The 72,089-nt window shown below is 40.7% G+C and overlaps 2 protein-coding genes across 3 annotated transcripts in view; both read right to left on the bottom strand.

Annotated features, from left to right (window-relative positions):
- The window catches only part of RIF1 (replication timing regulatory factor 1), a 41,598-nt gene extending 37,201 nt beyond the window's left edge, over positions 1 to 4,397 (bottom strand). For both annotated transcript variants that reach the window (XM_083378676.1, XM_083378677.1), the window contains exon 1: positions 4,192 to 4,397. In XM_083378676.1, the coding sequence (XP_083234802.1) occupies positions 4,192 to 4,295 (104 nt within the window). In that variant the 5' untranslated portion in view covers positions 4,296 to 4,397. The remainder of the gene's footprint in view (positions 1 to 4,191) is intronic.
- A 10,507-nt stretch (positions 4,398 to 14,904) lies between these two features.
- TNFAIP6 (TNF alpha induced protein 6) lies at positions 14,905 to 45,363 on the bottom strand. The gene is made up of 6 exons (XM_083358131.1): positions 45,225 to 45,363; positions 28,467 to 28,604; positions 27,088 to 27,249; positions 22,030 to 22,258; positions 16,810 to 16,850; positions 14,905 to 15,784 (listed from the first exon to the last, which is right to left on the bottom strand). The coding sequence occupies exons 1-6, from the start codon at positions 45,316 to 45,318 to the stop codon at positions 15,636 to 15,638; spliced, it is 813 nt and encodes a 270-aa protein (XP_083214257.1). The 5' UTR covers positions 45,319 to 45,363; the 3' UTR covers positions 14,905 to 15,635.
- Positions 45,364 to 72,089: the final 26,726 nt, after the last annotated feature.

Here is a 72,089-nt window from a genome sequence, read left to right as displayed (position 1 = left end):
ATGTAGTTTAAAAAACTGAGGACGGCAGTAGAAAGAGACTGGCAAAAAAAAAGAAAGAAAGCAAACTGGAAGTCAGAACAAACAGTGAAAATTACTAAAAGAGAAGCCAAAGCCAAGAAAGACAAAAATCTCAGAAAAGAGTTTAACAAGTAACTTTCAGAGAGCTGTTGAAAGAGATAAGCAGCAGTATTGCATGATCTGCAAATGGCAGTAAATTTATTCACTTTAATTTTTAATATGGTAAATATTGATAAATAAAACTCATTCAGGGAAACCTTGGTACTCAACTGATTTGAAACTCATTGAATTTGGTACTCAATGCATTTGGATGCGAAAAGAGTATACAAACTATCATTCTTAGTGGACTACTGTAATGTGCTCTCTTTAAGAATTATCAGGCAGCTTCAACTGATTTAGGATGCAATAGTGCAGGCAGTTGTGTGTGCTCCTAATAGAACGTATATTACATCTCCATACTAAGAACTGCATTAACTGCCAGTTTGTTTCTGGGTCCAATTCAAGGTGCTGGTTTTAACTTTTAAAGTCCTTTATGGCATGGGAACAGGTGATCTGGATCCCATGGATCATCTCTCCCGATTACATCAGCCCATCTCATTAGATCTGGCAGAGAAGTCATACTGTGGGCACCATCTACCAGGGACCCGATTTTGGTAGAACCCAGAGAGCAGGCCTTATCAGCTATGGTGCCCGCCCTATGGAATATCCTCCCCCCCCAATTCAGATTAGGTTTATCATTCTGGAAATCCCTCAAGGCCTGGTGGTGCCAGCAAATCTGGGGATTCCAGGGAACTGGAAACATTCTTAGGTTGATTTTTTTAATCTCTCCATGTGGTTTGTATGTTTTACATTTCTCAGGTTTTTTCAATTTTTTTTAATAATGACTATTTTTATTATTATTTTATATTCATTCTTTCTACTGATTGTTGTATGCTGCTCAGAGTCAATTTCTTGAAAGATGGACAGTCATATAAATCTGATAAAGAAAATCATACAATACTCTTACTGTCACGTGTTAACAAAATGAAGTTATGAAGATTACAGCCCTACTGGGAAAAGAAGATGACAAGACAGCTTTAGAAAAAGTTAAGGAACATAAGGCATTATTGCTGATATTCCCTGGATCAGGGCTTTTCAACCAGTGGTACGGATACCACCTGGGGCACACTGGCACCTGGCAGGTGGTACGCGACCATCCTAGAAAAGTGGTAGTGGGGGAGGGGAATGAGCTGAACCGGTGGCAGTACCACACAAGCCTGAGCAAGAGATGCCTGGAGCTGCAGGGCTGTCAGAGCTCAGCAGAAGTGCCAGGATCACCGCTTCTTCGGGGCTTCAGGGCTGAGTGGAAGCGCCAGGATTAGCGCCAGGCTCCAGCTGGAGCTCGGCACTGATCCTGGTGCTTCTGAGCCCATCAGCTGGAATGTTGCAGCATCTCCAGGGTCTTGTGATTTACATACAAATGCTTGGCAACTGATTCATATTGCTTGGCAACTGATTCATATTTATGATGGTCACAGTGTTCCAGGGTCATGTAGTTACCAAAACCTGCTGCAACCACCCAGCAGAGGGGAGGGAGATAAAAACCAAACACCCCCCCACCCCACCCCACCCCCGCTGCCAATCCTCAACAGAAATGCTCACAACAATGAAAACCTCGGACAGGAGGAAGAGCACCGCCAGGCGGGCAGGCAGGCGTCTTGCTCGGCTATGTCTTGGGGGGCACTTTTTTCAGTGCCATTGTAACTTCGAAGAGTCACTAAGCGAACTGTTGTAAGTCGAGGAATACCTGTACTTCATCACTTTTTTTTTTGGTTATCAAGTTTTTGACACCTTGCTAGGCGACTGGTGGTACTCGGACGTTGCCATATCCTAAAAGTGGTACAATGGGTGAAAAGGTTGAAAAGCCCTGCCCTAGATAACTGAGAAAGCCAAAGAACCAAAAGGAAGTCTCTGTGTGTTTCATTCATTGCAGAAGGGCCTTTGATTAGGTTGTTCACATGAGATTGATTGCCAAAGGAGTGTGGCAAGCCTGCATATTCTTATTTTATTCAACTTATATGTTGAATATATATTAGAAGAAAGTGGATTGAAAAAAGATGAGCATGGTTTTAAAACTGGAGAAATAAGTATCAATTATATGTGCACTGCTGATGATATAGCCAAAAATGCAAAGAATCTCTAAGCTCCACTAATAAGTCAGAGCAAAAAAAAAAAGAAACTAAAATGAAAGACACAAAACTAATGACAATAGGTACAACCAGTCTTAGAATAGGAAATGAAGACAGAAGCAGACTTGTATAGTGACTGCCTGTTTCACATTCAGTTACGATGTTGATGAAAAAGTAACTTTGTGACCAATGCTGAAGGAAAAGCATAACTGTGGTTTTACTTAGTGACCACTTTGCTTTACAGAATAATGGAGTTGGAAAGGATCTTGGAGGTTTTCTAGTCCAACTCCCTGCTCAAGCAGAAAACCAATCTCTTCTATAAAAACTTACAGTGTTGTAGCACCCACAACTTCTGGAGGCAACTTGTTCCACTGATTAATTTTTCTGTCAGGAAATTTTTCCTTAGTTCTAAGTTGGTTCTCTCCTTGATTAGTTTCCAGCCATTGCTTCTTGTCCTGCCTTCAGGTGCTTTGGAGGATTTATGCTCAAGTTGCTAGCCCTAACTATGGTCAATAGATGAGGACTATCTATACTGAAGTGATCGATAGCTTGTCTTTTAAGATCAATTAGCAACAGTACAGAACCTAGCAGTCAAGAAACACTTCTCAGTTCAGCTCTTAGTAGAGTAGCCATGATGACCTTGGAAAAAATATTCAGATGTATGTTCAAAGATCAGAACTGGGCAGGCAAATCTTCCTTGTGACACTATGGAAATGAAAGTTGGATTTTGAAGAATCAAGAGAGGAAAGGAAGTGATACTTTTGAACTTTTGTGTGGGAGAAGGCTCCTGAGAGTACCTTGGATAGCAAGGGAAAAAACCCTCCAAAATAAATGTATCACAGAATAAACCTAGATTTTTCCACTACACTGTGATCAAATTATCATATTCTGGACACATTGTGTGAAGAACTAGTTTCCTAGAGAAGTCTGCAGTGCTGGGAAAGTGGAAGGAAAAAGAAGAGGATGACCAGCATCAAAATGGATGGACTCAATTACATTGATGATGGGTACACCATTGGAAGACCCTGAAGAACTAGATCGGGAACAGATCATCCTGGTGAAAATCTGTGGAATCTACTCGATGGCACATAATCAATGGTACCTTTAAAAAAAAAAGAAGCTGTATTGGGAGATGGCACTAATGCCTTTTCCCCATGCCATTATCAGAACATTTTTGCCTTCAATTGTGCAGCAAACCAATATCCCTTAAGAAAGTGATCCCTTCACCAAAAGCTTCCCCAGTCGAATTTCCGCCATTCAGAAGAGAAAAGCTAATTCGAATAGTATGTCGGAAAATTTCCTGCAACCATGTCAAAAAAAAAAAAAAAAAAGTCGCCCTGTAATTCGCCCTGAGTCCTTCGGGAATAGGGCGGTATATAAAATCAATCAATCAATCAATCAATCAATCAAATAAAATAAATAAATAAATAAATAAATAAATAAATAAATAAATAATAAAAACTTTCTTTTCTACAGCATTTTACAAAAAGCACCGACTCCCTGTTGGCACGTTTAAAAATCGAAGAAATTTTTTAAAAAAAAAATGAAGAGAAAGCGCGTGAGTCGTAAGACTTTTGCAGCCCCGAGGGGATAAAAGTTTTCACCCATCTCCCTTTTTCCTTAAAGAAACGAAAGACAAAACCAAACAAAAAAGCCCCAATTTCCGAGGAGGACATCGGGCAAAAGAAAAGAAATCCCGAGGTGGCGATCTATCTGCTCGGGAAGCTGCGTAGAGTCAGGATGCTTGCGCTGCAATAAGGAAGACTCTCAAAAGTCACCCGACGGATTCGGCAAAGAGGTGCCTGGATTACGTGCACCGTTCGGTCAATGTATCGCCTTCCCGGACGGTCGGTCCGTAGGGGCGCCAAGAAGAGTGCCACCCCCTAAATAAAAGTTTGGTTTTTGTTTTTTTCATATCCTGTACAGCCGTGGTCAGAGGGATGCCGCCGCCGGCACGTCTCGCATCCAATCGCGGACAGCACAAGGAGTCACGGTCGGGACTCACTTCGTTAGGGTCAGCAACGCATCAGTCAGCGCCCCCAGCGAAGCGGCCGGGTCCTCGAGGGTCTCCAGCAGGGCCCGCAGGCTCGTACCGTCGCAGGGTCCCATCGCTGACTAACGGCTCCAGGGGAGAAAACGGCTATTAACTAGCCGCCCTCCCCCGTTCTCGAACGCGGCTCCCACGCTCGCGTTCCTTTTCTCGCGGGCTAAGATGGCGAAGCGCGGGAGCCGGAGCCTTGGGGGGCAGCTCTCGCCCAATCAACGCGCGCCAAGAGCGGCAGGGGGCGGCGCGCGGAGTCGAGGCGGAGCGCCGAGAAGTCGAGCGCCGCGAATGCCTCGGCTCTTGCGGTTTCTCCTTGCCCCTCCCTCGCCGTCGCGCGGAAGAGGGAGAGCGCGGAATCATCGATCGACACGTTCTTTTCACACACACACACACCCCTCTCCCGCCCCCTCCCCCGCGTTGTGGATGGCGGTTGGCTTTGCCGGTGGCAAAAGGAAGCTGGGTCGTTTATTTCACCCTGCATTTTGGAAAGAATTTTGCACGATGCAAAGAGACCTGGTTTGAGTCAGCGATTCGACTGAGATGCTCTGCTCGTTTATTTTGTTGTAGACGAACTGATACTGCCGCCAAATCTCATTCAGACCATCACATTAAATGGACTCCAGAAGATGGTAGAGGACAGGAAAGCCTGGAGGAAAGTTGTCCATGGGGTCGCGATGGGTCGGACACGACTTTGCAACGAACAACAAAGGAAAGTTAAGTGCAGTAGTAGTCAAGGGGTTTCCCGTGATTATCATTGTCACCTGTTAGGAACCACAGAGATGCATTTTCTCTGGAATGATCTTTCACTAACCTGGTCCTTCAAGAGGTCTTCCAAGGGTGCATGTATCACCCCTGTACCTTGTCCACCCTGTCCATCCATCTTTAATCTGTTCTTGACCTCTTTTACTTTGCAGTCTTTATGAAAGGCCGTTTAAAACCACATGGATAACCTTCCACAATTACTTCAAATTAGTTGTATGAGACAATTTCATCACAGTAACATTGGCGTGCAACTGCTGCGTCAGCAAAACCCAACCCTATAATGTACAAATGCTTAACATTATTTTTTTCATATAATGCCGCTAAGGGTTTTGCAATAAATCCAAAGACAGATCTGATGACAGAAGGCAAAGAGATGTGGTCGATGATACTTTGAAGAATACTGACAATCACAAAACCTACAGGAGCTAATTCTTCAAAACCAGATTGCTCAGATGCAAGCCTCTGAAGAGAGTTTGTCAATATTATCAGAAGTTTAATTAAAGAGGACAGCTTGCCAAGAGGATCTTTCTTCTTTTTGGCCCAGTCCATTGGTGTCTGTGGAGCTGAAGAACAATTTGACATTAATTTTGTTTGAAACATAAAAACGTAGTAGCATTTTAAAATGAAAAGTTATTCAGATTCCATCATACCTCAGTATCTACTAGTTGCAATATCATTTGTGGAAGGCAAAAGGCCATGCTTCTCTGTAACCATGTTCCAAAGCCTAGCTTGTTTTTATTAAAAGCACAAGTTTATGAGCAATGGGGGACTGGAGGGAGTAAAGCAAAGGACACTGTATTTATGACAGCTGCATGTAATCCTGGGGTCATGTGATTGCCATTTGTTACCTTTCCAGCCAGCTTCTGACAAGCAAAGTTAATAGGAGAATTTGGATTTTGGCAAAAAGGGCACAAAATTGGTTCATGGCCATGTGATAACTCAATAACTGCACTGCTGAGCATCAGATATACTGGTTGCAACTGTGGTTGTAAGGTTGTGGAAGAGGTGAAAAAAATATAAATGGAAGAAAAAAAGAGCTAGTCCATTCAATATTGTAACATTCAGTGCTTTTTTGTAAAAGAAAAAGGTTCCGGAACTCACACATGTCATACAAACCGCCTTGCCTACCCTACAAGGTTCCATCCAAAAAAGGTGCCAGAACTCTGTTCTGAGCATTCTATGAGGAAAAAAGCCCTGGTAACATTTCATACTAGCAAATCTTACATCTATTTGTTGGCTGATATTTCTTATCATAAAGTGCAAAATTGATGCATTCAACCATGACTTCAGTAATGCAAGAGAGCGCATCCAACATAGATTGATTCTGAAATAGAAATAAAATAGATTTGTCAAGACAACATAAAAAGATGATGATGATGATGATGATAACTTTATTGTCACTTTGAATGTACACCAATCGGCATACATCAAAATGAAATTTTGTTGCATACAGCTCTCAAAGGGTCACCACCTCCGATATATACTCCTTGTTCAGGGCCTGCTCAAATTTCACATTGTCCATTTTAGTCTCTAGGGAGTGAACGATGGCAAACACGACAGATGGAAATGGGGCTCCATGTGGATTAGCTCTCAAGTTAGCTTGTATTCTGACAACCTCACCTTCTTTCCTTTTTCTGATGCTGACTCTTCCACCCTTTCCTTAAAGAGGTCTTGCTTCTTTTCGCCCCTGGAGCATGCTGCTGCTGCCGCCGCCACCAACTCCTCCAAAAGCCTCTCTCTCTTCCTCTGGGCCTGCCGACAGCCTCATCCAGTTCCTTCGCTCCATAAGCTCCAGGTCCTCTCCTCCTCTGCCTCCTCTGGAAACAGCCCTGATCTGCAATACAATCCATCACTGGGCCAGCAGTCAGATCTTGCTGCTGGTAGAACAAATTCAAACAGTGCCAACGACTTTTAACGGTCTCGCCAACAGTTCCAAAACAACTAGAAACTCTCCAGGCCAGCAAAGATTGTCGGTCGTATGTCGTATGTTACCTTAGTTCCACCATGTTGCTCAAACACATTAAAATCTTCCTGATCATGTGGCCTATAGCCCTTACTATCCCTCCCCAAACTATTCGCCTTCAAGAGCCAATGCAGCTGCAGCCATTCCAGGCGCCGCCATCTTAGAGACAAAGAAATACATGTATACTAAGGGCCTCCACTTACAAGATGTGCTTCATCTTTTAATCCAGATATTATTTTGGCACACAGGTCATCACAACATACATTATCTTCTGCTGTTGGTACTAGTAATGCACAATGGGCAAATGCTTTATATAGTTCTGACCAGGAGTGCAATAGTATTTTTGCTGTAGACTGTAGCAAAAGAAATTACATTTTAACAAATCTTAGATTCTAAACGGCAAGTACTACTATAGATATTCAGAGCTTCCTACCTGTGGAAATTCAGATGAAAATATACAATTTACTGGTAGCAACAGTGCACTGTAAATTGCATTGAAATTATGCTCCAAAGCATCACCTTGATTTACATCATTAGTCTAAGGGGGAAAAAAGTAGTTGAAATTGAAAAATCTTCAAAATTTTTAACATTCAAAGTATTTAAAACATTGTAGACACATTGCTGACACAATCTGAACTTTATACATTTGAGACAAGCTGAAACGTTAATATTCTTGTTTATTTTTTATATCCAGTTCTGAAAATTATTTTTATTTCTGTAATAACATTTTGGTATCTCTGATACTTAACTAGATAAACTAGTTCACTATACCTTTTTCTGGGACGCGGTGGCTCAGTGGGTTAAGACGCTGAGCTTGTCGATCAGAAGGTCGGCAGTTTGGCGGGTCGAATCCCGAGTGCCGCGTAACAGAGTGAGCGCCTGTTACTCATCCCTGCTTCTGCCAACGTAGCAGTTTGAAAGCACATAAAAATGCAAGTAGAAAAATAGTGACCACTACGGTGGGAAGGTAACAGCATTCCGTGCACCTTTGGCGTCTAGTCATACCGGCCACATGACCATGGAGACATCCTCGGACAAGCGCTTGCTCTTTGGCTTTGAAACAGAGATGAGCACCGGCCCCTAGAGTCAGAAACGACTAGCACTTTACCTTTACCTATACCTTTTTAATCCAATTAATGGGTTAAGTATAATACTCCACATTCACCACAGATAATTCTTATTTTCCAAGTACATGGCAATCTGACTCATAATTGTGAGTACAGACTCGGTAAAAGACAGAGGAGACATGGGGCCCGATAAGCCACTTTCCACAAGAGATTTGTAGTTCAAAAACAATCTAGTTAAGAAAAAGCAATTAGAATCAAAATTAAAGAGATGTATTTTAGCAACTAAATATCCAGTTGGACATAATCAAATTAATTGTGGTAGTTTTAACTTTTAGAGATGGGAAGGCTAGTGAAGTTATACTTTTAAGTAGGATAACACTACCATTTGTTAATGCATTATTGTACTTCACCAGGGTAATTTTAAATAAAGTAGCATTTTCAAATAAATTCCGGTACTAGAATACAGAATTTTAAAAACTATTCTTTATTATCATATAGAATTAAAAAAAAACTGTTCTGGAGTACCTACCTTTGACTCTGAACTCCATATTCCAGAAGATCTTCGAAGAATAGCAGCTGAAGCAGGAATAGTCCTGGCGTTCCCTATCAAGAAAAGAAAACCTAAGTCTACTGTTCACTGGTGTATTTCAGAAATGTAAAGTCTATTCTGCCTTACCAACCCTACCCATCGTCATCAGTTTCAGGACTCAATTTCAGGACTCAATTTCTGTCAATCAACATACTTGTAATGTATTGGGCCTGTTTTACTGGAACTGTTCCACGTGTCTTTGAAGGCTGCTTGAGATTGCTTAATCAGGGAGTCTGTGTAACGGTCGCAGGCTGCCTAGACATGCAGTCTCCAGGACGACCATTGGTTGGCTCTAAGGCGGGAATAGGTTCCTTCAAACCTATTGGCCGCCGCCTAGTGGCCACCAGTATAAGCTGCATAGAAGCCTTGGGTACTAGTTCACTTCCTGTTATTCATTAAAGCAATGTTCCTGCCTGAACTCTCTTGCCTCATCTCCTGCTTGCAAACAGCCCAGTACACAACAGTGGCGACGAGGATGGGATACTGCTGCTTTGGGAGAGCTGAAAGTCACTAGGGGGTGAGACCAGCCAAGCACCTGGCAGGGAAAGCGTTCCCCCCCCCCTCGGTCGGCCTAGCACAGCCACGCTAGCAACCACAAGCCCTGCGGACCAGTCCCAGGGCCACGAAGAAGCAGGACAAGGAAGATGAGAAGCCCAAGCCGCAAAGACTTCTGAGATTGTGAAAGTCAGAAAGCTTGAGGAGTTTGAAGTCATTCACCCAGAGAGATAGGCGTTGTACATCTCGAGGGTCGAAAACTACCTCCGCGCCAACCAAGTCGCCGAAGATGGCCTGAAGGCCGCAATGCTCCTGTGTGTCTGGGCCTGCAACCTTCGATATTGCAGAGAACTTGGTTGCATGGGTGCAGCTGGAGTCCGTAACGTACATGGCCCTAAAGAAACAGCTCTGCGACCATTTTCAGCCCAAGTTATTGGTGATAGCTTGGAGGCATGCTTTTGAACAGAGAGTTCAGCAGCCTGGAGAAACAGCAACAGAATTCATTGCAGTGTTGAGACAAGCTTCTTGTCTGTGCCATTTTTCGGGCTTAGAAGAAAGGCTTCGAGACCAACTCGTCTGTGGACTTTGGAGCAGAGAGCTACAGCAGAAACTCCTTGCGAAAGAGACTCTCTCGCTCCAGGAAGCCTTGAAAGAGATCATGGCAGACGAACCCACTGGCGGGGCCGTGAAAGCGATGCGGCTGGCCAAAAGCTAAGCACATTGATTTGTGCTTCTTAGATTGTAAGCCGCCCTGAGTCTTCAGAGAAGGGTGGGATATAAATGGGATTAAAAAAAAGCACCCAGCACGAGGAGGGCGTCCACCACGAGGATGCTGAACTCCCAGAAGACGTCGACTGCAACCACGAAGTGGACAAGCTTCAACAGCACAAAGACAAAGAACAAAGGAATACTTAGAAGGCAGTTTCCTTTCCTTGGTGTCCGGGGTGTGGTGGCTGCCACCAATGCATGGACTGCAGGTTCCGGACAGCCATGTGTCAGGCCTGTGGGAAGACCGGTCACATCGCTTCAGTCTGTACAGGTCGACACAAGGACCGCCAATCGGGTATTCCAATCAGGAGAGGTACCTGGGCCCCGGGGCAGTTTTGTATAGGGTTTTGCTCCAGCCGTCAGAGTGTTTGCCGCACGGGAGCTCGCCACCCTCTCAAGCCCAAATTGTGACTTCAAGTTGAGGTGCAAGGTGTCCCTTGCAGGATGGAACTGGACACTGCTTCAGCCGCGTCCATCATTTCCCTCGAAACCTTCCATTTTGTCTGCAACTGCAGCAAGAGGTAGGCCAAGTTTAGGTCATCCGACATCATCCTGACCGACTTCCAAAACTCTCGAGTTGCCGTCAAGGGCGAGGCCATATTGTCCGTCAAGTTCAAGGGGTTTTCAGGGCCTCTTGATGTTACTGTGGTGGAGGGCCAGAGAATGAGCTTAATAGGGTTTGATTGGTTTGATGCTCTAGGCATCCAGGTCACCGGAATCTATTGGACACAAGCGTCGAACTTGGCGTCAGTATGCAAGGAGTTCGCGGACATTTTTGACACTAGCCTAGGAACATATAAGGGCCCTCTGATAGCCTTTAAACTTGATCCTGCCGTAATGCCTATCAGGATCGAACCCCGCATAGTGCCATTTGCACTTAAACATAAGATTGCTCAAATACATAGCTATTTAACCAATATAACCCATGACTCGGTATGAATTTGATGATAGACATTTATCAGTTATCAGGCTTTGCTTATAAGAACCTCAAGCACTTCAAGCTTTCTGTTAATACCCAAATAAAATATTTGGGGATAAATGTAAAAGGAATGCTGATAGTGATGTTAAAAGTTTGTCTGGCATGACAAATGCTGTTAGCTGAGAATCTTAATTATTTCTAGCAAATGTTAGATTATGATATTGTACAGATTATGGATCTGAAAAATAATGTATTAAAGACCAAGTTATCTGATAAAGTGGCAAAAGATTTCAAGTTACGGTATGCAGTATATTAATGGGGGAAAACTACAGCAAATAAATGGATTTTTGTACCTTCATATAATGTTTATTGACAATGGGAAAATAAGTAGAAAACTATCAAGATCACAAATACAAAATAGTGAGTAGTAACTGGCCTACTGATAAAATAAAAATGCAGCCAACTCTCATTTATGACTAACCCCCTTTCTCCATAATAAGTCCCCAGAGTAAGGTTTGAAGGCTTGGAATACGTGAATAGGTAGAACCAGACCATCACATTGGTCTACTCTAAGCCAAAACTTGAGTTAATGCCTCCCAATAACAACAGGGATAAGCAAACCATGCTTTAGTGTAGTCTGTATAAAAGAACTTTTAGTTGACTTTAGCTAAATTAATAGAATATGAAATCTACACATCAATTTTACATCCAAATGAGCTAAACACACAAACTTAGCTCCAGTCACTTCACTCAATGGGTGACCAAAATGTAAAAGTTTCAATTTTAACAAAACAGAATTGTGGGAAGCATTTAGTAGATTTGATTGAAAAAAAACTTCAAACATAGTTTGCAGCTAAAACTAGTGTACTTCACTCCAGGTACAATTTGAGTTGTGGGAGGGAATTAGAATCATGGAGTTGATTCTGTTGAAAAGTTCAAATTGGTAAAAAGTATGCACAGGCGCAAAAATTGATTTGGCAATTTTGATTTGAAGGTTCAATTAAGAATGATTGGATACAGCCTTGTAAACCTGAATGCAGCTCTTTACACACCTCTTAATTCAAAGCATATGTTTGTGTTGTTCACAGTGATCACAGATTGAAATGAAATATTGTTTATATATATTGCAAAGGTGGAAAATAACTGTAGCTTAGGGTTGAGTGGTTGGGATCTTGGTGTTCTCTGTCCTTGATTTTCTTCTTAATCAGACTAGGTAACATCTTCAGAGCATGGGGGAGCAAAATTTGCTGCCTGTTTCTAAGAGGTAGTTTGTCTTTCAGCCTTGATTGGGGTATTGTTCCTCTTTATCTAGTACTGGTTCCTGCTTATCTGGTTGTTGAATTCTGCAAGAGGTATGTAATTAAAAAGGCTATAGTTAGCCTTTGTCTCTGAGCAATTTATTGATGAAGCTTTTCTCAATTTGCCTTTTAATGGCTGAATGCAAAGTTTCTAGAAATTATTTTGCATTTTTGTATCTGACTTGTCTATATAGCTTCTATTTTTTAAAATCTCTCTGGATGTGCTCTTTTGCTTGTTTTTATTATTAATAAACTGTGGTTTAGCTCAAAACAAAAAAATACCTACTTAAGACAGAAAAAGAAAACAAAGTGAAGCTGGAAAAACTAGTTGGAAAAGTAGGGGCTACATAAGTATTTTGCTTTCTTAGCTTAGGGGTCGTAGCTTCTAGAAAAACTAAGAACTGTGAATATAATGCAAAGGAATGGAGTGGGGATCTTATGTGCAGCCCCCAGTCTTCTGAGATTGGTGTCCTAAGAGAGTAATTAGGAATTGGGTGGCATACAAGTTTAATAAATTATTATCCTGGCTAGTTGCACAGGCAGCCAGATGTTTAGACAGGATTTGGCACTTGTGTCTACTTGTTGAGTCCTATTCTGATTAATTCTTGAGCCTGGATTTACACAGCATCATCAAACCCAAACTGCTTAATTTTAGGCTTGGCATGTTGCTAGAATCTATCTAGTCTGGTTGATTTGTGATCCTCTTTCAGGATCTGTGAACCCAAAATATTGGGCTAATCAGCAGACTTGTGTGAAGGATTCTTCTTTGTCTTCTTCATGATACAGTGGCTATATAGTTTGTTGTGTAGCCAGTTCTTTGCAGGCAATAAGCGAGATGGAAGATTGCAAACAGGAACATTGCTTTATCGAGGCAAACAGGAACAGAACTGAAACATAGGCTGCTGCGCAGCTATTTATACAGTTGGCCACTAGGCGGCGGCCACTAGGGTTAAACGAACCCATTCCCACCTCAAATCAACCAATGATCTTCTTGGAGACAGCAAGTCTGGCTTACTCAGTGACCGTTATACAGACACATCATTGAGCAACCTTAAGCGGAATTCAAACAGACACATGAATCAGTTCAAGTAAAAATCCCAATACATTACCGTACATAGTTTTTGTGGTAGGGAGAAAGCATTAGGACCTGCTTCATTAAGGTATTTCCTGTTGCCTCTAGCATGCCCTCCAGCAGTTTCAGCAGTTAAAGAAGCTTTTAATGCATTTGCATATTTATCTCTTCGCATAGCTCACTAGAAAAGATTTCTCTTAAGGCATTGTGGTTAAAAAACAAAACAAAAACCAAACCCAAAACCCATGAATGGCAGGAAAGAAAGGTGAGTGTTTGGTTTTTGGCTATCAAATCACCTTATGGACATTTATAGTGTGTATGGATATTTGTAGCGTGGATAGTCCTAGCTTCTGTGTATGCATAGGAATCTTATCAAGGCTACTAAACTGCCAACAGGTTAAGCATAGTACTGTAATCCACCAATTTTCTTTTATAAAAGAAGAGAGTGCTTGTTGCTTCAATCAGCAGCTGTATGAAACTTCATCAGAATGAAGGGCTATTTTGAAGCTTTGGGCAACCCTATTAATTGGTCAAACTATGGTAATGCTGATGTGAGAACATAATAACCCTTCCATCCTATTTCCCTCTGTGTCCCATCTATATAAACACTTGTGGTACTTTGGATGTTTCTCTTTGAAACCGCTAGATGGCAGAATTTAATTAGCATCATCAGAAAATCTGTGGATTAAATTCTTATGTGCACTAGTCTGAGTGTAAAATCTGCTGTTACACAAGAACATGTGAAACCTCAATTTAATAGAAACCCACCCCCCACCCCCATATAGTAGCTTATGACTTTAGTTCAGACTCCCACTTAGTGGATTTTCTATCTGATCATCCCCTTGATATGTTCGGTAAAATGAAGTCATTCAAACAAGACAGTCATATTTACATTAATTTTAAGATCGATTATGGAAATTTGCCATAATGACATCCTAGGGATCTTGTAAGGCTTGGAAACAAAGCTTAGAAAATATTTAAATACAAAATGAAAAATAAAATCATTCTTGTAAATTTGAAGGCAGGGCCAGTAGGCTTTCCAACACTCACTTGCTGAGTAAAATGCGATTTATCTAATATTTGAATATTGCATTATTTAATTTAATTTAATTTAATTTAATTTATTGAATTTATATACCGCCCTTTCCCAAAGGACTCAGGGCGGTTTACAGGGTATAATTTTTAAAACATTAATACAAAAATTAAGACCAATTTAAAAAAGATTAAACTAAGTCCCTGCAACATGTAAAACCCCAGTTAAAACCCAATTAAAACTCAGCCTGAGCCGGAAAGCTCAAAGAGCCAGGTCTTCAGGTCTTGGTGGAATGATCGAAGGTTGGGGGCAGTCCTAAGCTTCACAGGCAGCTGGTTCCATGCAAACTCAACTAATCAATAAAGGGATTTATCTAGTGCTGCATTGCTTTTTTCATATTTGTTGACATGAGACCATAGGCTGAATTAAGGAAAACCTCTTGGGCTAGTCATACTCTCTCAGCCCTAGGAAGGAGGCTGTGGCAAACCACTTCTGACATCTTGCCAAGAAAACTGCAGGGACCTGTCCAGGCAATCATCAGGAGTCAATGCTGACTTGAAGTCACCCTTCACCCCCAATGATAAGAAGCAAGCAAACAGATGTTGTGAGGTCTGCCTCCTCCTCCTCCTCAAATAAATTAAAGGACCCCCAAAGCTATTCTTTTCAAGATGTCTTAAATATTTATTACCTAAGCCTCTTAATAATACATCAAATGCAGGGTAGTTTTTAGAGAAAATTAGTGCGCGAATACTTCTTCACAACTTTCCGGCTCAAGGAAATCCCCGCTGTATTAACAACTAAGAGAGTTACCACACAGGAGTTCTTTTAAAAATATAATTTTATTAAAAGATTTTAAAAAGATAAAAACTAATTAGTACAAACTAATATAAAGTAGGGAAGAAAAAAAGAAATCAAAAGAGAAAGCCAAAAAGTCGCAAGAAAGGGGGAAAAAAGTAAAAGAGAAAAGAATACGAGAAGCGGCTTCTGACCTTCTTCACAGTAGTTCATAAATACAGTTATAAATTTAGCTCTTTCTCTAAAATCACAACCTGTCTTGTTTCTATAATGCTGAAAAAGTGCAAGGATGGAAAAAAAGCGCAAGACAAATAGAAACGAGGAAGAAGAAGAAAAAAGACACTACACAGGAGCTCTGAAGCAGAAAGGAACGTGCTACCACAGTCAAGTATCATCACTCCCCCAGCTCCTTGACTCAAAATATTAAAAGGCAGATTCTGCAGTAATGGAAAATAAGGGAAGGCCCAGCTCAGTCCAGTAGAAGTATCTTTTTTAATGGCTAAGAAGAGGAAAATACAGAAGCTTTGGGAATGGGATCTTCTGGGAGAAAGCTAGCAACTTCCTCAAGGGAGGAAGGGAAGGTGTAGCTGTAGCCTATTCCCTTTAAAGGCTTTTATCTTTTTTTTTTTCATTGCAAAATTCCTTTACGCAATGCCAAATTTTCCAGGAAAATACTTCGTGGTTGCTTTGGGGTTTATAATCTTTTTAGTTGAGTTGATTGCAGTGTATTCAATCTGAAAGCCTCCTGCTGTTACCGAAGCATCCGATAAAAATTTCAGTGTCATGACATTTCCTGGATTAAGAAAAAGAACAACCATGTATGCGCAAGGGAGAATATTACTATTCCTTTTTTGTTTACACAAAGAATGAGAAACAGAAAGCTCCACCTTTCCTTCACCATGAACCCCCTTTCAATACCTTTTGTGACCACGGACCATGGCCATGGATCCTCAAGACTTAAGATTTAAATCATAACATTTCCGCAAGCCTTTGTGGATCATTGTGGCCCTCCCAGGGGGTCTGTGGACCACAGGTTGAGAACCACTGCTCTGTGACATTCTTGGATTTAAAAGAAAGGTGTAGGTTTTTTTCTTCAGGAAAAAGATCTTCTTATAGATCTTTAATTAGTACTTGGATAGGAGACCATCAGAAAAATCACAGAGGTTACATACTAGACCAAAACGTTGGGGGGGAAAAACCACCCTGAAGAATGTTTATCTGACAAAATGATTAAATTTAAAAGTGGTGTCTTTCCTATCTCCAGGTAGTGCTATATGGAAGGCTACCAAATTGCTGCTGAAAATATCCAGATGACCATTAGAGGGCAATAGGAAGATACAGGAATGTTTGCTGCTATCTAGTGATCATTGTGGGTTTTGAAGAAGTAGGAAGAGTATTGACACTATTGAAATTTGAAGTTGGAGAAGGCTTCTGAGAATACCATGGACAGCCAAGGAAACAAACAAATGGATCAATGAACAGATCAACCCAGAGACACAAATGACCAGCCTCCAATTACTTTGAATGCATTATGGGAATACCTATTTCTGGAGAAGGCTCTAATGCTGGGAAAGGTAGAAAGATAAGAAGAGGATGACCAGCAGCAAGTTGGATGGATTCAGTTACAGTAACAATGAAGGTGGTGATGGAAGACCTGAAAGACAAGGTCAGGGATAGGTCATCATGGAGAAACCTACAATGACTTGATGGGCCATAATCAAGTGATCATTTAGCTTACTGCAACACAGATTTTGTGGCTTCTAGCTCTTTGAATCTGAGAGGGAAATGTTGTAATTTCCTCTGTGGTCATTGTATTACCTGTGCTAATGACGCTATCTGGTAGTTCATCTCCACAGTATCTGAAAAACATTAGAACATAAGTCAGTCAAATAACAGTGACATGTTTACTTCTTTTTTCCTCCAAATCAAATGACGGATGAGGCTGGGTTGTTGGGTGGTTGCTTTGGATTTTGGAAGAGGTGGCTTTTTGTAAAGCAATGCTTGGCAGCTGTTTTGTGAATGGTCAGGCCCACCCAACAGCCATTTTGTGGGAAGAAATGCAACATATTTTCAAATGTGGCTGCCAGTTCCAAACAGTTAGCTCCCCTCACACAGGGAGGCCTTGATCCTTTAATGTTCAAGAAGTGGATCCATAAGGTATTTTCTCTTATTATTTTTTTACTCTTGAATATTTCACCACGCCCTCCTGAGAGATAAATTTTCCATTACTAGAAGTCTCAAAATTATTTTTTTTAAAAGTGGAAGAACTTTGGTCAGGGGACAAGAGATGGTGTTACCTCAAATTTTAGGCTTTTTTAATTAGCATTTTAAAATATGATATCACTTTTAACATGGCAGTCTAGGCCTCTTAACTTTAAGAAAGTTAAAAAAATTCTCTTCAGCTAATACCATTTCTTTGGTCTGTGAAAACTTGCTTTTTGCAGCAACTACACCAGGGGTGTCAAACTGCCAGGCCATGGGCCAGATGCGTCATGCCGAAACCGCACCCACCCCATTTCCAACAATGGAAAAAAAGTCGCGATACGTTGTGACACATCACGTGATGTTGCGAGTTTGACACCCCAGAACTACACAATAGAGTGTAGTCCTTGAATACATAAGCAAATTTTAAGCAAGATACAGTCCAGCTGGGAAAGAGTAATGTAACCCATACATTTGCCACTTGCTGTATGGTGTCTAAAATCAGAGTTTCTGTTGTTCAAGTCTCACATATAATCAATGTCTTTATTGCTTGATCACTTGATTTCTGATGTATCACAGATAGTATACAAAGGCTTGTATCTGTACCCTATTTAAAGGCTTGACACACACACCCTTAATAAGTGTGTTTTGCTTTGTCTGAATTACTTGATTTGTGTTTTTGGCTGGGCAAAGAAACCCCTTTTCAAAGGTAAAAATCTCTCAGATTCAGGGATCAAGTTCTTATCAGCTCCAATCCAAAGTTGGGATGTGTGCTATTAATTCCCCAAAGGTTGGATGTGCATGAGTTCTTCATGTAAAAAAAAAGGTAGGATATAAATAAAATAAAAATAAGTTTAACCTAAATGCTAAAGCTGCACAAAGGATTTGAAAGAGATTGTGTGTGCTATGCATTACTAGAACTAAGCATCTCTCATTGATGCTTTAAAGTAGCTGTGTCCTTTTCAAGGGCTGCATAGCATTCAAAAGCTCTCTGTGGCCATTGGCCCATGTGCATCAGAGACAATACTTCCTGTGTGAGAGCATTACCAATGGATAGGCAGGCAGGAATCATTGGGAATTATGTCTTGAGTAGCCACACAAACATTAGACAAGGCTTGGCTGCTGCTTGAGCAGTTCAAAGAAAAGTGTTTTGTTTGCATTAACACACTTTACAAAATACTTTTTAAAATGCCTTGCACATTTGCTACTAAATCTTGTGATGAAGGATAGGAAAAATAGGTGGATGGTATTAATTTATAATGGTAAGAAAGTATGCACTGAAGCATCTGTTCTCTAATTTCCTCCATCCATCTTATACGTAGGTGTATATATTTAGCTTCTTAAACAAAAGGAATGTCTGCAGGATGTAGTAAAAAAAAAAAAGAGCATGGAGGCCACGACAGTACAGTTGAAGCTCCCTCTTGTTTTTTATAAGACATTTTAGTCTAGCGGTTAAATTACTAGGCTAGAAATCAGAAGACTGAATTCTAGTCTCACTTTAGGCATGAAAACTGGGTGACTTTGGCCAATTTGCCCAGCCCATCTCACAGAGTGGCTGTTGTGGGAAAAATAGGAAGAAAGAGCATCAGGTATGTGTCTCGGCCTTGAGTTATGTATAAAAATAATAAACGTGGGATATAAATAAATGTGTGTCAGATATAAACAGGAGGAATTTTGATTGTGCCATTGGGATCCACCATCTTGACTTTTTTGGTATGCTACAGGCATCCCTGGAGAAGTTTCTTAGTATGGAAAGGAAATGTTTTACTCCCACTGAACAATGTACTTTTTGAAACATTTAACGATTTGTGTATTACATGTCCATACACATTTGTAACCAGATATATGTGAGAAAATGAGAGAAAAACAAACCCTAGGTCCAGAATTTTTCAAATCCAACTTCTGGAGAAGCTAGAAACACAATCAGCAGGCTCAGTTACAGTACTTCTTGCCTGAAAAACACTATTTGTGGGCAAAAATCCAAGGGCTCTCTCAGTAAAGTAGCTTCAAGTGCTACAAGTTATGTTTATCATAATGTGTCAAAATATATAAAAAATTACATTGGACTGAATCAGAAGCAGGTCCAATGGAATACATTCTGCTCCCCAGAGGATAAATCAACAGCATGAAAAAATCCGTAAGATGCCCGCATTCTCAAGAGAGCATTTAAAGAAAGGAAAGTCATAAAGCAGTAATAGATTCAGTATCTAAAGAGCTATCCCATCCCACCATGCCTGGCCAATAAAACTAGAGTCTAAAAAATCAATATCCATGAGTCTCAAATTGGCATTTCCTCCTGAAGATGCCCATAGGAGAAAGAACTCATTTCCCTTATTTTCCTTTTCTGTTGGGGTGGACCATGAAATATTGGGGGGAAAGGTTTCCAATTAATACTTGCTGAGATGAGGGAAGTGAACAAAATTCCACAGAAGAAGGTTATAATAATAATAAGTTGGAAGGGATCTTGGAGGTCATCCAGTCCAACCCCCTGCTCAGGCAGGAAACCCTATACCATTTCAGGCAAATGGCTGTCCAGTCCCTTCTTAAAAACTTCCAGTGTTGGAGCATTCATCACTTCTGGAGGCAGGTTGTTCCACTGGTTAATTGTTCTAACTGTCAGGAAGTTCCCAGAACAGAACCCTGGGGCACCCCACTACACACTTCCTTCCATGTAGATGCAGTTCCATTGAGGACCACACACTGAGTACGGCCTGTCAGCCAGCTATGAATCCATCTGTTAAGGCAAACCTCTTTGGGTGTTTCAAACTTCATCTGCTACAGTATAATACTTTGTCACTGTCATTCTGCATGGAGCTGGAAAATATTGTCTTCCCTGCCGCCTTGAAGGAGGCGGTGGTGAGGCCCCTTCTCAAGAAGCCTGCTTTGGACCCGGCTGTTTTAAACAACTATCGTCCAGTCTCCAACCTTCGCTTTCTGGCGAAGGTTGTTGAGAGTGTGGTGGCGCATCAGCTCCCTCTGTTCCTGGAGGAAACTGATTATCTGGACCCATACCAATCGGGTTTCAGGCCCGGACACAGCACGGAGACGGCATTGGTCGCGCTGGTGAATGATCTCTGGAGGGCTAGGGACAGGGGTTGCTCCTCTGTCCTGGTCCTATTAGATCTCTCAACGGCTTTCGATACCATCGACCATGGTATCCTGCTGTGGCGTCTCAGGGGGTTGGGAGTGGGAGGCACCGTTCTACAGTGGTTCTCCTCCTACCTCCAGGGCCGCTCGCAGTCGGTGTTGACAGGAGGGCAGAGATCCGCCCCGAGGTCTCTCATTTGTGGAGTTCCTCAGGGGTCGGTCCTCTCGCCTCTCCTGTTCAACATCTATATGAAGCCGCTGGGCGAGATCATTCGTGGTTTCGGGGTGGGGTATCACCAGTACGCTGATGATACCCAACTTTTTCTTTCCACCCCGAACCAACCCAGCGATGCCCTCTCCGTGATGTCCCGGTGCCTGGAGGCGGTTCAGGTCTGGATGGGGAGAAACAGGCTTCGTCTCAATCCCGCCAAGACTGAGTGGCTGTGCATATCGGCATCTCGGGTTAACCAACTTATTCCACCTCTAACGATGGGGGGTGAGGTGTTACCCCCCGTTGATAGGGCTCGCAACCTGGGCGTCCTCCTGGACTCACGGCTCAATTTTGAAGACCACATAGGAGCCGTGACCAGGGGGGCTTTTGCACAGGTTCGCCTGGTGCGCCAGTTGCGTCCCTATCTGGACCGAGACGCCCTACGCACAGTTACTCATGCGCTTGTTACCTCCCGTTTGGACTACTGTAACGCTCTCTACATGGGGCTGCCCTTGAAGACCACTCGGAGGCTTCAACTGGTGCAGAATGCGGCCGCGCGAGTTGTAATGGGGGTCTCCCGATACTCCCATGTAACACCTCTACTCCGCGAGCTGCATTGGCTTCCGGTTGCCCTCCGGGTGAAATTCAAGGTGCTGGTTATTACCTATAAAGCCCTACATGGCCTGGGTCCGGGCTATTTGAGGGAACACCTGCTGCCGGCATCAAACGCCCTTCGCCCAGTGCGCTCCCACAGGGAGGGTCTGCTCAGGGTGCCGCCGGTGAGAGATTGCCGGCGGGTGACACCCAGGGATAGGGCCTTCTCAGTGGGAGCGCCTGCCCTCTGGAACCAGCTGCCGGTGGAGCTGAGGACTGCCCCCGACCTCCGATCATTCCGCCGGGGCCTGAAGACCTGGCTCTTTGAGCTCTCAGGCCCAGGCTGAGGAGAAATTTTTAACTGGGGTTTTAAGTATACAGGGTCAATTTAATATTTTTTAATTTGGTTTTTTAACTTTTGTATGGTGGATTTTTTAATTCCCTGTAAACCGCCCTGAGTCCTCAGGGAATAGGGCGGTATATAAATGTAACTAAATAAAAAAAAAATTAAAAAATGGGAGATTCCTATTGGAATCAGAAACACTTCTCAGTGACAGATAAGGGTAAAGGAACGAGTGGGGAAAATTGTTTGGAAAGAAGATAGAATCAGGACTGAGAGGAGATTGGTTGGGATTGCAGCTTCCTCTAAGCAAGTGTCATTAGTTTGGAAGATGGTGAGGACTGGGTTCCCCTGGGCAAGTGACAAAGAAGGAGTGGGTTGGAAAAAGAAGGAAAAAGTGTGTGGCTATTAGCATTCCTTTGGCACTTATTAGCTGGGCTTGTACTTATATATGCTTATTAGCTTGGCTTCTGTGTGTGTAAACATGATACATAATCCTTTGGGACTGGGTGGAATTAAAAAAACCTTGGCCTTTTCTCTGATCCCTTCACCCAACCAATTGCAATTTGTACATCTTATATTATGAAAGATCTTAACATTTTACCTGCCCACAAAACCATTTATATCATCATAGCTGTCGTATATTTCCAAGTAATCAGCCATGCAGGCGGTATCATCCTCAAGGTCAAAGTCAAGAAACTGGATTTTGATCCGTTGGCCGTACTTCACTCTTATGTGCCAATAACAGATTTGGTCATCTTCATATTCCTTTGGGTACCCAGGGGTTTTAAAAACATGTTTTGAAGCTGTGAAGATTCCACCACAATCTTTTCCTGAGAGAAGAATAACAAAATCACATGTCACACTCCTCCCAGATGTCAAATTGTGCCTTTGCAGCCTTATAGCACATGGGTTTTCTTGGGGCAGTCTTCTACAGCTCATCTCTAACAATCCTGAAAGTGAATTTAAATCATATACGTTTTGTAAATCTACATATTAAATTGATTGGATACGTTGTTAGCCATCTTTCAGGCAAATGGTCTTCTCCGTGTAGCTTACTATTCCCTATCAGTAGAACAAGCTCTTAACACACTGCAGGTTGGCTACCTGCAGGTAATAGTAAATTCAGAAGCCAACAAAAATTATGAACACCTTCAGAAGAAATGAAAACATACTCATTATCTCTATCCAGGTCGTTTCTCTATCATTTGTATGGCTGTCTAGTCTAACTTCTACTCCTTCACCCTAATTTATTCCCAGATCGTTTCCAAGCACCTAAAGGAGGCCCTCGACTTACAACAGTTCCTTTAGTGACTGTTCAAAATTACAATGGCACTGAAAAAAAGTGACTTATGACCATTTTTCACATTTTCACCCGTGGCAGCATCCTCATGGTCATGTGATCAAAATTCAGATGCTCGGCAACTGGTTCATATTTATGACACTTGCAGTATCCCAGGGTCATGCGATGACCTTTGGAAATCCTTCTGACAAGCAAAGTCAATGGGGAGGCTAGATTCACTTAACAACCATGTTATTAACTTCGTAACTGCAGTGATTCACTCAACAACTATGCCAGGAAGGGTCACAAAACAGGGCAAAATTCACTTCACAAATGTCTCGCTTAGCAACATAAATTTTGGGCTTAATTGTGATCTATAAGTCGAAGTCCACCCATATTCAGGGAATTTCACTGCCTTCCTCAAATGAATAACTGAACAACAGAAATATAAAAACCTGTGCGCTTGATGTGCTTTTAGCAACTCCGCACCAATACACCTTCCAGATATTTACTAAGCAGAAGCAGGCCAATTCAATGCCTTTCTGCTGAATCTTAAGAAGGCATATTTATGTAATTTATTTAAAACATTTCTATAACTGTGCATCTTGTGTCACCTCTGGGCAACTTGCAACCAAGTTATGATCCCAGATGATTAAGAACCATCTTTTGATTCTCCAGGTCATCCAGGAAATAGATGAGAATAAAAAACAGCTAGCATATAGAAACCATGTTTACTAGAAAACAGACTAATATTCTGGCACTGAGTACACCACACATCAGGTTTTTTTATTGGAATATGAGACAATGCAAAGTGATTTGATGATGAACTTCTCAATACACAGTTCTACCTGCAGTCTTGTTTTTAAGTTTCAACATGATTCACTAGTAATGGAAACCTACTTTTTTTTCTAGAATGGAAAGAACATAACTCACCAGCCACTGCAAACAACTTGGTTTAATTAAGCTTTTCATCACCCAAACAATACATTTGGAAGAAAACAAAATCAGACTTGCTTCTCAGAGGATATGGCCAAATAGGAAGGGAAGAGAGGTGGACTACATGCAATTTTATGAACAAGAGGCCTCTCCCATTTTCCCGACATCTGTGAGCATTTTCTGCGCTGAAAGGTTATTCAGTGGTTACATGGAGAAATCTCCATAACTTTTCATGTATGATGTATGGTTCTCTGCATCACATTTCAAAGAAGGCACAGTATTGTTTAGAAATATAAAATGTTGCATTTAGGAGAAGGAAGGAAGGAAAAAAAGAAAGAAAAAGAAAAAGAAAAAGAGAAAGAAAGAAAGAAAGAAAGAAAGAAAGAAAGAAAGAAAGAGAAAGAAAGAAAGAGGAAGGAAGGCAGGAAGGAAGGAAAAGAAAGAGACAGAAAAGAAGAAGAGAGAGAGAGAAGGGAGGAAAGAACAGAAATCGGTGTAGTTTCTAATATTAGACTATAGTATATAACATTATGGAAAATTCTATTTCTATTAAAAAAAGATTCAGAAAACAATTGTTTATCAAAAAGGAGTGAATGTGTACATTAATTAAGCAGGGCTATACTATACTTCTGTGTTGGAAGCATTGAAGTGTTTCCATGATAAAGGAATCAACTAGTGACATCACCGTTGCCCAGGGGAGGCCCAGTTGGCTCCTTTTGTGTCCCCATTAAATGGTCCACCGAAGTAGCACTCATCTATCTACCTGTGGTCACCTGCTTTTGAACTGCTGAGTTGACAGCAGCTGGAGGAAGTGATGGGAGGTCACCTTGTCATGGGGCAGCAATGGGTCTCAAATGCAAGCGTGCAGATCATCAGACCAGTGTCCTAGCCACATGAGCCACTGCGCTCCCTAATTAAACAGGGCTGTGGCATTTCACATTTGCTTCTAAGCTTTGGTGTATACAAAGTATAAGAGTTATTTTCTGAAATAACTTTCAAAATTGAAGCTGAAGTATTGCAGATCTCTACAGACAAGTAATAATGAAAGCCCCCCAAAATTGAAGATCCTTGCTACTAGAATAGAAGCATGTTCTCTATATTATCCGGTTTAAAAGATAAAGGTTTGTTTGTCAGTCATGTCCAACTCTAAGGCATGATACTCATCTCCGTTTCTTGGCCAAGAGACCCAGTGTTGTCCAAAGACAATTTCCGTGGTCATGTCACCAGCATGGCTATACACCAAAGGTGCACGGAATGCTGTCACCTTCCCACCAAAGTGACACCTATTAATCTACTCGCATTTGCATGCTTTTGAAATGCTAGGTGGACAGGAACTGGGGCAAGGAACAGGAGCTCACCCCGTTGCTCAGAGCCTGGGTCTCAAACCCGGGTTGTCAGTTCTCCAGCTGACAAGTACAGTGTCTTTCACCGCTGAGACTAAAATCCCACTTTAAACGATTCCTTTCCATAATGGGTTTAGAAATTATTCTGAGCCGTAATATGAGTTGTTTCTTTAGTTTTGTCTTTAATGTATAGACTCAACCGTTATCTGTGGCGTAATGTTAAGTGTGAAGTGGGCTATTAAGTCTTGTTTACCAACCACAGATAAACCAAAGCACGGCTTGGTGTGACATGTGAATTAACCCCTTTTAAACTTAATAGTTTTAAGAATGATAAAGTCTCTCCCCTGAGCATTTCCTGCTTTTGAATTACATCTGCACAAGTATCCTAGAGTAACCTCTAACTTCTGGCAACTCAAGTCAAGGCTGAATGTCACAACCAATTAACACTGACAAGCAGAGAGGCCCTCAGGCCCACTTGGTAGGCTAGCCAGATGGAATGGGTAGGATTTTCCCAAACAGCAACCACTGGGGCACAGCAATAGCTTAAGAACTGGTTCTGCTGCCAGCAGAAAGTGGACTTGGCAGAAACAATGTTATATGCTGTGACATGGCTGGACACTGGAGCCTGTCCTGGGGACTAGCCCTGTCTTCACTTGCAGCTGTTTTTCTTACAGTTTCTTCTCCAAAAAGACTCTGGCAAGCAGAAGAACGTTCACAAAGATTTAAACTTATATTTGTAAGAGTTGTAAATCAAATCTGCCCTGAACTTACGACAGAAACAAAAGCAGTTGGTTGAAGATGCAGATTCTATTGGAATAAGGAATCTAATTCGTTTATGAGCGTTAAATCCTGTTTTAGGCATGTTTTAGTGGAGTGGCTTTTAGCAAGTCACTTTGTGTTGGAATACAAGGACAGTATAATTAGGCACAGTATGGGGCTGCTGCTCAGAATGATGTCGATTGCCTAGTCTTTTCCATCTCTCCTGTAGTGTGTTGAATCTCTTAGCATGTGATACATTGTGACAGTGCATATTTCCCTGTTACTTTGTAAGAACATTTAGTCTTCTAGGGCATTTCATCAGAAGTCTTAACTAGGCCATTCAGTGCTACCTACTTGTTCAGCAAGAGGTTCTGTTAGCTGGCATAGGACAAGTCCATATTTCATATGAAACAAGCTGTCACACAAAATGATGTTTTTCAAACAGGCAGGATGTCTCTTAGAAATGCTGTAGTGCAGTGCTGGCAAATCTTTTGGGTTGGTGTATCAAAATTTTGGAAAATGCCTAACTTGGCTCTGCTAGTATGTCACTCTCCCACCACAAACAAAGGAAAATAATTCTTTACATCAGGTGTCTTCAAACTTGGCAACTTTAAGACTTGTGGACTTCAACTCCCAGAATTCCTCAGCCAGCCCCAGTTCTTGGAGGGGCTTTGGAGAAAGCTCTCCTGCGGCCACCAAAAACTGTATGAAAGCACACCCCATTCAGTGTGATTCTTGGAGCTTCTAGAGACTGCGCAAGAGACAAGTCCAGAAGCTATACAAAAACGTAGCCTATTCTCAGGCTGCCTCTGAAAATTGTATGAGAATAAGGCTTGGTTTTGAGAATAGTTGTGGGTGTTGATGACTACTAGCCCAAAATGTCATGCTGTGCCCCATGGTTCACCAACTCTGCTCTAGTAGATTCTGCATTGAGCAGGGGGATGATGGCCCCTTAAAGTCCCTTCCAACTCTAGGATTCAATTATATGTTAATTACCCTTCCAATATGAAGATTTCTACATTACTGCCCACCTTGCGAGTAGACACTGCTAATAAAATTATTATCACTGGCTATACCTTCTACGTTTCTCTTCTTGTAGTGTGATCATTTAAAATTGCCAAGATAATTTTATACTTTTTTTCTTTAACCATGAAAAATTATACAATTCTAAATTAAGATATGTTCATGCATCTGATGAAATGGGTTTTAGCCTACAAAAGGTTTTGCTAATATTTAGCGTACATTATTCTATAAGAGGCCATAGCGGTTAAATGCATTTTTTTTGCAAAGGTATAGCCTTAAGTCTAAATAGCTGTAAAAAATATATTTAATGTTCATGTACCATTAGGATTATAGCAATAGGCATCCCACTTCTCGGTTTTGTTGAGCCGAAATCCATAATCTACAATCCCTGTCTTCCCAAAGCCGCAGTTGCTTCCTGGTTTGACAATAGGATATCCGACCCTTCCCTTAGATAACCAGCCAGCAGCACACATATGGAAGCCTGAGGGATGAAAAGCAAATGTCACACAAGTCAAGTGTTGGCTAAGAGGGGATACTGAACTTCAGATTCACAGCTTCTTGTACTCATTACCACCATACAATAGATTCCCAGTTATTTAAAACTGAATTAGGGTTTGCTAGCAAAACAGTTTCTCCCCCCCCCCATCCCAGACACAGAGAAATGTATATGCCTGGTTCATATTATTTCAATTGTGGCATCTTTGCCTTTTACCACAAAAAGAACCATTTCACGTTATACAATTAAAACTTATGGGAGGCATAGGCTAAGTAAATTGTAGTCCTGAGCATCTTTATTGAAAGATGCCGGATTAATATAAAACATTACATTACTGCGGTCTTGGTGAGTTAATTTCTATTCTACCCAGAATGCAAATCTATTTGCCACAACACCATCCACTCTAGAATGCACACATTTCAGATCATGTACATTTTATTCCTTATAAAGGTGAAGATTTCCCCTTTTCAGTCGCATCTGACTCTAGGGGGCGCTGCTCATCTCTAGTTCCTAGCTGAGGGAGCTAGCATATTCCGAAGAAAACCAAGAATATTTTATAATAGTTTAAACACACCTATAAGTCATTCATTGTGTACTTTAATTCTGAAAAAATATAAACTTTTGTTTATATTTTTCTACTCTGCTGAAATATCTTTGACTTGCCCTATTCTGAATTTTCTGTTCAACAAATGAGGCTGTGTATATTTTATTTGATAATGTAGTTAGCTCAAGCCACATATTGTTAGTGTTGGTCACTGGTTTACATCATGTATATGAATGCACTTTACTTGGATGTAAGTTCCACAGAACTAACTGTGTTGTACTGCTTGTATGGATATTTAAAATGTATCTGTCCAGCGTATAATCAACTCAAGACCAAATGGATGTGTATCCTAATACACAGAGTTCTCAGAATATTGTCCTTTGTGCTGCTTATAATTTACTTTTCGAAACAGTTTCAGAAACGTGGGCAGGTCTTTAACAAAACAAAATCAAAAGCCCATGATGGACAGACATCATAAAGTTTGCTAACCACTAGATGGCCACAAGAGGTTGGAGTTTTTGGTGCTGCCATCTAGTGATTGACCAAATTTATACAGCCCAGATATGGAATGACTAACAAATACATTCAAGTCTTATTATCCCGTGTAGTGCTTGTCCTAATGGATTACACTCTCTAGACATCCACTACACCATTATACCTATTTTTCTTGCAGTCTCCAATTGCTTGAATGTTGCTAAGTGTCCTCCTTCATATTCACACACTGATTTTGCCTCATCATAAGTCAGCTGGTATTTCCCAGACCGTCCTTCTCTGTGATACACTCCTGCTGCTCGTTCTGTTAATTCAAAGAAAAAGATGCAATGGAGGTTAAAACAGAAAAGTTGGCATAATGACTACCATATTGGAAAACTAAAGCATGGAGATTTCTCCTCTTGGATTTTTTAAAACCTTGTTGAGTTCCTTTCAGAAGAACTGAATGAAGAGAGAGAAGTTAAAACCAGAGAAAAATTCTATACCTGTTCCAGGCCTGGAATTGGTTAGCACTGGGACCTCCAATGTAATTCCTGGCAACACCAATTTGTTCCTTGGTATCCCTCAAGTTTTCTGGGGGTTTTTTTTGCATTAAAAACATTTTTTTTAATTTTAAAAAAGAAAGGAAAAGCTGTCTGAGATGCTGAAAAGCATAGGCACAGCCTCCTGAGCATCTGAACTGCCAAGAACACTTTTTGGCCCAAATCAAACTTTATTATAAAAGTAGCCTTTAAAGAAATGGCTGGCTTCACTCCACTCCATGTTGGATATGTGGCTGCCTGCCTAGAAAAAGGACAAAAGGGGGGAGAAGTTGTAGGGACCATCCTGGTACTGTAAATAAATCAGTGTTTGGAAAAGTTTAAGTCCTAATCACTATGTACCTTTTTTCATTTGTAATGCCTGAGAGATCTGTTTTAAGAGTCCTAAATTTTCAAAATTTAAATGCCCCTTGTAGGGAATCAGCAACCCCCCCCCAAGAATGAAATATTTTGGGGAATATTAAAACGGCAGAATAAAATATTTCCCCTAAAGGAGAAGTGGAGGAGAAAAAAATCTTAACAAAGGTAGAAGCCCCAATTTCTCTGCCCCAGGCAGAAACTGAGCAGGCCAGCTTTTGGAAATGCAGATTTGGTAATCCGTTCAGGAAAGACTGGGGGCAGGAAGGCTGGGTCTGAGGGGATTAGAGAAACAAAGACTCCAAGAGCAGGAAATAACCCAGGACATAATAGGATTAACCCACCACCATTAGAATACCAAAAGGGCACACTCAACTCAGGTCAAATTATTCAGGCAGAAACAGGCACCTCAAATAAAAGCCCAAGAAGGTATAAAAACCCACCCACTCCCTACTCTAGTTTGTCAGCTGTCCCAGAACTACATGCTGCTCTTGGTTCTGTTCATCAATAAACTGGAACCTTCTTTCCTAAGCAGCTTCCATTTTTATTTCCATTTATTTCCATTTTATTTACTCCCAGCTTGGAACTGGACCTGATGGTTTTTCTTTCAACACCATCAACTTGATGACCCATCAAACCCCAAAATTCTGGGACCCCTGTATTAACAAATGTAGTAGCATTTCCTACAATCAAGAAGGTCTTAAATTCCATCTTCTACTCCTTTGGCCTCTGACACTACAGCCACAGAGATAAGGATTATGGAGGTACCACAATAGCTGGGAGCCGAGGTGAAAGCCTCCTGGTTCCTGTACTGTAACACCTACAATATTCTCTTCAGGAATCATAGGATGGGTGTCCAAGTGTATTTAGAGTAAGACAGCAGAAAAAAAATATCTGTTTGTCCATATGCTAAAGATGGTGTTTTTGCTGGCCTTTGGCTGTCAGAAAGTGATCTGATTTAATTTGATTTAATTTGAAGAATAGCATTAAAGTGTTAGTAAGCCTTAAGTGAAAAACTGGTTGTGTTCCAAGAACATATTTTTCCAATTCAAGATTGGAAGATGGGGCTTTTGTTTGTTTGTTTGTTCTAACATAGGCAAGGAGAACTCCCAACATCCCCACGTGGCCATATTAGGAACATTCAAGTGGTGCAGAAATGATGTAATAAAAATAATAGTTGTTATTACAAAATTATAATTATGTAACATGAATTATATAATATATATAAATATATAAACACATAAATTCATATTCCACCCAACTCCCAGTGACACCAGGCAGTAACCACGTAAAGCACAATTAAGAATGCATGGAGTGTTTTTGCTGCCTCAAGTTGAGTGAAGAACTCAGACTCCTGTTTTGCCGTCCTCACAGCTATCTCAACAAGGCATCACAGAATTATAATAGCATGGATTTTCTAAAACCAACAAAACAGTGTTGTGCTGTTTTGAATTTGGAATAACACAAAAATTATTGGATAAACTTGAAAATAGAACAGTAAAGCAAATAAAGGAAAGCAAAGAAATTCTTTCTTAAAAAGAGAGGGAAAGGGAAGGCCACTACATGCATATGTAGTCCATTTTGTATCATTATTTGGTCAACTTAGCCTTGAGAGAGAATCAGCAAAAGCCATTATTCCAAAAACTAAGTCGACCAAACTGCTCTGTACATATAATCGATGCTGCTTTCCTCTCTTCCTTTTCTGCCTTGAAGTAAATTGCAATTGTCCTTAGCTTTTGCCTGTCCTTTGCCTAAAATCCGTTGAAAGATATGAAGCGTTCCTGAACAAGTGGGGAGCAAATAGGCCACACTATAAACCTCCCCACAGGTCTGAATTCTGTGAATTATTATGAAGGAAACTTGCCTGTTCACAAATGGCCATAGATAGCCAAAGATGACCAATTAACAGTAAGAAAACTTGTGAGGTAGCTTCCTTCCATCTTTTCCAGATTTTTTTTTATTTTAATTCCATTTATATCCCGCCCTTCTCCAAAGATTCAGGGCGGCTTACAAGCTTAGCAGTAGCCTTCATTCTATGTATATGCCTGCTTATTAGGGCTTTCACACACACCCAGCGGCATTATTACAAAGTCAGCTTAATTGCCCCCAACAATCTGGGTCCTCATTTTACCTACCTCGGAAGGATGGAAGGCTGAGATGTGCAAAATTTTATCCTGTGCAAACAAGGAATTGTCTCCAGAATGACTCTAGAAATCATAGAATCATCCTAAAAAAGGCAAGATTTGGCATGGTCCAAAAGGAAATGGAGTGCTCTACAATACTTTGAAACATTCTGTTCTTAAAATTTGATTAATTTTGCACATTATTTTTTGCTTTTTCGTTATCTTTTTCACTATCCTGCCATTCCAGGAGATTTACTATCAATTCCAATTATGGTTATTCTTTAATGCAGATAGGCACATTTGCACTCAACTGGCCTGAAACCACTGAACACTTTTATTTGCTGAGTTTTTATAATCTAGGAGCATTGTTGAAAATAAAAATAATGCTGGAGACTAATACTTTGCTTTATAACTGCCAAATTTCATTTAAGTTTTATTTACAATTAATGGTTTTTAATGTTAAAAAAAATAGAATGAAGCAGAGAGCCTGACAGGACTGAATGATTTTTAAAAGTGAAACCAAAGGCATTGTAAGTAAAATAGGCATTGATGGGGTGTGAACTATAAATATTTAGTATGCGCTCCTACATTTTCCATAATGTTGAGATTACGGTATCACATCTTTGAATGACAGAGCTATTCTATGAATGCTGCTCTGAAAAATTAAATGTACAGCAGTAGAATACTAGGAATTTTGGACTTTGGAAGAATGAAACTCATTATTTTTATGGAACTAATAGAATTGAACTGTATAGTTATTACAGAAATGTACATCAATAAATTAAATGTAATTAAAATGTAGTGAATTAATGTCAGCTTAAATCAGCATTCTTTTTTTTTTTAATTGAAAAGTTTTATAAAATACAATTTTCCTTTAAAAAAAACCCCCCTTCCCCCTCCCTCCTCCCCTCCCTACCTCCCCCCTATCTCCCCCCCTCCCCCTCCCCCTCCTCCCTCCCCTGCCTCCCCCCCTCCACTTCCCCTCCTCCCCCCTCCCCCCCCCGACTTCCCAGAGCAAAATACAAGGTATATATCTAAAAGGCAATCATAAACAATCATATACTAACAATTATAAACTCTAAAATCCATCACTCTCTAGCTTGTATATAGTAAACCAATCCTTAATAATACTAAATATATATAAAAAACTAAAATAAAAGAAAACTAGCATCATTCCCATCTATGTTCTTCCACAATTCACTATTACCTTAACATATTCTCATTTGCACATTAATAAATAGTTCTTACACAAATTAACCCACATTAACCCACAAAACTTTCTTCCTCTTCCTCTGTAGTAAGTTGTCCATTAATTCCAAATTAAAAAAAAAAAAATCTATTACCATACATAGCATCCCAAAACTTTTTTTTTTTTTTTTTAAAAACACAACTACCACTTAACTATAAATATTTTGTGGAAGTTCCATAGATTTCTACTGGTCTTTTTTTTTTCTTTTTTGAGCGTTTTAAGGCAGCACGCGTCACCCTCTGTTCTCTAAGATCATCCAAAAGAGTTGCAGCTTGAACTCCTCCTGTACCCTTCTCGTCTATCTGTGCATCTTCATCCTCTTGATGTTCTCCTTCTCCAGATCCCTCTGCAGCTTCCAGAAGTGTTGATGGGGTTACTTCCAAGACATTATTATAAAAATCATGCGCTTGCTTCACATTACTCAAACAGTATCTTTTGCCATCATACATGAAGCTCAACCCAACTGGGATCTCCCATCTGAACCTTATATCTCTTTGCTTGAGCTCTTGCACAAGAAATATAAAATCCTTCCTTCTCTTTAAAATCTTTGGAGGAATTTCTTTTAAAACCAAAACTTGTTGACCAGCAATCACAACTTTGGTATCGTAGGCAGCTTGTATAACTTCATCTCTAATTTCCCTTTTTACAAAATAAACCACCACATCTCTAGGCAACTTTCTCTGTTTAGCAATCCACGAATTCACACGGAACACTTTGTCCATACCTTGTTTTAATTCAGATGCTGGATGGTTCAATACTCCCTCAAAAGCCTCAGAAACCAGCTGCTTTAAATCTTCCTTAATATCCTCTTTTAGGCCTCTAATTCTCACAGCAAACTGCATCTGGTAAAATTGGGCCAAGCTCTGTTCACTGTCAATTTTGTCTTTTAAATCTTCAATTTCCAATACTTTTGCTTCTAATAAAGCATTCTTTTGAATCAAGTCTTGCACTTGATCATCCAGCACCTCCACACATTTAGCAACTTTTTGCACTGAGGACAAAATGTCTACCTTCATTTCTCTAAGTTTCTGTTCCATCCTTTCTTCCATTCTCTGCTCCAATTTCTCCAATTTCTCCTCCATCTGTAGAAATTTAACACCCATTGACTCCAAAATTAACTGGGTATGTTTTTCAAGATCCTTCGATGTCAATACATCAGGAGAATGCAACGCCTGCAGCAATGATTGTTGTTGCACCGGAGAATTTCCAGCACTCCGAAAAGTTCTAGGGGGAGGTTTAGCCGCCATCTTTTACTTACAATTGTGACGCACTTTCACTTTAAGTTTTAAACAAAGTCCATCAAGCTTGAGAGTAAAATAAAATCTTCTTCATCTCTTCATCTTTCCCTCTTGTACTGCTCTGCCTGCTCTTTCCCTTTCATAGTCTCTCCTTCAAGCAGGGATGGTCGCAGACGCCTGGCTCTGCTCCATAAAGTCCGGAGCAGAGACGCTGGTCAGCTGGGAGCAGCCCAGGCTATGGGGGAGTTCAATCCTTCGGCCGCCCAAGCTCCAAGCTCAGGCGGCCCCGGAGAACTCAACCCCCACCTGGGGGCTCACCCCCTCCTCTTCTCCCGAGGAGGGGGCTTCAGATTCGCCCGAACAGCTGATCGGCGCTGTTTCGGGCGAAAAAGCACCAGCTGAGCCGCGGGCAGCCCGGGAAGGCTCCCTCCGTCGCCGCGGAGCCACCGGAAGTCCCCCTTAAATCAGCATTCTTGATTTTAACAGCATTAAGATAACTTATGAATGGCCGACAAATAAGCACGGTCTACACAATAGTGCAGGATTGGCAAATCTTCCGTAAAGGAGATGGATAATAAGGGTTTTAGTTTTTTTAAATGCAAGCAAAATTTGTTTTATCGTATTTTCACATCCTTCCAGCTAGGCTAATAGATTGTCAATGAATGCACTGCCTCTTATGGTAATCATTTAGATTTAGAGATTGAATCTCCCCTCTTTGTCTCACTCAAATAGTTGGGGCCAGGGTTCTCTGTTTATTCCAAGATTATTCCACAACAGAAGCAATTTACTGGACCGATGTAATTTGGCTACTCACAGCATCTATCATGAGTAACTTTCCCAAGTTTGTTTGGAAAAACCCATCAGTGACATATCGTTGGATCAGCCCAAGAAATGATGTAACAGTTAGCATGAATACTGCAATTCGCTGAACTTGGATGGGTGGGTGGCTTCAGGGGGTAAATAGGGCTCCCTGAGGCCCCAGGCAAATCTTACAGATTCCTTCCCACCCACCCCTCCCACCTCACTACCTGCACTTCAGGATGAGAAAACTCAGGCACTGAGCTTTATGAAGCTGCAAAAATCAAGGGAGAACAGGAGAAAAGGAAGAGCAGAGTCACATAGCCTATTCTTGACTGAGGGGAGAATATAATGAGTGGTGTCTGGGGGGGAGTGGTGTCTGGGGGGGGGAAAGAGGATTTAGAGTGATATAAACAGCATCGTGCATTGAAATACACACCCTACTTTTTTTCTACATGCATCGGGATGCTGCTGATCAGTTCTGCATGTTTGTTATGGATGACAATTGTTTGTTTGTTCTGGGTGATTCGCAGCGTACCATAACCGAATAGAAAACAGAACAGACAAGACCAAGCAAACAAACAAACAGCAACCTAGATTGCGCCTATCTTTCATACCCTCTGAAATAAAACTGTTTTTACAGCCTTGTGGAAGGATGATCTTGATGAGGCCCGATGTTCCTCTGGTGGAAGGATAGTTCAAAGCACTATGGTTACCATGGAAAAGCTTGCCTCTGGGCCCAAGCCTTCTAGATTTTTGAAGCCCAACAATGGCATTTCTATTCTTTTTCTCCTTGTTCTTTCACAAACAGGAAAGAGAAGGACATACGGAAGAGGAAGACAGTGCCCAACAATAATTCCAGGGAACTTGCCAGGGCTTCCGATGCCTTTGCCTCTAACACTGCTGCTGCAGCTAAAGCAGTGGCTGACTTGGGAGTAGCAGCAGCAAGCAGCAAGCAGCAAGCAGCAATGGGGATTCCTCACTTGCTTCTCAATCCTTCTTGGAGCTGTTCCATTAGATTTCCTGCTGAGGCCTCACACCTGGACGTCATGGTGGCACACTAGGTATAGCAGGAAAGAAATACAGAAAAATCTATTTCTTTTCTTTTGCAATCCAGTGATCAGCTGAATTTCTGAAAGCCAGGTAATCTTGTTAGACTTACCTTGCCTGATCAGATTTTGTGGAAAGTGTGGGGCAAGAAATGGCCAGATTGGAAGCTTGGTAGAGCTCTCTGCTTTCCCTGCCATCTTTATATTAAGCCTCTGAACAGCCTTAAGCAGGGCTTTTTTTCTCATAGAACGCTCAGAAGGGAGTTCCGGCACCTTTTTTGGATGGAACCTTGTAGGGTAGGCAAGGCAGGTTGTATGACGTGTGTGAGTTCCGGCACCTTTTTCTTTTACAAAAAAAACACTGGCCTTAAGGAACATGCAAGGATCTGGGCGTGTTACAAAAAAAAAAGCTTAAAAATGGGAAAGTGAGCAACTTTTGAAGCCCCAGAGGCATCTGAAAGGCCCTACAGTTCTGTTATGAAAGATAAAGGAGAGACAGTTCTTATTTACAAGGCATAATCTTCTATGGCAGGGGTGTCAAACTCAATTTCATTGAGGGCCGCATCAGTATTGCGGTTGCCCTCAAGGGGCCAGGTGGGTATGGCCAGGGTGGGCGTGGCCTACTGGGTGGGCGTGGCTAGAGTGCGTATGGCCTACAGGGTGGACGTGGCCAGCTCTACATCGTTCGCATCAAGGGTGCCTATGGGGGCCTGGGCAGGAGTGGGACAGATCTGAGGGTCTCTGGCAGAAGGAGGGTCTCTGGGCCAGGACCAAGGCAGCGGGGGCCGTTCCCTCACTGTTTCCAGGATGGCTTCGGGGGCCACATGAAACCACTTCGCGGGCCGGATCCGGCCCCCAGGCCTTGTGTTTGACATGTCTGTTCTATGGCGTCGTCCTACTTAAAAGCATTCTGCACTAGGTCCTGGTCTCAGCAGAGGACTGACCAGTAATTGTACTGATGACTATTTATACATCATGCTAGCCCATTTTTCATTTTAATCATGCCTTGTTGAATAAACCCCTGTGGACAGATTTACATTTGCCAAGCCAAAATGAAACAAGTAGACATTATGGCTTAATGCAAAATGAACACAGTCTCTGGGTTACCTTCCCATCGTGTTGCTTCCTTTTTTTTCCTTTTAGTGCTGTTACATATGCAGTCATATCAGGATTAATGCTTGTATAACATTAGTCTTTACTTCCCCCATAATAAACTTTTTATTTGGGATTTGGCAGAGTTATAACATTAACATAATTAAAGATAATAGCCAACTGAATTTCATTTTTAAAAGTTACTTAGTTGTAACCTACATATTGTTAAAAATAAATTTTAAACTCAATTTTAACCAAGAATGAAAAATGTGCTTTAATCTCTACCACCGATACGGATGCAATAAAGGTATGTCCAAAATCTTGATAAAGGCTATGCATTTACTAAATCGACTCATAGTTTACAAAATAACATCCCAGCTATGGAATTTCCAAGAACAAAATGGCTAAAGAGTCCAAGGAAGAGGGGTTTGTAGCCATTCTTTAAGTCAGGTAGGTAGAAGAAAGAAAATGGAATGGAAATTTGGGATGGAAATTTGTTTGTTTACCTCAAGTACTTTTTCAAAGTTTTCTGGGAAGATGAAACAAGCAAATTGGTTCTGAACAGGTATAGAAAGAGTTATTATACTGTATTGCTTTAAGGTCCATTTCTTGAGAGTCTTTAATACTGGGAAAGGTGGAAAGAAAGCAGGTGATTAGCAGTAAGCTGGATAGATTCATTTACAGTGGTGATGGGTGCACTGTTGGAACATATTTTGACTTGAGGTGTCAAAATATGGACAGATTATCCTGGAAAAGGTCTGTCTATATCAGGGGTGCGGAATGATAGCCCCTTAATGAATTGAGGACTTTGTTGTGATTCAGGGTCAGCCTGTGGGTTCGGCAGTTGGGTCGGACGACTCAGAGGAGGAGGAGGGGGGTGTTGAAGAGCTTGCTGAGGGGGTTGGAGAGCTTGCTGATGAGAGCCCTCAGCCAGGCCCCTCCCACCTGGTCACGATGCAGACCCAGCTGTGTAAGCCTGACAGCGTGGATGAAGATGACCCACAGCTGGCCCTGTTCAAGGACGCCCGACGCAGGAGGCAGTCAATCAGGAGTAAACAGAGGAAGGCAATGGGGCACCTCGGAAGGAGGCAGAGAGAAGCCATGCCCTGAACTGTATAAAAGGGGAATGCGTGGGAGGGCTGGTTTGCTGAAGGCAACCGCTTGAATAGCTCCTGTTTCATGGTTCGTGTCTTGTTTTGCTCTGTTTTATGTTAATAAATTTGGCAGGCTTAGTTCCAGCCTCTTGCCATTTGTAAAGGGGTTGTCCCTGCCTTTTCTGCAGGGCCGGTAGCAGGCTGGTACAGAACAGACTTCAACTCTCAGAATTCCTGGCTTAGAAATTTTGGGAGTTAGTCCTCAAGTTATAAAGGAGCCATCATTCCCCACCTCTGGTCTATAATATGATCATTACGAGTCGATGTCAATTTGATGGCGTCTAAAGAATGCTAACTTATTTCCACCCTTAACAAAATAAGTGTTTATGGTTACAAAGCTAGAGATAATTTTGGGCACTGTAGTAGAGGAAAAGAAGCACAATAAACCAAATTAAGCTCTGTAGTAGCACCTAGAGATGTGAAAGCATACCCTCTCACAGAATGCAATGCAGAGGGCATGAGAGCTTGTTGCTGAATGAGTAAAACATTATTTTTACATTGCATAAAAAAATAAATTGTTGTTGGCCAATCTTCTGATGGCCTTATTAGGCCCTATTCTCTTAATACGGTTGTATGCCGCCCAATATCACTTTCTTGTGCAATGTGCGGTTATACAAACATGATAAATAAATTAAAATGATTTTACATTTTATTCTTTACTAACAACAATCCACTTTATACTTTTATAATTGTGTAGATATGGTAAAGCCTGTTACAGAGTGCTTTGTATCTGGGAGAGAGAGAATTGAAAGTTCTGGTACCCCAAGCACAGAAAAGAAAAAAAAATCACAGCTGGATATCATTAGAGTACTCAAAGCAATTTGAAGAAATCCTTCTCCCCGGGAGGCTCCGTGGGAAAAAAAAAGATGTTTTCTAATGGGATGTGAAAATCCAAAGATCATTTGCACATATTTATGTTTCTATACTGTGAAAAGGCAATGAGCGGGATTCATACTTGGATTATGAGGTTCTCCTTCATGGTTGAACATCAGATATTTTTTTTTTGGCTTAGAGATGTCACAGTTATATTCACCTTAGCAATCTATGCCTGTCAAACCCCCCTCCCCCCTTGTAGCTTAAATCAGGAAGGCACTGAAGTTCCTATTCAAACTGCATAAAGCTTTTAAGAAAGGAAAAGGATCCAGGGGCTGAGACTGTAATTGTTTGGGGTTCGGGGTTATTATGGTAACTCAACCACTGTCTTAGCATGTTGCCTTTACAAGTAAACCTTGACATATCACCACAACTGAGCCCAAAATTTCTGTTGCTAAATGAGACAGTTGTTAAGTGAGTTTTGCTCCATTTTACAACCTTTCTTGCCAGCGAGTCACTGTAGCTGTTAAGTTAGTAACACGGTCGTTAAGTGAATCCGGCTTCCCCAAATTGACTTTGCTTGTCAGAAGGTGGTCACAAAAGGGGATCACATGATCCCAGGACACTGCAACCATCATAAAAATGAGTTAGTTGCCAATGCTTGGAAAGAGAGGAATGGTCCAAGATATCTTCTTGTGGCCTGATCATTACCAAACCACCTGGTTTTGACCTGCCTTACTCTAGCTCAGGGGTAGGCAAACTTGGCTCTTTTATGACTCGTGGACTTCAACTCCCAGAATTCCTGAGCCAGTCATAAAAGAGCCAAGGTTGCCTACCCCTGCCTAGCTGATTGAAATTGATCAATATTAGGTGTGATACTGAAAGAAGTGCCTCTGCCCTGGATCAGTGGGGGGAGAAAGTTTCCCCTTGTTGTGATTGTGATGCTGTGTAAACTATTAAACATACTGTGCAAGATTACCCACAACGTGAGTTCCCTGGTTCCCTATATTAGATCTGCATGAAGCAGTGCCAGAGGAAATCACCTGGATAGTTGACTTGGACATCCAGTTATAAGGCCGCTGCCCTACCTGCTTAGAAGTTGTACATAATTACATGGATTATGTGTATGTTTTCTTCTGTCATGTTTTCACCATACACTGAATAAATAATAGTGTTTGAATTTTGATCACGTGACCATAGGTATGCTGCAATGGTCATAAGTATGAACCACAGTCATACGAAACTTTCAGGGCTTTTTTAACTTCAGTCAGTCACTAAACAAAACTGTTGTAAGTTGAGGTGTACCTGATCCCTCCTAAGTTACCAGAAGCACTGTAGTTTGCTGGTTTAAAAGCACATGCTCCAGAGGGGGCAAAATGCAGGTTCATTAATCAGGATTTTTTTGGGGGGGGATGTTATGTGTCATGTGAACATAATCAGGGTTAGGAAGATAAAAAAAATATTATTTTGGAGCTTGAGGTGGAAGGGGCAATTTCCTCATGCCTCAAAGGAAGGAAGATGTGAATGTATTATTAAATCCTGATATAACCTAATAATGTCTTCCTTTCCAATTACTCAAATCTGCATTTAAATTGTTTTAATTAAAAGTAGTAATTCTGGTTTTTGCCCTCACATATGAGAAAATTACTGAAGGATTCCATTTCCTCTCTTTATAGACCCCCAAAGAGTGCAGTGTTTAATTTGGAAATGCTCAACCCCAGGTCAATGCTTATCTTAAATAATATTTTCTTTCCTTCCTGCTGACACTCTATCTCTCCCTGTCCCCTTCCCCCTTGTCTCTGTATGTGTTAAATGAATCCAGGAAGAATGAAAAACCATGTTTACATTTGGCTAAAACATTTAAGGAAGAAAAAAAATATGTAGACTTGAGGTTTTCTATTCCCTTTTCTTTCTTTTTGAATAATTGTGACTTCAATTGCCCTCTGTGGAAATAGAAGTGATATCATTTGGGCCACGTCAGATTTAAAATATCCTATTCCAGAGCTGCTATAGGGGTCTACAAGGCTGTACGTGCAGTGGAAGTTCTCTCACTTTTGAAATTTACAGTTTATTTAGGCGTTTACAATATGTTTTTTTTCAGTTTAAAAAGAAAGTTTCCACAGCAAGTGACTACAGTAGTAAAAATAAAATTAGAAGAAGAGGAAAGGGAAAAACCAAAAAGGAGGAGGAGTACATGGCCAGAGCATTCTGTCAAGACACAAAGATTATGAAGTTCTGAATAAGTTCTAGGCATGACCCATATCTAGCCAAGAACTATTTTCAATAGCAAATATAAATATTTTTAACGATGGGGGGTGAGGTGTTACCCCCCGTTGATAGGGCTCGCAACTTGGGCGTCCTCCTGGATTCACGGCTCAATTTTGAAGATCATATAGGAGCCGTGACCAGGGGGGCTTTTGCTCAGGTTCGCCTGGTGCGCCAGTTGCGACCCTATCTGGACCGAGATGCCCTACGCACAGTCACTCATGCGCTCGTGACCACCCGTCTAGACTACTGCAACGCTCTCTACATGGGGCTGCCCTTGAGGACCACTCGGAGGCTTCAGCTGGTGCAGAATGCGGCCGCACGAGTTGTGATGGGGGTTTCCCGATACTTCCATGTAACACCTCTACTCTGCGAGCTTCATTGGCTTCCGGTTACCCTCCGGGTGAGATTCAAGGTGCTGGTGATGACCTATAAAGCCCTGAATGGCTTGGGTCCGGGATATCTGAGGGAACACCTGCTGCCGGCATCAAGCTCCCTTCGTCCAGTGCGCTCCCACAGGGAGGGTCTTCTCAGGGTGCCGCTGATAAAAGACTGTCGGCGGATAACACCTAGGAAAAGGGCCTTCTCTGTAGGTGCGCCTGCCCTCTGGAACCAGCTGCCCGTGGAGCTTAGGACTGCCCCCAACCTTCGCACATTTCGCCGGGACCTGAAGACCTGGCTCTTTGAGCTCTCCGGCCCAGGCTGAGAATTTTTAACTGGGGTTTTTAATTTTAGGGATGATTTAATCTTTTTTTAATTTGTTTTTAACTTTTGTACTGGTTGTTTTAAATGCCCTGTAAACCGCCCTGAGTCCTTCAGGAAAGGGCGGTAAATAAATTTAATAAAATAAAATATAAATAAATAAATAAAATAAATATGGTATGGGCAGCATGCATATCTGTATGAATTAAGATATGGAACTGTTGTCATATGCATAACAGGTACATACCTTTTTTGTATTTATAATGCTCTTCATTGAACAGCTAGGTATCTGCTAAATAGAATTTAAAAATGCACTCATTGTATGTGGCGAGGAAAAAGTGATGTCTATGATGCTTCATCTTCAGAGAAGATCATTAAATCTTTCACAAAATGAATTAATATCTCAAAAGATGTGTACAAGTAGTCCTCAACTTACAACACTTCTTTTAGTGACTGTTTAAAGTTACAATGGCACTGAAAAATGTAATTTATGACCATTTGTCACAGTTACGACCTTTGCAGCATCCCATGGTCATGTGATCAAAATTCAGATGCTTGGCAACTGGTTCATACTTATGACCATTGCTGTGTCCCAGGGTCACGTGATCCCCTTTTGCGACCTTCTGACAAGCAAAGTCAATGGGAAGCCAGATTCACTTAACCAGGTTACTAACTTATCAACTGCAGTGATTCACTTAAAAACTGTGCCAAGGAAGGTCATAACATGGGGAAAAACCCACTTAACAAATGTCTCACTTAACAACAGAAATTTTGAGCTCAATTCTGGTCGTAAATCGAGGACTACCTGTACTTGCATGTGTTTCACTGAACTATTATCATGTTTTTCTCTCTATCCTTTTAAGAAGCAACTAAGCGCCCAGCTAAACTGATCCTTCAACCCACTCTTTCCTCTGTGGCATAGGAGGTTCTCGGATAGTTCCTCCTCTCAAAACAACAACATCAACAACAACAAAACCCCTCTCCTACAAATATCTTTCTCTGCTTGCCTCTGCAACACTGAGCACTGATATTCTGTGTTGAACAAAGCACTTAATGATGCTGAACATTTATTTATTTATTTATTTATTTGTTTTTATAAACCGCCCTTCTCCCGAGGGACTCGGGGCGGTGTACAGAATAAGGTAGGTATACAGAATGAACAATAGTGAAAAAACAATAGTAAAAAACACTGAACATTGCCCAGTATCATTGAAATAACTTTTGAAATAATGCTTCCCTTCTGAAGCAGCAAGGGAGGGAGTGGTTTAAAGGCAAAATTAAGTTATCTTCTGGAAATTCAGTGTACCTACCCTGCCTCTTGCTTTGGACCAGGATATTATGCCCAAAACAAAAAGCTTTGCTGAATTTTAGCAGTTTGCTTCAGAAGGGCTCTGGGCCAGCAACAAAGGCCTGGAAGAGTTGCACATTTCCCCCATTCATTAAGCTATAAGCTGTGGTTTATGAATCACAGTGGCTGACAGAAAAACTGAAACCGAGCCAAACTCATTCTGAAATAACATAATGTGATAACCAGGCCCCTGGATAAAATTATTTGGAACATATACACATCTGATTACTAGAGATAAGACAGCTCACCCATCAAACCCAGTACTATTCTGATTAGCAAGAGTTACCTAAGATATGCTTCTTGAGGATATTTCCTCAGACTAATAACTGTTCCAATGTTACTTTTCCCCCCAGCAGAAAACAACAACAAAGTTCCAGTATTTCTGCATCTTACATTGAAAATGAGGAATTGGAAAGAGTCAGCAATTTTATCTGGGTTTTGAATTAGAGGGGGCCGCTCCAGTGAATGGGCAATTATATTCCAGTAAGGTGAATAAATAAAAAGGTCTCCTACGCTGTTTGCTTACACTGCCAGAATTTTTTTTAAATTTTTTTGGGAAACAATGTCTGAACCAGAGATTTTAATGAAAAGTTTCACTTTACAATAAGATAAGGCTCCCTCCCCCAGTTTGTTATCACATATCCTCTGCAGATCACAGAATCAATCACTGAATCCATCACCTCTACTTTACAAATCACTGTGTTTACAACACCAGGCTAAGCCCAAACCAAACAAACCACATTTAGGCTTACCTGCTGCCCTTGAAGGATCTCAAAAACCTAAACAAGCTGAGTGGCTTAGTTAATACCTAGATAAGACACTCCCAGAGAAATCCCAAGGCTGTATGTGAGATTGCAAATAGTGTATATCCTGGAGGCAGGCAGTGGCCAACCATTTTTACGCTACTGTTAAAGACACCAAGTGTTGAGCTTGACAGGAGGGAGACTTGACATGACTGTCCTTATGTTGTGGGAAAGGTTTTTCTGGTTAAGGAGTATGTTTTTCTATTTTGAGGGAGCAAGGGCTGCCTGGAGAGGAGCAGAAATGAGCTGACAGCTTTTGGAGCATACAGTATAATGAGGTTGTATTTTAGATTTCAAATAGCTAAGCTACACAGCTCCAATAATTGTGGGTGGCTTAAGCTGAAAGAGGATGGAATATCTCTCTCTCTCTCTCTCTCTCTCTCTCTCTCTCTCTCTCTCTCTCTCTCTGTGTGTGTGTGTGTGTGTGTGTGTATGTATATGTATATATATACACACCCACACACACATATACGTATACATATACATACATAATATACATATACGTATACATATACATATACATATACATATACATATACATATATATATATACGCTCCATTTACCCCGTGACATCTGACTGTATCCCAAAGTTGGTTTTCAGGAAGAGAGGGAGAATATCTAGTCCTAGACAACTTCAGCTATTCAGCCAACATGCTATACGATGAACAATGCTGAGAACTGTAGTAAATTCTACAGCTGGATCAGCAAAGCTCTGTTTCTCTGAAGCAGAGATGGCTCTGGAATATTAAAATACAATGAGTGGAACGCTAGGACCAAAGAGGTAGGAAAGAGAAGAGATGGAGCAGAAGAAATAGTACTGCCTTCCCCATCTGGTGCCATTCACATGGGGTGGAGTGCAGTGTCCATCGCCTACAACTGTTTAAGCCATGCTAGTTGGACGTGATTGTGAAGTTGTAATCGAGTTGCCAGGTTAGGAAATCTAAATTAATCAATGAAGAAAATGCAGCACAGAGAAGGGCATGTAACTATTTGGAAACTGTATTTTTAGGCAGCATTTCCAGGAATTATTTATGTTCAAAGGAAAGGCTGATACGTATCTCGCACAGCTGTTTCTCTTTAGGTCTCTTCTCTCCCCATACACATCTCTAGAGGTCTAGCTTTCAGTATAGCTCAAGCTTTCAGATAGCATCGCTCTCACAGCTCATGTTTCAGGGGCATTCCTTTTCTTTAAACCAGATCTCTGCAAAAACTTATTTTAAAATGGAAAAAAAGAATATTAACTCCGTGGTGCTATTATTCAGTAAGATTTGTATCTTTAATGCAAGTTACATGAGAATGCAGAGGCTGATGTAAGAAATGGTAGCTCTTTCTGAAGTTAAATGTTCATTAATAGAGGCACGAACGAAATTAAAAAAAAAATCAATCAACTTACCTAACCAAATAGAATTGTGTAGAATTCCATCCTTGAAACCCCAGCTAGAACCTCTATCCCATAACAAGGAAAAAAGAAAAGTTAAAGCAATCATCTTTTCAGTTAAATATTCTGTGCCTTCTGTTCAAGCAGCCTGGAAAACTACTGCTCACAGCTGCTTCGTTTGCTAGTGGAACATCTGGCTGGCAGAACTTAAATAGTGTTTTCATCTGTGAGGTCAGAACGCCTTCTCCAATTAAAGTGGTCACAGGATTGCTCACAATTAAAACTGGATCCCTGGTTTTTGTGTGGCTGACTCATTTTCTGCTTCTCTTAAAGGAAAGTTTAAAGTCTGTCGTTGAAAATGTGCAGTTGTACAATTGCCAAAAGAAATTTCTAATTATCTTTTCAAATATCCAGATAACTTTTAAGATTTTTCTGTTTGGTCAAGCTGCCCCATGCAATTTTGCTTTTGGCCAGGTGAATTGATTTCAATATAATTTCTTTGGGGTTTCTAGCTATTACAGCTCAGCAGTTATTGCTGAGAAATGTTGGGGAAAACTAGGATTCAGAAAATTCTAATTGAAAATAAAATGAAAACCGGTATACAGTGAAAAACAATAATAAATTAATAATCTTCTGCATTACTTTCTGCTTGAATGAGGGCATGTAACATAGAAGTCATGTAAATGGGATGAAACAATAATTTTGCCATGGGTAGACCTTATAAATGTTTTAAAATGGTTTGTTATAGTGAACTAATTAAAAAAATAAAAATTAAAGGCAAAAGTATTAAAATACATTATCTCAACATTAATAAACCTGATAAAAAAGTAATAGGCAAAATAGACTTGGGAAATTATATGATAAACAGAGCAAGTCCTAAAAAAGGACACTCTTTATCAAAGACATCTTCCTTGCCCTTTTGTAAAAGACCTACTTCTAATGTCGACACACACTACATAAAGGTATGTTGCTGCAAAGCAGACAGGTATTAATTTTAACTTCCAATCTTAAATGATATTTTTTAGCCAGCTAAATTTAACCTGAAAAGTTCAGTGTTCAATGTCTGGATAGATTTGAAATATCATGGATATAGTCAAGATGAACTCACACATTTCTAACGTGCAGCAGTTGATCCAAAGTCATCTTAACAAACCTCTTTATGTCTGTCTCAAATGTGACAATGTTAGAAGATCAAGACAGAGGTGTGAATCTTCTACTTCCTAAATTGCTCAACCAAAGCAACTGCAAACAATCCTTTCAAACACTTTCTGAATGTTTGTGCAGTCCAGACTTAAAGCTTGCATTTTTCTCCAGGAAATATTTTTTGAGACCAATCTGATTCTGTTGAAATATATATTAATAATTGATTCAGCTGTTAATGCCTCATATATTGACAGTTTGGCAGTAATAATTGAGTATAATTAGGAGCTGGATATAGTTCAACGCACTGTTAGATAAGAGATTCTGGGTCTTAAGAGTTTCAGCGCACTTGTTGGGAGCCAATTTAGTTCACTAAGAATGAAGTGCAGCTTTTCATACTATTTGTTTAGTGTACCTCCAGACTAATGAATTTTACCTTCTAGTTCCTCATTTTAATTTTGTATAATGGTTATATTTAACATTATGTCACAGACATTTCCTTGCTGGGAAAAACAATAGAAATGGCACTTTCGGTTGGGTAAGAAGTTGCCCACTTCAATCCCTCATGATGCTGGGTGTGCAAAAAGGTGTGCTGGGTGTACAAAGAATTGGGTTAAGTTGCATTCATTTGGTAATGGTGATGCTTTTCTTCCAGCGTCCATGTATATATAGCTTAGTATTCCCCACAGAGAATTATTTCAATAGAAAAAGTTTGAAAAAATAGCATGGTCTTTGAGACAAAGGGGTAACATTCATTTCCTTGCTCCTAGCTCATGTCTGATTCATGATATGATAGCCGTCTGCCTGTGTCATCCCTTGTGGCTTCAGCAGCTGTTCTTGTGGTAGGTGGAACTAAAGAACACTTTGGAATGGAAAAATGTCTCAGAACTTTTCAATGATCTCAAGGTGGAGTCAAGTTCTTTTTTTTACTGCTCAAGGGACTTTAGAAGATCATTTTCTTTTTTTTCTTTTTTTATTAAAAAGTTTTAACATACATTTTATCTTTAACAATCCCCCCTCCCCCTCCCCTACCCATCCCTCCCTACCCCTCCCCCCTCTTTCCCCCCTCCCTCCCCCCCCCCCCGACTTCCCAGAGCTAAGTACAGGGTATAAAAACAAAGAACAATCATAAACATCCATATGCTACCAAGAATAAATTCTTAAATCTATCACTAGAAGATCATTTTCAAATACCTCAAGAAGAGGGTCTCAAATCAGTTCAGCCTTAAGCTTTATTTAATAACAACAAAGCAAGCAGGAAGTTCAAGTAAAAGGAATAAGGTCCGGTCTCCCTACTGCTTGTTTGTTGTGTAGGAAGCTAGAAAAGGTTAATAGAAGCAAACGGTCTTACTGTTCTCAAGAAGGGTGGATGTATTAACCTTCTGCAGAAAAATAAGAAAAGTCTCATTGCACAATGGAAATATTATCACATAAAACAGAGTGGACAATTTTAATAAAAGATTACTTTCCCAAGTCCCAAGGTATTTAAAGGAGTCTATGTATTCTATGCAGGCTTAAATTATCCTACTTGGGACATGTTATGCATGTTATGTTTCCCACCTCTCTGGGGAAGGTGGAAGGAAAGTGAAGAAGAGGATGACCAACAGCAAGGTGGATGGACTCAGTTACAGTGGCAATGACCGCACCATTTGAAGACCTTAAAAACCAGGTTAGGGACAGGTCATCAGGGAGGAAATCTAATGTACTTACAACATCGGTAGAGTCAAAATTCATTTGATGGCACATAATCAATCAACTAAACTCCCTTTCCTGCTTGAGAGGTTTCTTTTTTTAAAAAAACAACAACAAGATTCTTTAAATTTGTTTTAAAAAATTAAACATAATCTGTATTTCCAATATCCTACCATATCAATTCAGGAAAATTCTTAAAAGTATAAAAGGGTGGGTAGCAGCAGCCCCCCTGCTTGGATTAAAGCATGCCCACCTGATCAGATTGGGGGGGGGGGGGGCGGAACAAAAAACAACCCAAGGTGATAAAAAAAATGCTCAGAAGTAGAAGGGGTGGCGACAGGGTCACCGCTATAATCATTTTGTGATCAAGTACCCCGGTAGCCATCGTATGATAGTGTCCAGATGCCAATATGCCATTCAAGCTGCAAAAGTTGATTACTGGCTTTTGCTATTTATTTATTTATCTATCTATCATCTATCTATCTATCTATCTATCTATCTATCTATCTATCTATCAGATTGGTATAACCACCCTTCTTAAAACACAACTGTGGTGGCTCCCCACAATAACAAAACCCCTGAAGTATAAAGCCATAAAACCATAAAACTGAAAAACAAAACAAAACTGGGAAGGCTCTCCACAACAATAAAAAAACCCTAAGCTTCAAGCAATAAACTGTAAAACTGTAAAACACAATCAACAACCAATTTCAAGCACCCTCATTTTGCTCCAAGGTCAGGGGAAAAAAACCAAGTCTTAATTGCCTACTGGAACATTAATAAGGTGGGGCTTGCTGGATTGGTGGAGGGTGGGTGTTCCATAAGGTGAGGGCTGCCATGAAAAGGCACCCTTCTGATGTTCCACTAGATGGCAACATTTCAGGGAAGGGATCTCTGGAGCTTGCCTATCCTATCCGATCTGGTAGGATTGCAGAGATGAGGAGAGAGGATCTTTCCTTTTATTTACTTTTTGCCTCCTGGCAGGGCAGAGAGGTTGCTTAAACAAGTTATCTCTTCTAAGCTGCTTTTTTCTCCCGTGTAGTACATTCTTAAAAAGTGCTAACAGCAGGTTAACAAGCTGAGTTCTGTGAGCTTAATTACTTGAATAGACTCCTCCCACTCACTTGGGATACTGCCTGAAACTGACCAGAACTTAATCAATTTCATACTGAAGACTTTTGTTATCAAGCCCATAAAATGTTATCATAAAGGCTGTGAATTGGTCAGAAAATGAATTTTTAAAAATGGTTGCTAAATGAGGTAGTTGCTAAATGAAGAGTGCTTGTACTTGACTGCTTGGTCAAAATGTAAATAGCATGCAGTGAAAAGACACATGCATGTGAATTGTTCCAGTATTGATCTGAACGAAATATTTACATAGTACTTGTTTGGAACTGAAGATAATTGTGATTAATGATAGTGACCAGTAGTGATAGTGATCTGGATCAGTGATGGTGGTAATCATGATAATTATTTTCTCTTTCTGTTATGCAGCATATCTACAAGACATAATCTATTCCATAATGCAAGTCAAAATCAGTGATGAGAAATGTACAGTGAGCTAGATATTAGATGACAGCTCCATAACCTATGACCAATTTTCTAGACCTAATGGTGGCCAAAATCCAGCAGTGTCTGGAGGCTCACAATTACCCAACAGCATTTTCTTTGCAGAATCCAGAATTCTTTGCGGAATCTTTGTATGTGAATTTAATGGAACCTCTACTATGCTGACATAAGCTTCTCTATATATGTTGAGTGAACCAAAGTGTTCTGTCTATCTCACAATTATTTACATCCAAGTTCTGTTCCAATTTTGCCCTTTTTTCCTGGAAGTCCAAACAGTGTAAACCAGCATCTATTCCTCCACGGACCCATACATGTTAGGACATAGAAACCGCAGTGTGGTTTTTCTTAGAAAAATATAAGAATGGGAAAGCTGCATTCACATACCTCTGAGGTAATGGATGCCCACAGAATAATTAGGAAATAGGCAATAGTGTCTTTCTGCTTCTCCTCAATACTAAAATAGTGTAATGGGAATAGATGCTTTGAAGCAAGTGGGCTTCAAATGAATACCTGCATCCTGAGCCAAATCTAAGAGACACTATACTTTCCAGATCACAGCCTATAATTTCTCATTCATATAATGCTGAAACGGCCGATTTCTTCATTCTTGAAATCCATTCTGGGTTCCAGACAACACTAGGACAAAATTCATTCTGCTATTCAAGTACAGGCTCCACTGTATAACAAAATATTCTGAAACACAACTAGTCTCTCCCCCGCCTCCTTTGATATGAATCTGAAAGTCAGCATGGTAAAGTGATAAAGTTTTGGACTAGGACAGGGGTCAGCAACCTGAAACAGTGAAAGAGCCACTCGGAACCGGTTCCTTCACAAAAGGAAAAACTGGGAGCCGCAAAAAATGTGTGCGCATGGGTGTACATGCGTGCATGCGCAGAACAGGGTTTGACTGAAGAGTGGAGCCAAGGCGAGATATGCACCTACCCTGCATATCTGAATTGATTGGTTGAACTTTTTTAGTCCCATTTTAAATTTTTTTTTGGACTGCACATGGCAGAGGACTGGGAGCCGCAGGAGACGGCTGAAAGAGCTGCATGCGGCTCCGGAGCCGCAGGTTGCAGACCTGTGGACTAGGAGAACAGAGAACCACGTTTGAGGGTACCCTTAGTTGTGGAAGGTCACTAAGTGAACTGGGTTCTCTTTCAGCATATTCCTCAGGGTGGCAATTGCAGAGGAAAATGGGAAAAAATGCTGTAAGTCCAGTTGAAATTTCCGGAAGAAAGATGTGATATGTCCTCTAACAAAGTTGAACATACTCAGAAAGTCAATGGAGGGTTACTGAAAATTGAGAGAAAGCAATTTGGGAAGGATTTCGGGGTGCAAGAATTAAATAAAAACTTGGGCAACTTCCCCCCAAAAGAAACCATTGCAGAAAAAAAGGCATATGCAGTTCCCAAACACTCCTCCAACACTCCAAGCCACTCCAATGACATTGGACAGCAAATGGGATGAATATCACTGATGACATTTCAGCTATGTTTCGAAGGCTCCATCACCTCTGAGAATGAAATATTGAGTATTAATTGTTAAAGAAAACCCCAGGAGATTGGGTGGGTGGGTGGGAGGAATGTTGCAGTTTGGTTTGAGTCTTTATCTTAGAGAAGTTCTGAATTCTGGGAAATGGAGTCCGATACTTAAAGGATAATAGATTTGAAAACCTCCTTGAAACGTATTCTGGAGGAAGGTCTAGCTCAGGGGTAGGCAACCTCGGCTCTTTTATGACTCATGGACTTCAATTCCCAGAATTCTGACTCAGGAATTCTGGGAGTTGAAGTCCACGAGTCATAAAAGAGCCGAGGTTGCCTACCCCTGGTCTAGCTGGTTGACCTTCCATATTTGTTAGATGATGGAGGTATCACATTTTATCATAGATGTCATTATGAAGTCTGTGCTCTTCAATGAAGCAGAAAAACGTTTGTGTGAAATTGTGGGGAAAAACAGGATTTCATTAAAACTAAAGGATAGGCTAAAGTAGTGCCAGGGGACACATGATTCTTTGGTAGGTTTGCAGCTGACTGGCTAGAGTGTATTTTATTTTAATGGATAAAGACCTTTCTTTGTCTTTTCTGACTGTGAACCCACTCCGACTGAAGTTAATGAACAAGTTGTTATTTTGGTTAGACTTCCCAACAACTGCAGCTCTTCCAAGGAAAACAAAACTACTTCTCATAAAAAAGAAGCTTCATGGGAATATCTGGGGTTATGAAATACAAGTATCAGAGAACCTGCAAAGATATCTAATGTGCATTGCTCAGAAATCAAGTACCAGTGTTGTATGTGAGAAATTAAAAAAAAACCAAAAAATACATAGGATTGTGGGCCTCAAATGCTGCTAGGCAAAATAAAATATTTGCCCAAATTCTAAACGAAGTCCGTAAAACCTTCACTCCAGCTCCAATCTCTTTTTCTCCTTCAAACAACTATAATAAAATATTAGATAGCATCTTTGATCAGCATACAAAATCAAACATCTCACTATGACCAGAGGATTTTCCCACTCCTTTTCTTTTTTCTTTTTCTTTTACATATTCCTCAATGACTTTTCTCTGGAATTCTGCTGTCCATTTTAGGAGCAAGAAAACAAAGGCAAAATTGGAAATATTCAGCCTGGGTCTTCCAGTAGTTCCTTCCAGCATATTTTTTTTGGTAGGGGGGGAGCAGGACTGGAATGGATGAGGCTCCATAGAGCGACTCCATTCATACAGCAGGTTAGCAGCCATCCAGGGGCTGAGGGTTGTGTGGTACAAAGACCATAATGCAGAGTAGTTCTTCTCCAGGGTACAAAATCCCACTCTGTAAATCAGTAGGGTTCTGTGAAAGAGGGAGATGGTGTTAAATACTGCAGGTGCATTTGCTGTGTGCAAGATGTAAAATAGCAACAGGATCAATGTTATTATATTTGTATCTATGTGTATGTGTGTGCTTGTGTGTGTGTGTGGATAGATAGATAGATAGATAGATAGATAGATAGATAGATAGATAGATAGAGATAGATAGATAGATAGATAGATGATTTTGTGTGTGTGTGTGTGTGTGTGTGTGAGAGAGAGAGAGAGAGAGAGAGAGAGAAAGAGAGAGAGAAAATATTTGGAGATTTCCCCCATCTCCCTCAAGGAGTGAATCTGGGCGGTATGCAAATCGACATAAAAACATAAAAGTTATATAAAAACAGTTAAAAACTAGAGTAAAATTATTTTTAAAAATTGTAGCCAGCCTGCCTCCCCGCAACTCTGGGTGGTTTAATAATGGTTAAATCATTAAAAAAAAACAAAGAACATCACAGAGAAACATTTTTTTAAAAAAAATCAGAACACCATAAAAAAAAAAGTTAGCAGAGAGAACTAACCTGTATGCAAACAAAGAAAATGAAGAAAAGGGGCTTCAGTCATCCTCGCCAGAGGCCTGGGTAAAGAGTCACGTCTTCAAGACCTTTTCAAATACCAGTAGGGTGAGAACTTTTCAAATATCCAGAGGAACTTCATTTTGTAATTCATTTTACAAATTCATCTTACAGATGACAATCCGCAACCGAATAACCAATTCTCACTAACCCTTTTTTTTTCTTGGAGTTTGAGAAATTATGAAAAGATTGAAATATATTTTCCAATAATTTCTTTTAAAATATATATATATTTACATTTAAAATTCAGAGAGATTATAATGCGTTCATTTTTTTTAAAAAAGAGGAAGTTTCCAAGCACACTTCTTAAGACTGAAAATAACAGTGATATATATCACACTCATAAAGTCAATCTGTTTCACAGGAGTATTAGAGAATGGTAAGTTAATTTGTGCAGCTTTGACACCTTTGAACATGTTATTTTGATTAATAGGATGCTGTGAGATCTGGGCTGCTAAAACCAGACCATCTATGTTATTTTGCTTTAATTTAGTGAAAATTTAGAGTTTTGCAACTCAGATGCCATAGCTTTAACTTATAGGCAGGGAGATTACAGTGGTAGTTGGCAAGTAGATAGGGAAAGAGATGAAGGCACAGAGAATTTGGTATGTTTGTCACCTTTATAAATAAATATGTATGTAAAAATATAATAATCTCGTGGAAAAGGAAACTCCAATAAGATTATTATTATTATTTATTAAATTTGTATACCGCCCTTCTCCCGAAGGACTCAGGGCGGTGAACAGGGCACATATAAATAGAGAATACAAAAATTAAAAGGAATTAAATAATCGCCCAGATAAAAACAATAACAGTATAAAACCCCATTAAAAACCCTAACATCCCCCATCAGGCCAGGCTAGCTTGTTCAAATAAATGGGTCTTCAGACCGCGTCGGAAGGCGCGAAGGTCCGGTGCCGTATTTGATTGAAAACCCCAACAATTATCTTTCAACCACAAATTGGAAGCATAAGCTAGTTGTCATAAGTATAAGCCAAAATGTAGAATAATTTATTTATGATAAGGTTAAAGACAAGCCTTCCGTGTCTTTTAACAAAGTCTGTTGCAACAAGGTAAAAACCCTAATAATAATTACACCATGTGAGAATGAACACAAAACACGCAGAAAAGAAGAAAGAAAAGAAGTTAGCTTTGGGATGTTTTCATTTGAGCAATTGGATTTGGCAGCAAAAAGAGCCACACTTCTGTTGATGGGAGTGTTATGTACTGGGCTTTTTGGAATATCACCACATGAATTGCTAGAGAACTAATGGTTCTCTAGCCACCCAGTCAGGACGTCTCCAGTCCTGCCATTGGTCAACTTTGGGCAGCAAGTATAGCTTCAATCCGATTGGTTGATACCATAGGGCCTGGCTATATATTGAAGCAGGGTGACTCCAATCTCTCAGTACAGTTTCGGCTTAAATAAAGTATGAGTTTGTCTGTACTCATCTGCGTGTTCTCGTTCCTGCTCATCAGAGCCCACGACATAATAGTGGCGATGAGGGTGAGATCCTGCTTCTCCGCCTGAGGGCTGAAGTCACGAGGGGACGGCATTACTCGCTGGAGGGAAGAGGCATCTTCCCCCCCTCTAGCCAGCTAGTAAACTACGCTAGCGGCCGCGTGCTCAGAGGAAGCATTCCCTGAGACTAGAAGCAGGATTCAACAGCAGCACAGGAATTGAGGAAAAATGCCAAAGGTCGGCAAACTCAGAGAATTTGATATTAAACACCCAGAAGATTGGCCATCTTACCTCTCACAGGTAGAAAATTACCTATGAGCTAACCAGATAGCAGAGGAAGGCCTAAAAGCTGTGATGTTGCTATGTGTATGTGGGCCAGCGACTTTCGATTTAGCTGAGAACCTCTTCGCGCCGTTGATAGGGCTCACAATTTGGGTGTTCTCCTGGATTCACGGCTCAGTTTGGAAGATCATATAGGAGCCGTGACCAGGGGGGCTTTTGCCCATGTTCGCCTGGTGTACCAGTTGCGCCCCTATTTGGACCGAGATGCACTATGCACAGTCACTCATGCGCTCGTGACCTCCCGGTTAGACTACTGCAATGCTCTCTACATGGGGCTGCCCTTGAGGACCACTCGGAGGTTTCAGCTGGTGCAGAATGCGGCCACACGAGTTGTGATGGGAGTCTCCCGATACTCCCATGTAACACCTCTTCTCCGTGAGCTGCATTGGCTTCCAGTTGCCCTCCGGGTGAGATTCAAGGTGCTGGTGATGACCTATAAAGCCCTAAATGGCTTGGGTCCGGACTATCTAAGGGAACACCTGCTGCCGGCATCAACTTCCCATCGTCCTGTGCGCTCCCATAGGGAGGGCCTCCTTAGGGTGTCGCCAGTCAGGGAATGCTGGCGGGTGATCCCCAGAGGGAGGGCATTCTCTGTGGGCGTGCCTGCCCTTTGGAATGATTTACCTGTGGCACTCCAGACTGCCCCCGACCTGCGCTCGTTTCGCCGGAACCTGAAAACCTGGCTTTTTGATCTATCTGGCCTGGACTGATGGGGTTTTTAGTTTTAAGTTTTAACATTGTTTTATCATTGGGCTATTATTAATTTAATTCTTTTTAATTCTATTTGTATCTTAATTTATATTGTCTTTTAAATATTGCTCTGTAAACCACCCTGAGTCCTTCGGGAATAGGGCGGTATAGAAAACTAATTAAATAAATAAATAAACCTGTATGTCTTGCATGTGATGCATCTCCCTACAGGGTGGGGGCACTCTTAAGCCACATAGAGAAGAATGGGAAACAAGTTCCTATTGCGTTCTATTCTAGAACCTTATCTGCTGCTGAGCGTAATTATGCACAGATCGATAAAGAAGCCTTAGCCATAGTGGCTGGAGTAAAAAAAGTTCATGATTATTTATATGGCAGGGATTTCACTGTCTTCACTGATCACAACCCCCTTTGGGGCTTATTCACCACAGATAAGCAAACTCCCCACATACTGTCTTCAAGAATGCTGAGATGGTCTATATTTTTGGCTGCATACAAATTTAAGTTAGTTCACAAACCTGGAAAGAAATGGGTCATGCAGATGGCCTCAGCAGATTACCACTGCCACTGATGGATCCTCATCCAGCTCCTGCTGCTAAAATATTGTCTATTCAGGATTTACCTGAGTTTCCCCTCCATGCTGGGGATATTGCTGCTGAGACTGCTACAGATATAATTCTGAGCAGAGCATTGTCATGGGTACACATGGGCTGGTTGGAAAAAAGTCCAGGCCCTGAGTTCCAAAGTTATTATGTTAGGAGACATGAATTGTCTGCACATAAAGGCTGAATATTATGGGGCAACAGAGTTATTATTCCCATATCATTGAGGGACAGAGTCTTACATTCCTTACATGAGGGTCATCCAGGCATTGTACGGATGAAAGCCTTGGCTAGAAGCTACCTTTGGTGGCCTGGCCTGGATAAGGCTGTGGAGAATCAAGTCCATAGTTGCTATACCTGTCAGAGGTCTAGGCCTGAAATGCCTCAGTCCCCAGTTCATAGATGGGAAGAAACACATACCCCCTGGTCTAGGGTTCATATTGACTACGCTGGGCCCTTCCAAGCACAGCTTTTTATGATAGTAGTGGATAGCCACTCAAAATGGCCGGAAGTAGTTCCAGTCCCTAATTTGACTCTACTAGGACCATCCAGGTGCTGAGAAAACTCTTTGCAACACATAGGTTGCCTGATGTTTTGGTTTCTGATAATGGGGCTCAATTCACTGCTGCTGAGTTTCAGGCTTTTCTCAGAGCTAACCTCATTAGACATGCTACGTCTGTACCATTTCATCCCTCTACGAATGGACAAGCCAAACGCATGGTGAGGACAACAAAGGAGGCACTCAAGCGCATCATCACAGGTGACTGGCACCATAGACTGGCAGATTTCTTGCTCTGTCAACACACTACAACCTGTACAGCCACAGGAAAAAGTCCTGCTGAGCTTCGTTGGGGAAGGCAATTAAATACTAAACTGGACAGGTTGCATCCAGACAGAGTGGCATCCGAAGCCTCTAAACCAAAACCCCTGAGGGGGCTGCAAACAGGTGATTGGGTTTGGGCCAGAAACTATGGGCCTGGAAATTTGTGGGTTCCTGGTCAGGTGGTCAAAGAATCCGGACCCCTATCTTACAAAGTGGGGTTGGAGGGAGGGCGAGTGGTCAGAAGACATATTGACCAACTTAGAAAAAGATTCCCAGAGTGGTCACTAAGTGAGGACTATGGCACAAGTCCCTCCTGAGGTCCTCAAGCTGGCATCCAGGCCAGCTCACACCAGTACCACCAGGGTTTCCCTTCTTCAGTGGAAATTGATCCAGAAGAGGAACATGGCAGCTCAGAAGTGCAACATGGAACCCCTGACCAGGCAAACCAGCCAAATCTCAGCGACCGTTGTGCTTACTCTGCTAAACAGTCAGACTCTGGGGTGGGCCCACCGGGAGAGGCCAGCCAGAGCAATTCAACTCCCCTGGACACAGGAGCTCAGGGGAACATGGGTCTACCCAGCCCACCGGGTAAGCTGGTAGACCACAAAGTGACTGGAACCCCAAGGCATTCATCCAGACCACATAAACCCCCAGCATATCTTAAAGACTATGTTGAAAAATAAAGGGATGTGTAATTGTATGACATTTTGCCACTACCTACAGAAATTGGGAGTAAATTGTAACTGCTGTAAGGCATGCTCACTGAGACGTTGTTTTATCTCTTTGTAGTATATTGCACTGACATATTGTTGTCAGGGCATGTCTGAGAAGGTCGCGTAATGACTTCTATCTAACTTGGCTTAACAAAACATCACATGTATTATTGTTTAATATTATTTTAGTTTTGGGGCCTTGACAATTGTCAAGGGTATTATAGCCTGATCTTAGGAGGGAGGAGTGTTATGTACTGGGCTTTTTGGAATATCACCACGTGAATTGCTGGATAACTAACTGTTTTCCAGCAACCCAGTCAGGACGTCTCCGGTCCTGCCATTGGTCAACTTTGGGCAGCAAGTATAGCTTCAATCCAATTGGTTAATACCATAGGGCCTGGTTATATATTGAAGCAGGGTGACTCCAATCTCTCAGTACAGTTTTGGCTTAAATAAAGTATGAGTTTGTCTGTACTCATTTGCGTGTTCTCGTTCCTGCTCATCAGAGCCCACGACATAATAGGGAGCTAACAGGAAAATAGGTAGAAATCCAAGAGAACTTGCAGGGGATCTGATTAAAAAATGAGAGTAATAAATCTTAAGCACTCTGTGTGATAGAAGCTTCAAATAACACTATATGATTTAATAGTTCTCCAGTTTCCATCTTGTGGGAGCAGATGTGATTGTCATATGTTGTATCCTGGAAAAAGTTTGATTAGCAATGCAGAAGGGAGGGAATTAAATCTGGCTCTGGGAGGGGAAAAAATAAAGTGTTCAAATTTTGCAATTTAGTTTATTCATTTATTAAGGACCCAAACCACTGATGAAGGATACTGGAAATTAGTATCCTTGATGCTCAGGTTAAATGGTATCCCTTTATGGATTTTGGGATTTAGCCCAGCTAATTTCTACTTTTAAAAAATGTTCTGTTCTTGGCATAGCTTAATATATATGTTCTGCTTGATTCCACCTAGAGGTTCTTCCTCCCCCTTTAACATACTGTTTAGTTTATAGCTTTTAGTATTAACTGATTATGTCAGTTTGTTTCCTGGTCTACTGTACAATCTCAGAGAAAGCAGACATTTATGCATGTTGATTTCTACCTTTACTCCCAAACTGTCTCATCCAGGCCTGTGGATTGATTTCTTTTTTTCACAAGAGGACTGCTAAGGGGCCAATCTTTAATTGATTTAAATGCCTGCAGGGCAGCTGGAAAGAACAGCCCACACATATTAAATAGAATTATAAATCATGCCTTCAGTTCTATTAGCAGCAGATTAATCTGCATTGGTTCATTGTAGAGATCTGGAAAGAGAGAACCGCAAAATATTTGAATTGCTATGCTTGTTCTTCAAGCAGCTCACCAATGAAGCATTTGCACAACTAGTTTTCAGTCAGAAAAGAGTATTTTCTTGGATTTAACAAAAAAGGAAAAGCATTATCAGAAATCCATAAATGAACCTAAAATACAACTTATCATTATTGGAGAAAGAAGGATGATATTGCCTACATTTAGCTCCTGAAATGATTTGGGGGCAGTAATAAAGGAGAATTGAGTAAGAGGCATAAAGTTAGATTGATTTACATCTCAAAATGATTCAATTTTTAATCTTATTCAAAAATAAATTGGATAAGATTCAGTATGAGTAATACAGTGCTCTGTCATCCTGCTTTATTTTCTATATCTTCATATACACAGAGACACTGAATTGCAGCAGACACAAAAATAAAAAGCAGAGGTAGCCAGACTTCACATTTGGAGAATGTATTTATTACACCATCTCAGTCATAGGGCAGGATGCAAGACTTGCATTCTTCAGAACCGTTCACTAGGCAAAATGGTCCTGGAGAATCTAAACATTTTAATATTGTTTGATAACCCTGAATTATAACAATATAAACCCAAATACTATTATATAAAAATCCAAATAGTATTATATGAAAACAGCATTTCTTTTTATATTTGCAATACACAAAGACTTTTATTGTGATATATGTACTTATGCATTTCTTTGCATACTACTACAAACCTCAACTAAAAGGATGGCTCTCTCATTTTCCCCCTTCCTCTCTCCCATCTTTCTCCAGTTCCCTCTTTTCTTCCCTCATCTCCATTTTAGTTGTTTTTGCTCCTTCCTGCCTTTCCTGGTGCAGCTATCCATTTATGTGAAAGGGGTTATGTCTCTGAAGGATTAGGATATACACTTGGAATATTAGGTAGGTAGCTAAGTAAGTACATAGACAGACAGTCTTAGAATGTGAGTTCTGGCATGTATACATATATGTACACATGTATCTATAATTTATATGTTGTCTGTTTTATTTTTTGGGAAGACCATCTAAAATCACAGAGAAGGCCTCATCAGGGTACCGTCGGCTAAACAATGTCGGCTGGCGACCCCCAGGGGGAGGGCCTTCTCTGTGGGAGCGCCAGCCCTGTGGAACCAGCTCTCCCATGAGCTTCGGATGGCCCAAGATCTCTGGTCCTTTCGCCGCGGCCTCAAAACACTTCTTTTCCACCTGGCTGATCTGGACTGACAGGGATTTTAATTATGTTTTTAATTTTTAACTCTAACTTTTAATTTATTTTAATTTTAATTTATTGTACAGAGGCCTTTAATTTTAATTTTTATCTTAACTTCTGTATTTATTATATGTTACTGTTGTTAGCCGCCCTGAGTCCTTCGGGAGATAGGGCGGCATATAAGTCCCAATAATAAATAAATAAATAAATAAATAAATAAATAAATAAATAAATAAATAAATAAATAAATTCAAAGTACACTTCCTTTCAGTCATCTCCCGGGTTACTCGCTGTTTGAGTGTTTAGGCAAAATAATTCAAAGTCAGTTCTGTTAAAACAATATGCTGTGTTTCAACAAAACATCATCACATACTAATTGTCTGATGTGATAATATCAAAAGTCATTTTACTAATAAATAACAGATGTGAAAATCTTCCCCACATCAATCCTTTTTTTATATTCCTCATTCATTTTAGTTGGTCACAAAGTCTTTTAAATATATATCAATTTAGCTACTCTCTTTCTCTTTACTATGTCATGAGTCATATATATATATATATATATAAAATAAATTTAAAAACTGGAATCCCGGGTGTAGACATTTGAAGTTAGTAAAAATAAAAACGATGAAATCCCGGAGTTCATCATTTTTATTTTTTTTACTAACTTCAAATATATACATACACACACACACACACACACACACACACACACACACACACACAAAAGACTCATGATTCATGACATAGGAAAGAGAAAGAGAGTAGCCAAATTGATAGCAGAGTCATGGAAAGGCTCCTAACCAATCCCATCTCACTCTGGTAGTCCAGGAAATCTGTCCATAAACTCATGAATCAGTTGCATTAAGTCAGGAAGACAGGAACCTCCCTCCTCCTTAGACCCATCAAACTTGTCTGGAACAGCCACAGGGCGCTTGTGTATGGGTAGGTTACTAACATTATCTCCTTTCTGAGTCAACTGTAGGTTTCCTATCATCTGAGTCAAGTGGTTGTTGTAACAACCAATTCTGCTATACCAACTCTTCCATTATTTATTTGTTTACAAACTTGGTGATAAGGGTGGCCAGCAAATTTTTCTGTGTCAGCTCAGCCGGCTGCTGGAATGTAAATGAGCAAGCTGTAATTCTACATCAACCAGAGATAAGTGACCTCTGGCTTTTTTTTACAATTAAGAAAATAAACAACCATTGAAAAAGTCATTCCACAGTACCTGGAGGCTAGACTGTATTCTAATCAAATAGGCCAGACCTGTATCAAGAGCAGTAAACAAACAATTAAGTGATGAATCCAGAGGAGGGGCGAGAGACAAGGCGAGGCAAAATCCATAATCCAAGACACGACAAAGCTACATAATTTCAATAGAATAGTATCAAAAAAGTCCCAAAATATATCTAAAAATAAAATGTCGATAAAGCACATCAAATCAGTAGGTAACAGAGTCATGCACCTGCAAACCCCAGCTTCAAACATTAAAAAACCCCACTTTCTTCCCGTGGAAGACAGAACAGACAGGTTTTTATAGCTTTCCTAAATCTAAGGAGAGATGAAGATGACTAAATCTCTACAGGGAGGGAATTGCAAAGAGGGCAAGCAGCTGAGAACACCTGTTTCTAAAGGGATGGCAGCCATTTTGGGCTCGATGTATCAAAATTTGAGAAAATACCTAAACTTGATTCTTGCTGGCGTGTCATTTCCCCCACCCCCGACCAAAAAAGAAACAATTCTTTATACGTTCATTTGTTTTTGTTTTTTTTAATAAAATACAATTTACATTCTTTATCATGTATGGTATCACATATTATATAAAGAAATGTCAAATAATTACCAAATTGAATTATGAGTACAACAAACTCATTTTCGGAGGCCATGAAAGAGCATATCCCATTCTTGGGCAGCCTCAGAAAATCACATGAGAATTGGGCATGGTTTTGAGAATAATTGTCAGGTGTTGGTCAATGCTAGTGTGTTATCCAAAATGTGGTGTGTGTCACCTTAAACACACATCATAGGTTTGCCATCACAGCCCTATTAGGTTTGTTCGTTTGTTCATTCATTCATTCATTCATTCATTCATTCATTCATTCAGCATATAGGATCTACAGAGGTCATGCAATCACTGATATACAAATTTAGTTTAAATAAAGTGTCAGCAAATATACAGATATATGTGGACAATAAAATATAGGGGATAAAATATTAAGATAGAACCATACTAAAGTCACCATAATATGAAGCTATAGAATTGCAGTGGGATATATATTATAATTTGATATTTAAGGAAGCTAATGATTTAACTGCTTCTGGTATAGTGTGATGATCTCAGTTGCCTTGAAATTTCCTGACGAGATATTCTCAAACTATGTAAGTTATTGTTTGTTTCAATGCACCAGCCACATTGAGGGTTCTCGGCCATTTCTCTTTTAAAGAGTTTTGCCTCAGTTCTGTCCTGTCTTGTCCTGATTCTAGTCAGGTGGCTCCATATTTTTCAGGGCAACTGTATTCCTGGAAGTGGGTTTTTTTTGGATCTGCATATCTGTTTAGTTGTGGTTATTAAAAGTTGCCCATCTTAATTTAATCACCATTCTTCATCTAGATCGTAAGACTGTAGTTATGTGGTCCCAAACTGGTTTCGTAAGCCTGGTGAGAGATAGAGAGTCCAATATTTTATGTATTGGAAGATCTCTAGGAATTGATGGCATGTTTGTCTTATTTCACTCTCCGACTGTCTTGTTGTTGTCACCTGAGATTAGTAGGAGCAATGTTAGGAAGAACATGGAACCATGAGAGTGGTGTAGATTTAAGGGTTTCCAGATATTATTCTCATTGTGTCATTAAGGTGAACATTAATCTTGTTGGTATGAAAGATCTTCCCCATTCAGGTGCGCAGTGTTCGGCAGCAGAGTATACCAATGATTGTCCCACTATATGCAATTGTCCCGTTAGGTGGCAATCCTGTAAAGATGGGGTGTAAAGGAAGCTTGCACTCTTTGCTCTGATTGGATTGGGAAATGAAAACAAGAGAAGGTCAGATGACAGCTCCAAAGCCATAGAGGGCCTCAAAGATGACAAGCAGAAACTGACTGGCAACTCATACAGCTCCCAAAGCAGTGTTTCAGAATATATGAGAGCAGGGCCTGCTGGTTGAAGAATGGTTGCAACTGAACATAACTATGGAAATGCCCATCTAGCTGCAGCTGCTACATGTTTATCAAACAGAAGCTGAGTCCAAGAGAATCACCTCAGAGCAGGGGAATGCAAACCTATTCGGTGTCAGAGATGGACTTCCCATTGAATCATTAAGTCTACAATTTCCAAAGCTGTTGTGCCTTGAAGATATCCAGATTCTGATACCTCCAGGCACCAGGTCAGGTTTTCTAATGCATCCTTTTTTTGGCTTGGAGTTGAGATGCTTTTGTGTTTAACTATTTATTGACTGATTTGGTTTCTATAACTGCCCATTTCAACAAGTGATTATGGAATCTGGGTATCATCAGTATATTAATGACACCAAATTCCCAGCTGAAAGATGACTTTTTACAGGGATTTCATGTAGAGTTTAAAAAGATGTGGAGGAGATCCTTGAAGCACACCATAGAGTAGACTTTGGTAGGTAGAGCTCTTTTATTTGAAACACAAACCAGTGGCAACTCACATTCTTCATAGATTATCTACAAGTATGATTAATGCAGTTTCTATGCTGCACACTGGTATGAAACCTGACCACCAGTGGTTCAAATAATCCACTTCCTCTAGGAATCTTTGTAGATGCAGGACCACCTTTCCTATAAAAAGAAAAAGAAAAAAGGAAAGTTGGAGATGAGCCTAAAATTATCTACAGCAGATCAGTTGAGAGTTCTTGAGCAGGATGTCCACAATAGTTTCTTTTAGTGAGGTTGAATTATTGACATTGGTAAGTTTTTGACCGTATTGCTCTTTCCAATATCTTCAGTCACATGCAAATTACAGTAATTCTGGTGGCAGCTTTATACTATTGTTTAACTCTTTAGATTTTATTACATTTTACACTGTTCTGTGAGCCAATTTTGCCAGAAATTGAACTGTTTGTTTAACCATTTTTAACAGAATGGACAATTATGCATGTGTAGTTTGATCATAAATTTCTTACTTTGATGATTAGTGTCCATTCTGGCTTTCAAAGAGGAAACCAAAGGGGAAAATATTTGAATGATTCATGTTTCTCGTTCAGCAAAATTCTACTCACGACTTATTCATTCAACTGTCTAACTTCTTCAGCTGAGTCAAAAACTGTTGCTTCCCATGCTTTAGCAACTGGGTGTCACCAGTGATTCAAATGAAGGCAAACAATGATACGTGGAGGGAAGTTTGCAGAAGGTATGGCAGATGTAGGGTGAAAACTAGTTGCATCATGCAGGAATAGCTCTACTGCATATGATTTGCTTATAAGACTCAATTTATGCAGTGGTGGGATTCAAATATGTGAACAACCAGTTCTCTGTGTGGATGCTGCTTCCAGAAGTCCATTCTGGGCCTGGACAACAAAAAATTAGCTACCAGTTCTGCCAAAGTGGTGTGAACCGGCTAAATCCCACCACTGAATTTATGTCAAGACCTATGTCAGATAAGATTTAAATTTTTAATTCCACAAACTAAAATTATAGTAATCCTGATGCCATGGGTTTAATGTCAACAAACAACCCAACTGTAATGGGTGAGAAGTTAGATTTGATAGGCTGTGCCCATGACAAATTCTCGTGTCCCTAATTTTTTCCCATGTTACATGTAATATCCTTGTTGAACTATTTATGCCCTTCTATAGTATAACAAAGAGGGGGGGGGGCACCCCAGAGTGCCTCAGTTCTGTTCTGCTGTCAAGGAAACTAGATGGACACAAATCTCCAAGAGCTAAGTTGTGTTGTTGCAGAATCAAGAGACTCAGACCCCGGAATCAAAAGAAGTTTGGTTTATTTTGCGCAAAAGGTTCAGAGCAAAAAGCAGTATCAATGTCTGAACATTTTCAGGGAAAAGCAAGTACATATATAGTCTTCAAAAGTAGCAAAACACGGAAATGTAACTTACGAGCTCTGATTGGTTACTTGAATTACAGCCCCCAACTCCCCCTTGTTGCTATTCTGAATTTAGCTAAATATCTTGCAACCTTGTTGTTAGCAAAAGTCACAGGTGTCTTGCTAAATATCCCAAGTTTCCGGCACAATTTGTGGTTTAGCTACAAGAGAGACATATGCGGGAACTGAACTTTGTGCTGGCCTACGAGGGGTGACCTACAGCTGAACTTGTGGTTTGGCATTTCTCCATTTCCTTGTTCCTCTTCTAACTAATACAAACATTTTTCTTCATGCCTCACTTTTATGTCCTACCTCACTTTTATGACATGCAGCATTTTTATGTACTCTTTGTATCTGTCTTTATGGCCTGCCTCAGTGTCAGGGAGTAAAAGCATGTCAATAGAAAGGTTAAGCCAATTTAACTTTGTATGTAAGACAGAAAGCAACACCACACAAGTTATGCAGCAAGTAAACACAGCATCAGTCATAAAGGACTCAAATGTCTATACACTAATGCACAGAGTATGAACAGTAAGCAGGGTGAACTAGAAATTCAGGTAAATGAGGGCAGATATGATATTATTGCCATTACGGAAACATGGTGGGACGAAACCTACAAATGGAACACACAGCTAGAGGGATTTAAACTATTTAAAAGAAACAGACTAAACAAAAGAGGAGGAGTAGTTGCTCTCTATATAAGAAATAACTTTATCTCTACAGAAATAGAGCACAACAATGACGAAAACTGTAAACCTGAAAGCATTTGGGTCAATATAAAAGGGGGAAAAATGACATTGCCATAGGTGTATACTATAGGCCGCCCAACCAAGCAGAGGAAATAGATGAACTTTTTGCTAGTCAGCTAACTAAGGTATGTAAGAAGCACATCATGATAGTAATGGGGGACTTTAATTACCCTGATATCAACTGGGAGACAAACTCTGCACCAAGTGGAAGATCAAACAGATTCCTGTCAAACCTAGCAGACAACTTTCTCTCCCAAAAAGTAGAGAAGGGAACTAGGGGATTAGCCATATTGGATTTAATTCTCACTAACAGAGATGAAATGATAGAAGGTGTCGAAGCCACAGGAACCTTGGGGGGAAGTGATCATGCAATATTGGAATTCAACATTCTGGAGGCACAAGCAATAGAACACAGCCAAACTAGAGTCTTAGAGTTTAAAAGAGCTAATTTCAATAAACTTAGAGAGACTATGGGAAGAATTCCATGGATGAGAATCCTAAAGGGGAAAACAACTCAAGAAGCTTGGGAAATTTTGAAAAGTGAGATAATAAAGGCCCATTCTAGTACAATACCAACAAAGAAGAAAAATAACAGCTCTCAAAAGAAACCAGCATGGCTGCATAAAGAACTCTCTGATAAATTGAAAGATAAAAAGGACAAGTATAAGAATTGGAAAGAGGGGCACATAACTAAGTCAGAATATCAGCAAATAGCCCGTGCCTGCAAAGATGAAGTGAGGAAAGCTAAGGCTCAAAATGAACTAAGGCTTGCGACCAAAGTCAAAAATAACAAAAAAAGCTTCTTTCAACATATAAAAAACAAGAAAAAAGTTAAGGAAATGATTGGTCCATTAGTGGGGGAAAGTGGCAAAAAGGTGACAAGCAATAGGGAGAAAGCAGAACTATTTAATTCGTTTTTTGCATCTGTCTTTACACAAAGAGCCTTGGTGGAGCGGTGGGCTAATGCCTCCTTAAGTAACACCAGCTGCCTGCAATTAGTGCAGGTTCGCATCCCACCAGGCTCAAGGTTGACTCAGCCTTCCATCCTTCTGAGGTAGGTAAAATGAGGACCCAGATTGTTGGGGGCAATAAGCTGACTTTGTAATAATGCCGCTTGGGGGTGTGTGTGAACGCCCTAATAAGCAGGCATATACATAGAATGAAGGCTACTGCTAAGCTTGTAAGCCGCCCTGAGTCTTCGGAGAAGGGCGGGATATAAATGGAATTAAAATAAATAAATAAATAAATAAAGGGAAAAAACAGTCCAACCTACCCAAACCAGTGCCATAAAAAACAGAATAGAAACGCAAGTTAAGATAGGCAAGAAAATGGTAAGTGAGCACCTGTCCAGCCTAGACGAGTTCAAATCACCAGGACCAGATGGATTACACCCCAAGGTTCTCAAGGAACAGGCAGACGTGATCTCAGAACCACTGAACTATATTTTTCAAAGATCCTGGAGCACTGGGGAACTACCAGAGGACTGGAAGAGAGCTGATGTAGTTCCCATCTTCAAAAAAGGGAAAAAAATAGATCCAGGAAACTACAGACCTATCAGCCTGACCTCAATACCTGGGAAGATTCTGGAAAAGATAATCAAACAACAAATCAGCGAACACCTTGATGCAAACAAAGTCATCACTAAAAGTCAACATGGGTCTGTCAAAAACAGATCATGCCAGACAAATCTTATTACATTCTTTGACCAAGTGACAAAATTAGTGGACCAGAGGAACGCTGTATATATAATTTACTTGGACTTCAGTAAGGCATTTGATAAAGTAGATCACAACCTACTACTTGATAAGATAGAAAAATGTGGGTTAGATAGCATTACCACCAGATGGATTCGTAGCTGGCTGACAGGCCGTACTCAGCGTGTGGTCCTCAATGGAACCGCATCTACATGGAAGGACGTGTGTAGTGGGGTGCCCCAGGGCTCTGTTCTGGGCCCAGTGCTCTTCAATATCTTCATTAATGATTTGGATGAGGGGATAGATGGGGAACTCATCAAATTTGCAGACTACACCAAGCTGGCAGGAATAGCCAATACTCCAGAAGATAGGCTTAAGATACAGAAGGATCTGGACAGACTCGAACACTGGGCACTATCTAACAAAATGAAATTCAATGGTGAAAAAAGTAAGGTTCTACATTTAGGCAGGAAAAATCAAATGCATAGGTATAGTATAGGTGGTACCTTGCTCAATAGTAGTAACTGTGAGAGGGATCTCGGAGTCTTAGTAGACAATCACTTCAATATGAGCTGCCAAAAAAGCCAACACAGTGGTAGGCTGCATTAACAGAGGGATAGAATCAAGATCAAGTGAAGTACTAATACCACTTTACAATGCTTTTGTAAGGCCACACCTGGAATACTGCATCCAGTTTTGGTCACCACGCTGTAAAAAAGATGTCAAGACTCTAGAAAGGGTACAGAGAAGAGCAACCAAGATGATTGGGGGCTGGAGGCTAAAACATATAGGGAACGGTTGCTGGTTACACATTGGGTATGTGTAGTTTAATGAAGAGAAGGGTGAGGGGTGACATGATAGCAGAGTTCCAATATCTCAGGGGCTACCACAAAGAAGAGGGAGTCAAGCTATTCTCCAAAGCACCTGAAAGCAGGACAAGAAGCAACGGATGGAAACTAGTCAAGGAGAGAAGCAACCTAGAACTAAGGAGAAACTTCCTGACAGTTAGAACAATTAACCAGTGGAACAACCTGCCTCCAGAGGTGGTGAATGCTCCAACAGTGGAGGTTTTTAAGAAGAGACTGGACAGCCATTTGCCTGAAATGGTATAGGGTTTCCTGCCTGAGCAGGGGGTTGGACTAGATGACCTCCAAGGTCCCTTCCAACTTTATTTATTATTATTATTATTATTATTATTATTATTATTATTATTATTATTATTATTATTATTATTATTATTATTATTATTATTATTATTATTATTACCACCTATCAAAGGAAAACAAGCCTAAAGCTTTGAAGCCTCATGATTGACAGACCTGAAAACAACTCTAAAATGAGAGGCAGGCAACAAGAGAGTGCAAAACCCCAGTATAATTCACTGAGAATTCAGTAGGCTTAATGACACAGTGCTTTTACGGGGAAAAAACTGATTGTCAGCCCTTCAGGGTAGACAAGGCTAGGAAATCAGTGTCATGTAAGTCAATACCATTTTGTTATAGTAACAGAATCTTAAAAGACTGAACGTACTCTTCCTGCCCCACTTTATCTTTTTGAAAACTAGGGAGGGGCTTGTGTGGGATGTTTACACATTACCTTCTTGCCCTGGGTTCAGGCTCCTTTTATCTATCTGTTGCCATGGCAGCAGCTCTTCCTCTTGTCCCTCAAGGCCATTTCCTCTGTCCTCTACATCAGGTATGTCAAACTCGCGACGTCATGTGACGTTATGCAACGTATCACGACTTTTTCCCCATTGCTGGTAATGGGGTGGGTGCGGTTTCGGCGTGATGCATGCAGCCTGTGGGCCGGCAGTTTTCCATGCCTGCTCTACATGGAGAGACCAGCTCTCCTTTTTGTCCCTCAAGGCCATTTCCTCTGTCCTCTGCATGGAGAGACCAGCTCTTCCTCTTGTCCCTCAAGGCCATTTCCTTTTCCCTCTACATCAGGGGTGTCAAACTCAATTTCATTGAGGGCCGCGTCAGCATTGCGGTTGCCCTCAGGGGGCCGGGTGGGTATGGTCTGGGTGGGTGTGGCCTACTGGGTGGGCGTGGCTAGAGTACGTATGGCCTACTGGGTGGGCATGGCCAGCTCTACATCATTCACATCAAGGGTGCCTATGGGGGCCTGGGCAGGAGTGGGGCAGATCTTAGGGTCTCTGGCAGAAGGAGGGTCTCTGGGCCAGGGCAGAGGGGGCCGTTCCCTCACTGTTTCTAGGATGGCTTCGCGGGCCACATGAAACCACTTCACGTGCCGGATCTGGCCCCCGGGCCTTGTGTTTGACATGTCTGCACTAGAGTAAGCTTAATGAAATACACTGCCTCTATCAGTAAATGTTTCATCAAATTTAGAATATATTTTTTAAAATCACATAGTTCCAGATACTATTAATGAAAACAAAATATTTATATTATGGCAATACTGAATATATTATAGGAGGCATTTTAAATAATTCCTGCAATATAATAATAGGATAGAGCAGGGGCAGGCAACCTTGGCTCTTTTATGACTTGTGGACTTCAACTCCCAGAATTCCTGAGCCAGCTATGCTGAGGGGAAAGAGAGGTTTCCAAGTCCATGCTGGCTCAGGAATTCTGGGAGTTGAAGTCCATGAGTCATAAAAGAGCCAAGGTTGCCTACCCCTGGGATAGCGGATAACAAAAAGGTACAAAATGTCTGAGCGAAGTATAGCAATTAAAAGTGAACTTTTTCAAATATTTTTCATTTTTCAGATATATTTGAAACAAGACAATAAAGCAACAATCCTAATGAAAGATAAGCAAAATGTTAAAATAAATTCCTTTTTATACTAGAAGTTAGACAGACATTGCAAAGAACATTAATTAGTATAAGCCCTATTTATTTATAAATCTGTGGGCAAAAAATAACTTAGGGCAGGGGTGTCAAACTCAATTTCATTGAGGGCCGCATCAGCATTGTGGTTGCCCTCAGGGGGCTGGGTGAGTATGGCCAGGGTGGGCGTGGCCAGCTCTACATCGTTCGCATCAAGGGTGCCTATGGGGGCCTGGGCAGGAGTAGGACAGATCTGAGGATCTCTGGCAGAAGGAGGGTCTCTGGGAAAGGGGCCAAGGCAATGGGGGCCATTCCCTCACTGTTTCCAGGATGGCTTCGCGGGCCACATGAAACCATTTCGCGGGCCACATCTGGCCCCCGGACCTTGTGTTTGACATGTCTCCTCTACATGGAGAGACCAGAGATGAAAGAAGAGGGAACAAGCTGTCCAGCTAGAATTCCATGCATGTTCACGAATAAAAGCTTTTAAAACTACTCTTTGATGTTTAGGTATCTCCAATAGTCATTCCATTTCTGCGCAAGTAGCAACAAGAGCTGAAGCACGTGGCATTTGGTATATTTATTTATTTTACTTAAATATTTATTTATTTAAGAATATTTTATTTGTTTTGTACAATTGCCCATTTTAAAATAACTCTAGGAAACTTACAGTTAAGCATAAAACAATATAAGCAGCATAAAAAGCGACACAATAAAAACAGAAAACCTGGCGCTGCAGTCACACTTGCCTAATGCGCTCACGTTCTCATCCCGTCCTGACCTCGCCCTACCCAATGCCTGGGGGAAAAGCCAAGTTTTAAGTGCTTTTAAATATCAACAGTTTATATTGTAGTACTTCTGCAGACAACAAGTACATGTAGAAATCATAAGGCACCTAATATTTCTTCCTATCCTTGACGATGATAGCAATCATTATTTTACTAATTTGCTCATGGGCATGTAGTCTTTAAATTCGATAATTTTGCCTCTATGTTTCATAGTATTACAAATTCACCCTGCCATATCACAAAGCCCGGCTTCTAGAGAGCATTGTATTAGAGAGCATTCAATATACAGTATTACAATTCAATTGTTCTGTATCTTTTCACTCATTCTATATGTTGAGTGGGCCCTAGACTTCTCTCCCAAAGAGGGAGGATAATTAGATAATTAAGCAGGGGAGCTTAATTAACATTTAAGACCTATATACTGTACATGCTAGTCAGAAATCCCCATAGGATGCAACTTCAGTGCAGGTTTGACTGGGAGTTCGCTACATTTGTTGGCTATAAAGGGGTTTGCCCATTATCATCAATCTAGGGTTCCCTCTGACAGAATGGGCATAAGATCCTTCTTTGTCTTACTGTATTCTTGAATATTTTAATTTGCTATTGTGTGTCAATATCTTTTGATTGCTGTCATGGTTTATGTTATATTCTTCAGTGTTCCTGTAAATATATTTTTTGCTGTCTCCTGTTGTGTGATTACTTCTGGTTTCTGGCAAAAACACCTCCACTCTTTGCGGAAAATGGGTTTATTTAATGATTGTGGTGTTTGCTGTATGACCATAGCCTTTCACTAACAACCA

Source organism: Vipera ursinii (genome assembly GCF_947247035.1).
Source record: "Vipera ursinii genome assembly, chromosome: 1".
Classification (NCBI taxonomy): domain Eukaryota; kingdom Metazoa; phylum Chordata; class Lepidosauria; order Squamata; family Viperidae; genus Vipera; species Vipera ursinii.
Note: the sequence above shows the minus strand (reverse complement) of the source record. Positions and strands in the feature narration are given on the sequence as shown.

Excerpts from the sequence above, each read along its gene's own strand:
- TNFAIP6 (XM_083358131.1), bottom strand. The coding sequence starts at position 45,318 with ATGATTGCTTTAACTTTTCTTTTTTCCTTGTTATGGGATAGAGGTTCT. Across the intron at positions 22,259-27,087 it reads CTATTGCTATAATCCTAATG|GAAAAGATTGTGGTGGAATC; the intron begins GTACATGAACAT and ends TTCTTCTCTCAG. Across the intron at positions 16,851-22,029 it reads ATAAATGGTTTTGTGGGCAG|ATACTGTGGAGATGAACTAC; the intron begins GTAAAATGTTAA and ends AATGTTTTTCAG.